Genomic DNA, 63,694 nt, shown 5'->3' with positions numbered 1-63,694 from the left:
TAGCTATACCACCATTCATGAAATATTTATTTTCAGACCACTCAGTGAAAATAAATCCTGTATTTACAGAGAAAAACCTTGAAATTTCTCTCTTTACATTTATTTATATACAAGATGATTCAGTGTAAACAATGACAGCTTTGATCATAGACAGAATTAAATATGTACATAAGCAAACTGCATAATTAATTATTCATAGAAAAGGGTTAAATCTAATAAGCTGGTTTTGAAAACAACAAGCTTAGCATTTAATCAATTTCGCTTGTGAAAAGATTGTCTTTGAACTTAATTTGATACCGATGCTTTTGTCTAAAGCACATCCTAATAATTAAACAATGAACTAATAACAACTTAAGAAATATTAAAAGTGACATAGAATAAAACATTGGCATGTTTACATAAGAATAATTGCTGTCGTAGTGTGTTTTTTTCTACCTGTTGAAACATTTAAATGTCTAAATGAACCATGGAATTAAGAATGTAACTTTAACTAAACGACAGAAAAGTTAAAACGGAACACGGCAAAACTGAAAATGTTTCATGGTCCTGTCAATTGAGCCATTGTGTGCACGAAAGATGTGAATGCATGTCTTAAATAGATATATTTAAAACTGAATATTTAAAAAAAGATAGTTATGTCATTTTTGTAAGAGTCATCCTTTGCAAAAAAATATCAGAACAATAATATATGTCATATGTTACGGTTCGGACCGGAATATCCGTCCCGAGGTGACCCGCCAATTGGGCGGTAACGAGGCTTGCCGAGTTACCGCCCATGGGCGGGTAACCGAGGGACGCATATTCCGATCCGAACCGCAAACAAATGTGAAATTTCCGGCATGGGTAAAACACACGGAAACGCCAGTCTGCTATGCAAGAATACAGTTAGAAAACATAAACGTTAATGCACTTTAATAATAGGTACATATACATAAATTGTTACTTTATTGTTCATGTACAAATGTATATATTCAGACACATTCAAATGTAGTTCATTTCTACGCACGCCTCTAAAAGAACTTATTTTGTATCGAACTGGATTTTCCGCTGCTGATTGTTTTTGGCAAAGTTTGACGGACAGTGCCGAGAAGCTGCCATTGTATTCATGGTACAAAATGTAGGATCGGGCTTAATTTATCAAACTACATATATCGCACTATATGCTTATGTCAGCTTGAATGTCTAATATGTCATATTAGTATTTACATCACGGACAAGAGGAATTAGCCGCTTTCGTTAAAAGTCTTTGAGTAATGAGGACTTAAATTGGATACAAACACGGGGTGTCATGAAAAGATATCCGAGAAATAAATCCTGTATCATTATAACGTCATCAGGGATTTCCCAAGATATCTATGAAATATATGTATGATAGACTGGATTAGCTTTGATAAATATCTTGGTATTTAAGAATAAGATATTACGAATTAATGTCCTGATTTTTGCCAACAATTATATATTATATTTGAACAATAATAATGATGTTGTCAAACTATTCCCAAAAGAAAGTAGCCATAAATAACATAGTATCATTTATACCGAAAGCAACAACTATTTTTTGATAATTTTATTATCTAATAGATAAGTAAAACTTTGCGAAAAGTGACGTTATATTGCTTTGGAGCTAAACAATTATTGTAACAAATTAAACTCATGGACATAGGAAACAGTACAAAAGAACAATAATGCATGAGGTATTTACGCCTGCTGTTTCTTATACTGCTAATACAGATTTGTGACTTTATTGTAATTTGTAAGCATAATTTCAGTGATACAAAATTATGTTTTACCAACGCTTCATTCGAACAAATCGTGATGGAAATGTAAACAGATAAAGTTTGGTTATAACATTACTTATAACAGTATATTAAATATCTAAGATTGAGTACTGCTTAAGCCGGTGCTATAGGGCTAAAGGGATGTTGCAACTTTCTAAAGCTAACATAAACAGACAAAAGGAAACCGAGTTTGTGATTCTCATGTTAATTGTTATTTCAATTGCACCAGAAGGATTTCACCTTTTCCAGAATTTGCCAACACTCAAGATGAAAGAATGATACTGTTATGTTTAACATTTTAAATAAAATGAGAAAAATATTTTTTCAGTATGAATTGTGATACAAATTGAATCAAACGTATGTTTCATTTTGGTAATTAACACGTGCAAACATGTATAGGCAATAGTCGTTTTACATAATAGGTCAAATGATATATTGTAGTTTATAAGCAATAACAAGAATAATTTTTTTCCAAAAAAGAGTTTTTCCAGATACTTTAAATATATCTTATTGATAGAAATAACGTTCATGCCTTTAATAATCTTTGAGTGTTTATTCGTAATACGGTTATATTTTAATAATATGCATTCATTAATATAATTGCTACGTTTTTGAAAAGACAATTTATTATCGATTATTTATAGCAAGTATGTTTCCTTTTAATAAATTAATTGATTATATATAATTGGTATGTTATGTTAAAATGGATGTATTGTTATTTACTGTTTTGTTTTGTCTATGATAAAAGAAAATACTAACATGGACGGAATTTCAATTAATGTAAAAATAAACTTGAATAAGTTTTGATTACGCAGCAGCACATTTTGTTTGTGATAATTTGAGACTTTCTGCTTCAATTCTGTTAAATAACCAAATATACGATATCTACTTTTAGATCATCGCTTTCACCTCTTATACAATTTGAAATAGATTTAACAGCAATACATCGATCTTTGGTCACTAAATTTTCACGTCACATATCATTGTGATAGAAAATGGCAGGATGTGTAGGTTAGATTTCTTGGCATAAAATACAAAACACACACCCACAAAACCCGAAAAACAAACACACAAACGAAGAAACAAACAAACAAAAAAATAACAAACAAAAGAACGAAGAAACAAACAAGGAAACAAACGAAGGAACGAAAAAAAAGGCTTTCATATGATCTTCATCTAGTGCATCCTTAAGGATTAATTGATTTTAAGATGATGAAATTGTTTCAAGATAAATTGATTTTAAGATAATGAAATTGTTTTATCTCCTGCTAGGGCGTGTGAGAGATGTTGTATTTTTCATTACATATATTACAAACCAATACCAAATTAAACTTGGTATCTCGAATTCCAAATTTTTTCTCCATAAGTTTTTTTTCTAACAGACATTTGTCCAATATAATAAAGGTTATACACAGACATAGTTTAAACATTGTCTAAACAATCAACGTATTCTTGATCCAATAATCATAGATAAAAAAGAAATGTTTCTTAGTTGTATATGTATATTATAATTAGTGGAAGTATTATCTAATTGAATAATGCAATGATCCAATGTTGTATGTGCAAAGTAGCTCCAACTATCTATCTAATCTTGTTATTATCTTTTATTGATTTCGGTATACATTTGATCACAATAATTATACGAGTGACAAGAAGAAAAATGTTCTGTCGTTATTGTCTTAGAGTGATTGTAACTTATAGTATTGTAAGTACGAACATGAATACCTGTAAGAGTTTACTGAGAAAATAATTTTACATATATAATACTATGTTGATATCAAAAGTTCAAAAATGTATTTCAGCATTTAAATTTAGATACAGACCATGTATTTGTACCAAGGGGTTTCGAAATTGAATTTGAGGAATGCTTTAATATTTTAATCTCACTTATTTTCTAATAAATGTTTTGATTTCTGCCAGCAAATATATATAATATCGAAATTCTAATAATGATGATGTCAAAATTATCTTCTCTAGCGGCTATCTATCAGTCTGCCGTTCACCAGTTTAAGGCAATAAGTTGAAAAACATATTTAAATATTCCTATTCGAAACGTATTTTGCATACACATGACGCCAAGTTGTCGGTAGATTTTCCTTTGAAATATACAATAAATGTAAAAAACAGATATATTGTGGTGGAAACTATTAGATAAATGCATAATTGCGCTATTCATGTTCGTAAAGGTATATATGAATTCAGAACACACGTTTTTTTTTATATACAATGTATATGGCATATTTTAAGTTAAATTGGTTTCACACACACACGCACGCGCGCACACACACACACACGCGCACGCACCCACGCACACACACATACACAAAATGATAAAAACACAACATCAACAACAAAACAACAGCAACAGCAAAAACAACAAACAAATGAAAAGCAGAAGACAAATGTAAAAATGTAACAAATCAGAGATGATAGTGATGTCACCGAAAATATACAATAAAGAAAACCCAAATGAACATTTTAACTTTTAATTATTTAGTACAATAACTACAAAAAATGAAATATTTGTAGATAGCTATTTAATTTTAAGTAAGACCAATATTTATCATTTTCCTTAGTTTAACTATAAAATGAAATGTACGAACTATAATGTGTTTAATATTTATTATAAAAAAGTATTGAATTATTACTTCATGGTCTTGCTGGCAGAATTGTTTTAGTTTTCTTCGGGGCGTTCTTGTTCTGTTTGCGTCGTATTCATCAATTAACCTGCAAGCACAACACTGCACAAACAAACAAACTGATGTTTTCCTGAATTTATATAAAAAATTGCAAATTTTGCGATGCCATAAGAAAAGTTTTCAAATTGCAAAAAATTGATTGACATATTTTGAACGTAACCATTTACAAGTTAAGCTCACGGTTTTGTTGTAAAGCAGACAAATGTTCCATCACGACATTTACCATATGCCAATATTCAAGATATAAACTATAATTATCTAAGTGTATAATCAATAGGATTCGTTGATATATGATTCTTGCAGTCACATGCTTTCCTGCAGTTTGTTAGAACGTTCAAATAAAGTATCATGAATAATTGATTATAACATAAAACGACCGCCTTTTAACGAACATAACATAACTTTTATTTTCTAGAATTATACAAATGTTCATCGTCTTGTTAACATGCAATGAATGTACAAATACAACATAATCACAAAACGATATGTATGGCGAGTGTTTATGACAAAATATCAAGCCTACAAATAAAAGGCACAAACAGAAGCGAAACAAGTATCCGTTCTTACATTTAGTAATCGTTTGTGAATTTTTAGATTACTTCTTTTTATGTGATTTTGAGTGGCCATATTTCAGATACATGTATTAAGATAGAACCAACAAATTATCAAAGTATTTTAGATTTTTAAACAAATTTCTAGCAGTTATAAAATGAATTAAGAAACTTTACGGCTTTCCCTATTATTTGCTTTGGAATAAGACTTAGATGTAAATAACCAGTATAGTTAGAAACAGTACCCATGTAGTTAATATTATTATAACATCTAAGATGTAGCCATTGTAGGTCCAGTGTTCTGTGGGGAAGAAGTCAGAAACGCTTTTCGAAAGCATCACGTTAGGTTTTGTGGTATTTACTTTGATATTTCATGAATTTTTTGTTTAAAAATGGTATTATTGATAAACGCACAATCTGCTCAAGGTTTATTTTAGCATCTTTCAAATTTTGCTTAAAAGTGATAGTGATACGTCAACGGAACATAGACGCGAACAGTTTACACCTTTAATTATTGCTAACTAGTTTAAAAAACATGATATTGATATTAAGAAAAAAAAGAAGAAAAAATAAGAGACCTATTGTACATTTCTTTTTCGTGCTGTGCTTTACTGGAGATTTCAATGAAAGCATTTCGAACGATTGGGATATCAAGATGAAATTTACAAGAAAATTGAAGATTTCTGTCATCTTTACCGATGCTTTTTCATCATTACCGATGCTTATACTTTATTTCAAATACTATTATAAGAAAAATGTAAATAATCATTGTCCATTTGGAAAACTGCAAAGAGCTCTTTCGAACATTTTGCCTTTAAACATCTTTAACTTTGACGTATAACTTTATATAAGTAACACATGGGTTTGTGGGTAACAGTAAAAATATCATCCCGTAAATTTTTTTTACGAGGGATGATATTTTTACTGTTACTCACAAACCCATGTCTTATTTATTTTATTACCCAGAACAATAATACTGAGATGATCTGACATTGTCAACTAAATCTAACTGTAACAAAAATAAACCAACAGTAACAATTACTAAACTGGCCTTACCTTTTAAGTTTTAAGTGTACTTTAGGCCTACTTGAGAAGTTTTCTTTTTCTTTTATTCTTTAAGCAATTGATGATATCTACAAATCATAAACATAAAATAAGCTAGGTTTAATTTAGAAAACAAAACACTAACCCATTTACACGGTTATGATCTGTGAAATCTGATCCTTCTGTTTCCAGAATATTCTAAGCATGGTTTTTGACAAAAATAACGATGATATCCTATGTCTGTCCACCATATCTGTAACGTGTCACTGATTATAATTGTTAAATAATCCTTTGTTGCATGTTTAAATCGTCTTCATGTTCCAGTTTCACACATAATTATTTACATTGCAATTACTTCCGTTGAAAACGGATGTTCACTTTTTGACTATTCAACAATATATTTTAAAAGATATTTTATACGCGAAAAGCACACCAGGATGCGAACAACTAAATTTTATGAATGTCATAGTTACTCCTGAGAAGAAATTGATGTCCTGTCGGGGTTTAACGTCCAAAATAAGAATGAATCGAGAGAAAAAATGGCGGCCATTTTATTTCATTTTATTTAGAAAATAGACCACGTGACCAGATTTTATACTGTTAAAAAATACTTTTACCTATGTAACAGTACAAAATTCTTAGTCACGTGGTACACTTGCATTAACAGTAAAAATAACTCCCAGAGGCCTATGGGAAATTAGCATTTCGAAAAAAGTGAGGGGTAATAATTCACTATACAAATGAACATCACATTTACAATAGCTTAGCACCGAGTCTTGATATAACTTTGAATGATATTTAACTTTATATTTTTGACTGGCAATTATAATAAAAAGCACTACAGATGCAACTGTACATTTTGGAATCTTTCAGAACATGTTTTTTTTCATAAATACAAACTTCATTATGTCACATGTATGTGTTAATGCAGATATTTATTCCAGTATCAAATATTTTCATCTTAAAGTCTCAAACTAAAAGCCACAAAAGTGATCTTGTTTTATTTTTATTTTTTTATTTTGTTGTCCTGTTTCAGCTTTTATAACATTACTACTTTGCCCTAAATATTAATTGTTTGCTTCTTTTGTGATTTAGCAATTCACATAGTTATTGTGATAAAGTATTAAGAAAGTGAGTCAAAATATCATTTTTTTGGCATTTTTACATTTTGCAACATTTTCTCATCAAATTGTTAAATTAAATTGAATGATTATGTTATTTTCTTCTAAAGAAATGTTGAAAATTTCAACATATTTGTCGCCTGAAAGTGATAAGGTCGCCTAAGGCATCTGTTGATCCGAGAAAGTCATCTTTCCATTCCATTTAAAACATGCAGTTGAAGTATTAAAAAGAATCAGAAATTAAAATAAGACTTGTTTTTAAAATCCTTTGTTAATCAAAAATATTTTGTTAACAAACTTTGCCACAGGGCACACTTAAGCTCGGAAAAAACAAAACAATTCCCTCTGTAGAAAAGACAAACATGTACGTTATTATGTTGTCATGATAGACTCAGAGCATATTATTGCAATTGTTTTATCTCCTGGAGAAAACAAATAAATGTGAATAACCAGTATGATTAAAGCAGACTTACAACTTACGACCGGACGACTCGAATGTGCGAACACATTTTGGTCCTAAATGGTTATTTTGGTAGATCTTTCGCCAGCAGGCTAAACGTTGATATGTAGCTTGGGTTTACTTTGAATACAATACTGGTCATTGAGAGTTTTAGTTTTTTTCAATATGAAGAGTTTAAAAGTGATAAAACAACAGTATAAAGACTGATCATACTTCATTATATGGCCTCGTTGTCTCCGTAGGCCAGTTATATAGATGCCAGGGTATTTGCAATTGAGCAATTGAGCTTATAATTTTGTCACAGGTGATTATGATAGAATAGACATGAGATAAAAATGAGTATCATAATTATATGGATTATTTGCTTCACTTTATTTACAAGCATATGTATACAAGTCATTTCTTCTTGTATATACAACTTAAAGACTGAATGTTATCTATGCATACATAGCGTTAACCATATACATATCGCAAGCAAACACATCGCTATGAAGCAATACATTTTGTTAGGAAATACAAGAAACAGTTGTTATTGTCCATTACAAATTCATCACATACTCTAAAATCAAATTAAAAACATCTGATTTGGTAGTTTTAGAGAGAAAGGGACGTTGTAATACGATTAGTTTTCTGAGGAGTAAAATTGATTAAACGCCAAGTTCAATGTCCTTGAAACAATTTGAGAAGTTCTCTTACAATATTGTCTTGTGAGATATTTTGAATGCCTTTTGTTGTTTTATGAAACTATCTAATTTGGCCCATTCAGTAACTGATTCAAACTATGGCTTTACTTTGAAAAGAAAATTCAGTCCATAAAACTCCTTGCATCTTAGCAAAACAACTGTGCTAAATAATAAAGCCATTTACGTTTTATTAGTTTGATGATATATTTACGAAACGAATTAGAAGAAGCAGTGTGGCCGAGAAGTTACCTAGTAATCTAAGGATTGCTGACCGCGTGTGTTTAAAACCCGTCAGAGGCAAGCCGCTGTTTTTGTGAGCAAGGAACTTTTCACTCATTGCTTAATACTTGCTGGTTCCAGGAACGGATTCGAGAGTGTAACAATAAGTTTATAGCTTCCACAACAATCAAACTAAATTAATAAGTATAAACTAATGAGTTACATTAACGGCAGTACAGTAGTGAAATGGAAATAACTCTAATTCGATTAAAAAAGACAAAAAACTGAAATCTGTCATTACCAATGTAAGACCGACGAGCATTTAAATTCAAAACTTAAAATTGATTAAGTATCTTTATGATTTGATATCTTATTACATCAACACGAAATTTCTACTGACGGTAAAATATTTTACAGTCTTAACTCTCCCACTTGTTTAGAAGCAATTGTGTCACACATATTTCTCATGATTTTCTAAATTTGTTGAAATGGCAAAACGGTTGCAATGTAAAAAAATTACATGCCTTCTAAATTAACACCTGCTAAGGTATATGTTGAAACGCCAGTTAATTTTGATTCAAAAGACATACATTGTAAAGACAATTGTTTCAATAATTTTGTTATAATTGTGCTGTTTACAATGGTTATCTTATCCCGTGTCATACTTTATTTCTTTCACAATTACTGCTGTTATTTGAGCATTAGTTCAAACGATCTTATGCTTAATTCCATGGATGAAATGTGCAGTTTAATGGCTTATTCCAGTAGCCTATGGGCATCGGAGGATTACAAACTCATTTATGTAGAAATGTCATTGTAACGTTTGTTTTATCAGAGCACTTAGATTTATTTCTTTGACTTTAAAGCATCTTACATCAGTTGTTATACCTTATAGACTTATACAATGCTCATCTTTGACCAAAAGTTAAATAATACAAGAGTTCAGTTGAAATTAAGATAACTTCACAATGTTTCTAAAATGATTTTTAAATTTTATAATAAACGTCACCCGAGTAATCAATAACCCACATATCGAGTATCTATACTACTGAACATTTTCAATAAATAAACAGAGTGGGACAGCCGTTTTATATGTGGGGAGTTAATAGAAAATCTTATTCATATATATATAAAAGGTTTGTCTGTGGTGAACGTCATTACTTTTTTGACCGAGTTAAATGTAAGTCCATGAGACAAATGATTGATTTCTTTTATCACAGCTGGGTATATAAAGGAGATACTTTGATAATGACGGATCCATTGACTTTACAAAGTTTTGTTTTATCAAAAATGTGAAATATAAAGAAATACGTAATTGTAATATTAATATACAGAAAACAAAGGTCTTGCAACATAGACAGTTTTATTCCGTCTTCACTATTAAACATCGACAATAAAACAGTCGTATTTTATTATTTTGTCTAAATACAAAATCATTTCAATAAAAGGAAAACTTTATGCATGTTTGTCTTCTTTCAAACTTTATTTACAGAGAATTGAAATCGCCTTGTTATGCCTCCGAAATATGTTCAAGATCAACACTATCCATATAATCATGTAACAATACAGATTGATGGCATTTGAGCTTTAAAGTTAATCAAAACATAAAACATGTTAACGATCAATATTTTGAAAATTATCATATTAAGAAATTCATAAATTACTAGGATACCAGTTACATGTAGTGTTGGCATTTCATTCTTAGCAGCCACCATAAGAAAACCGGCTTTCGGTTCACACGGTTATATACGGTGCTCTGATTTATTTCGGGAACCATGTAATATATAATAAATAATATATAATAAGAGAAAATGTGTCTGAATGCATTTTATTTTTTTACTTATAAAACAGTATTTTCTTTATTGACTGTTAAGTATTCATACTTAAGCTTATCCAAATGAAAATATTTTTATAAAGTTTTGTGTTAATATCAATACATGATTTGATTTATAGTTTCTTCAAAACATTCATGTCAATCAGTCAATACAATAAGAATTGATTTAAAAAAGCTGTAATGTTCACATTTTCTTTGATGACTTATATACCCCTTTTATTCAATCTAATCATTTTATATCAATCATAAAAAGTTTTAAAGTGCCATGCAAACCGGAGTTATTATGCTTATGATACAAAATAAAGAATGAAATATTTATGTGGCATGCAAAAAGAAAAAGAAAAAAAAGAAACAAAAGTGACGCTCTCGTGTGACAAACGTGACCTTTATTTGAACTTCTGTTGTACCATCTTGTTTTTCACCATTCCCTTGAGCGTGTATTGTATTTCTGTTTTTTTTTATGAAATTATCATTCCCGCATAATGATGAGCAATTTAATATACATCTCTCATAAATGACCTGAATTGTTTTGGACTATAACTGAAGATGAACGTGTTTTATATAAAACTGAGAATTATCACTGGTGATATAAATTATACACACGTAGGATGTAAATTATACGAGGGTTGTCCAAAAAATTCGTGCACTGCAGTTATTGTCGTGAGAGTTTTTAATAAAACCATATGAATTATATATCAATTGAAGGGGAAATCTGTCTCAAATAAGAAAACAAAAGAAAAAGCCGGCTAACCGGCGTGTCGTGTAAAAGAATGGTCATTAAGTTACCTTAGTAACGTAATACCGGCGCACGACAAAAATTGGGTTAGTTCATTACTGTAATTGTATTAATTATTTGTTGCTTGTAAAGTGGCATTTGCTTTTTATGTTATAATTTGTTTTACTGTCTAAAGAGGAATGATTGATGCAAAGTATTTTGTAGTTTTTATTGTTCTTATGCAACGGACATGTAACATATCCCACCAGTGAACGAATATATTGGACAACCCTCGTCACATAGTCCGGCATTACGGACAGACGTCTGCCTGACCGGTTGTCATCGTCTACCGACTCTCGCCCTTCTACAGAGCCTTTGTGCCATTAAAAAACAGTCTTCGTAATACGGATCTTGTCCCCGCTTGCCCTTTTAAGTTCTTTGTAGGTATCTGTGTGTGTTTTACCAATATTTGCACAAACTTTAATGATCGTCCGTATTTCCAGACGTTTAGCGACTGACATTTTCACGTAATTACAATATTGACGACCTCACACAAATGTTTGTTTACGACCGTTACAATAGGGCAAATGACGTCAAATTTTCTAGTGACGGTAGGAATACGTACACATATTTTTCCCTGAATTTTAACGTTTATATGTAGTGTTTAAAGAATACCGTGATGCATCAAAGTAATGAACTAACCCAATTTTTTGTCGTGCGCCGGTATTACGTTACCAAGGTAACTGTATGACGATTCGTTTTCACGACATGCCGGTTACACGTTTTTTTCTGTTGTTTTCTCAATTGAGACAGATCTCCCCTTCAAGTGATATATAATTCATGTTTTTCTATCAATAACTCTCACGACAATAACTGCAGTGCACGAATTTTTTGGACAGCCCTCGTACATATATAGGATGAATAGTATTTGAATAAAAGTATAAATTCCATTTAATACAATACAATACAAAAACCTCTAAGCATAAATATATGTTGATAGTCAATACAAAATTAATATACATCTAAAATACAACAACCTCTTACCCCCTACCCTTTCAAAAAGTAAGTCCAAATGTCATAATAAACAATTTTGTATCCGTTGCTATGACTTAATTATTTTTTGTCAGTAAAATTTATTGATCAATAAGATGCCCTTCGAATCATCTGTTGGTAGGTTTATTAAGTGCGTGTACAATTTTTATTTTATTAAAAGCCATCCTCTCTCTCTCTCTCTCTCTCTCTCTCTCCCCCCCTCTCTCTCTCTCTCCAACTCTCCCCTCTCTCACTCTATTAAATATATGATAGTGGTTAAACAAATGTTGTTTGACCTTTTGAATCATTATCATCATTGAAACCTTTTCAGCATTTTTACTGACCATGTGATTCAAGCGAAGCCTTTTGTTTAAAAGGGCAACATCATTTTATTTCTTACTTTATAATTTATTAGACAGAACTGTTAGGAGTAAACGGACACATATTGCTTAGGGAGGAAAAATATTGTAGAAAGATGAGACTGAAATATCCTTTTGTGTTCGTCATATATGGTAAGTGAACCGTTTTTAATACATATTTATATACTGTGAAATTTAGTCCGATTCGAAACCATTTATCACATTGTTATTTTTCAACAAACTAACATTTTTTTTGCATGTCTAATTGGTAAATGTCACAGTAAAACCAATTTAACATGTATCTTAAATTTTCAATGAAAAACATTTAAGTGTTAAATTAATCTTTATATTTCTCTTATAATATTCATTTAAGAAGAATTTCAAATTTGCATATTTTTCAATTTGCTTTTGCATTTTCAGACAAAATTATATCTATTCAGATTATTGTTATGATTTGTAATGTCTTTATAACCTCTGATACTGTTACTTTGAACACTGTTTTAATTCATAATTCATTAACCAATTTATTTAATCTTTAAGTTAATAGTATTTTTTTTGCCTTTTCAGTTATAAATGTGACAGTACCCTTTGTTTTCTGCCAGGACAATATAGCAAACTGTCATAAATACCGGGATATTTACGAGATATTTTCAAGCTGTGCGCTTTCGTCCATGTTCGGTGGCACTAACAGATATACATTCCAACAATTGTCACACATCAACCAAAAGGATATTCTGAATAAACAAGATTTATTACAAGTAGTAAACTATTGGTGCAGGTAACATTCAGCAATTTACTTTAAGTTAGGGCCAAAATTGCATTGATTTCGTGCTATGTATCCGAGCATTTTAAAGTTACGTGCTGTAAAATATACGCAGTATTTGACCGCGTTTTTACTGCCTTCTTAACTCCTTCATGTTATTCTATTTTGATACATATTCTTTATTTAATGCTTTTATTTCTATATTTTCCTTAAACGACACTAACTAAGAGTTGTTTCTTTAAATTTTGAACTTAATTCTACATTGCATTGGTGATCCTTAAAAAATGTTATTTGTTCCTGTTTTAATTTCTATCAGCGTATGAGTTTTAATTTCATTCTATCAGTATAAGAATTGTTTAATACCCAAGGCGGCTTAAGAAACATAAAAAATACATGGAATTGATGTCGGGATGGAGAAGGTTTATCCGGTGAGCGAGAAAGTGTATCTTGGCGAGCTTTAGCGAGCCAAGATTCACTTTCGCAGCGAACCGAATAAACCTTCTCCATCCCGACTGCAACCATGTATTTGATTTATCCTGCTTTTTATCATGTTTTTAGAATATTGAAATGGTGTCCCCGATAGAATAGCAACTATACGCAGTTTTGTTTTGCTGCTAAACATGTGACGTCATCATGTGACGTAATGACTGGAGATAGATAAGTTTATCCGGCAGGGCTTTATAGACAGTAGCAAAATAAAATATTTTCTAAAGCAAATAGCGGGCGTAATAATAATTTAAAAAATAAACTTTGCCGCATGCTCCATTGTAATAGTGGTTTAACAGAAAATGTATCGATATGATACTTTTATCATGTCTTCGTTAGTGTAGCCTGATTGAATAGGAATATAATGGTATCTACGTTTGTATCATCATATTGATAAGTTATAGAAAGAACATCGAAACAAGAGGCTACATGTATCTGCTTTTTAGAAGAGGTAGTAGCCGCGAGTATAAATCAGATTGCAAAGTGGTTTGATGTTCTTTCTTTTTTATATCATAGGCAAAACTGAACGCACTTTCCTTGTCATCACAAAACGTAAACCCCACAAAAATGTAGCCATTCAACGAGCATGATCTATTTTGTTATCCCCGACGGACAGTGCGATCACTGGAGTGTGGGTTTCTAATATCAGCAGTCCAGTTATGGGTATACGATTGTATTCGAACATATTTTCAATTAAAAGGTTTCCAAACTATGATACAATTAATAATACACAATCAAGTATATACTTTGAATTACAGTGTTCTCGATTCAGCATCAACGTGCACAGATGGAAAAGCTTTACATTGTAGCAACCGAGATCAAATTCACTCTTTAGTTAAAACTACAGGAGGTTTATGCGAAAATGGAAGAATCAAAGAAGAGTCTGAATCTCGTAAGGGTTTTTCAAAATATTTTTGTAAATCTGTAAGCTATCCGATTTAATATCTTAATATTTTAAAATAAAAAAAAATTAAGTATTTTTCTTAGCTTTAGGTATATCACTTTTAAAGCCAACATATTAATCTGATATACCAAAACGCTTTCTTGTTCCTCAGTCATACAAATATTTTCACTGAAATGTAAAAAAAAAGTTTGGTAAATATAGCATACTAATATGTTTAAGTTATCCCTGAAACGTTCACCTATGATACAAAGTGTGAAGATTATGCATTAGACATTATTGAGACGTGCGAGAACAACGTGCCTGAAATTGATTATGATGTCGGTATTGAAGATGGTGTAGAGGAAATGATGAGGTAAAATATCATGTTACATGTGTAATGCTGTTATTGTACTTCACGTAAGCATTTTTACCTTTTTACTATATAATTGCCTAATGTGACGTCACATGGTGTTATTTCGATCTTTCATCGTGGAAATAAATATCACCCGGTCAATATTATTTGCAATATTCCCTAGGGGCGAATAACCTATATAGACTCGTATTAGTTTTCTCCCCTGGCCGCTCTGCTCACATAAACTTATTACAATATAAAAATGTTTTACTGTATTCAAAAGTTGGTTATCATTTCAGTTCTCAGGTTGCTAATATGCAATATAACCCCGAAAGACATGTGTTATTTTTATAATATAGTTGATGACCACATTTTCCAAATGTTATAATTAATTTTCTAGTGTTGTGCAATTATTATTTGCTACTTGCGGATAATGATATTTTTAATTTATATACGAATATTAAACTAAATTCTGCGAGGGCCTGGCCCGTTGGTTGAGGTGTCAGGTTTGCTGACCTTGTGACGGACAAACCGCTGTTGCTTTGAAGCTTTACATTTATTGCCGTTACAGTTGTCTTACAGAAACGTATTTGAGATTGTCTATAAATTAAAGCTTCCTACCTAATCAAGTTAAAATTAAGTCTTTGTTCACTAAGCTAGCATGTTAGGTAAATTTATGAAAATACTATAAACTGCTGTGTTATTTGAAGAACGATGACAATACTTTCTATGTGCTTTCTTTAAAATGACATCGTTTTTGTGATAGTATTGAACATATTGCCAAAATACGTTTCTCCTATCGTAAAAATGACTAGAGGTGGAAACATAAATGTTGATATCTATTATGTTAATATCAAAATGCAACTTGTGATCTGATAATCAAATTATGATGCAATTTAATCTAAGTTTATCTTATTGTTTTTCAGAAATGTTGCACAAGTTCTTAGGTGTAATGCAAAAGTTCTTAAGGAATCACCTGACCAATGTGTATCGTCACGTGACAGCTTGTTGATGTACACGTTTAGGACATTGTCATACTCTGTACCTCATGCCCTTGGCGTTGAACTGAATGTTTCAACTGTTGTTATGGATATCATAGCTTTATAGACCTAGCCTTTTTGTGATCACTTTCACAATGTGTTTTCAAATATCTTTTTATGTATATGTATCTTATTTCCTATCAAAAATATTTTTTATAATGCATCTAGTTTTATTGGCGTTGATAATTTACCTGATACATGTATGCACAGACAGTCCATACGTATTTATGGAAAATCGTAACAACATCGAATTATTTGATTAATGTATTCATCATGAACAGCTTAGAATTAAGTCAAAAATTAAATTTTCATTTTTGATTTTTTGTTTCGTTTCAGAATCGTTTTAAAATTTAGATAAAAAAAAATATTGTTTAGTCATTTATAAAAAAATATAACTGTCTTGTGTATAAAATTGCTTAATTTCTAACTTCTGTTCAGTCAGTTCTTGACAAGTTAGTTTCCATAAAATCAATAATTGTTGTATTGAACTTTTGTCAGATGATGTCAAAAGTTCTTGCTAACGTTGCGACTTTCAAAAAAACGGCAAGACACTCCATTAAGTTTTGTTTTAAAATAAACTTTGATATCTGATTTACAATGATTATTATAATTTGAACACAAAAACGGACAATTGTAGCTTAAGGAAAAACAATGACTTTTGTGTTTTTATGCAGACATACGTTTTATTAAGATATTTACCATATGCCAACATTCAAAATATAAACTATGATTACTTTTGTTTATATTGAATAAAGTCCAATGATTTCTGATTCTTGCAGTTTAATTCTTACACTTTACATTCATTCCTGGAGTTTGTCAGAACATCAAAAAGTAGCTTAAATATTTTATTTAAATAAAACATCTTCTACTCGATTTTAAAAAGTTTACTTGTTTAGTTTTGATTAGTTGAAAAATAAAGTAACAGATGCTGGCTTATTGTACGATCGTATCAAAAATATTTTTTATAATGCATCTAGTTTTATTGGCGTTGATAATTTACCTGATACATGTATGCATAGAAAGTCCATACGTATTTATGGAAAAATCGTAACAACATCAAATTATTTTATTAATGTATTCATCATGAACAGCTTAGAATTAAGTCAAAAATTAAATTTTCATTTTTGATTTTTTGTTTCGTTTCAGAATCGTTTAAAAATTTAGATAAAAAAAATATTGTTTAGTCATTTATAAAAAAATATAACTGTCTTGTTTATAAAATTGCTTAATTTCTAACTTCTGTTCAGTCAGTTCTTGACAAGTCAGTTTCCATAAAATCAATAATTATTGTATTGAACTTTTGTCAGATGATGTCAAAAGTTCTTGCTAACGTTGCGACTTTCATAAAACTGCAAGGCACTCCATTAAGTTTTGTTTTAAAGTAAACTTTGATATATGATTTACAATGATTATTATAATTTAAACACAAAAACGGACAATTGTAGCTTAAGGAGAAACAATGACTTTTGTGTTTGTACACAGACACACGTTTTATTAAGATATTTACCATATGCCAACATTCAAAATATAAACTATGAAGACTTTTGTTTATATTGAATAAAGTCCAATGATTTCTGATTCTTGCAGTTTAATTCTTACACTTTACATTCATTCCTGGAGTTTGTCAGAACATCAAAAAGTAGCTTAAATATTTTATTTAAATAAAACATCTTCTACTCGATTTTAAAAAGTTTACTTGTTTAGTTTTGATTAGTTGAAAAATAAAGTAATAGATGCTGGCTTAGTGTATGATCGGTTAAGCATTATAATTTATAATGTTAGAAAACAAAAATGTTACTTAACATAAGAAATATGGCATTTTCGAAGTTATAGTTTACTTGTATATCAGTTGATCATTACAACCTGACTTAAGTTCAGAGCTAATTATGTTTTACATTTAGATCTGATGACCACTTTTGACCACTATATTTGTTTCGCTTCATCGTGATTCGGATTTATCAAGAAAGCTATTTTAGTCATGCAGTCAAACAGTTCTTTACACATAGGCTTTAGACGAAGTATCAAAAAACGTTGTCCGTGGAAGTAAAACAAATTGTTTATTTTAATGTTAAAAAATGTTTGAAGTAATTTGAAACAATACACGGAAAAGACACACTTTTAATGGGCAAGTTTTTTTTGCCAGTTTATCTGTCGGCTTTATGGAAAACGCCATGTTTGTTCTCGAAATCGTAAAATTAACTTTTCAGTACTGGTTTTCCATCATTTTATCTGTTATCCATGAATTAATATTTTTTTTATAAAAGAAAGATGCATTTAAGTTTGATTGTATATAGTTATGAATAATTTAATAACGGACCTATATGTGTGTGATTTGTAGAGTTTAGGAATTTTGAAAACACATAAATTCAACATGCTAATTAAATAGCACATGCGTTTAGTTTGAAAGACAAATAACAAAAGGTATTTTTCCTGAAAACGTCATCAAACATAACATTCTAAAGTTGTAATTAAATCTATAAAAGCAACACATCTGATTTGATAATTCTAGAGACGAGATCAATATAATTATTGTTTCCGAGGAGAAAATTGATTAAATGTCAATGGCATTGAAATAAGATTCAGGATACTGCTACCAATTTTCTGTGTGATGACTTTTGGCGGACCTATGTAAAGTTTTATTAATGGACAGAAATTAAATTAATGTCGTAATTTCAAGACAATATTAAATATAGAATCATAGTATGCACATTTTCTTAATTAATTAACATTAAAGTTAATATAATTATAAGTAAAGCACATAAACGATTTAAAAAAAATACAAGCGGTCACATAATTAAAAAACAGACGTTTAGGAATCTACACTCTGTCTGGTTATTAATAAGTTTAATTTCCTGGACCTATTAGAAAAAAGCACAAAAGGAAATAAAAGGAAAAGGAAGCATACAAAACGCCGGATGAAAGACGATAGTTAATGTTTTGGGCATAAATACGGTTTGATTTAATTTAGTCCTTCCATGAACAATTACGTACGTGATCTTAATTCGTACTGTTTGCTTTAACGGATAGGGTTTGTGAACGTTTGAGATATTTGATTTAATAAAATAAAATACATAAACGATTTAAACAAAAAAAAATATAAGCGGTCACACATTTAAAAAACAGACGTTAAGGAATCTACACTCTGTCTGGTTATGATTGACTTCGGTTACAAAACCATTGTTGGTTATGATTCATATACCATGAAGACATTATTAATTTTAAAATCATAAAGACAGACTTACAAATATTGTGTTGTATCTAACTCATAGAATATATCATGCTATTTTTCAATTCGTTTCTTTCCTAATTTCGTTCACAACAACAGCTGCTATTTATCATAAGCTGAAACGATCAGAGAATGGTTAAATTCCATGGATAAAATTCGCGTTTAAATGGCTTATTCAAATAGCTTACTGACATTAGAGAATGAATAAGATTACCAACTCATTTATGTGGAAACGTCATTTTAACGTTCATTTTATAAGAACATTAGATAAGATTCGACTAAAAGCATCTTACATCATTTGTCATTTACTTTAGACTTAAATTAAACGCTTACAGGAAATATTAAAAGGCAAGCGTCATAAATGTTTTTGTGACGAGTTTAACGAACGTCCATATGATCAATGTACGACAAATGGTCGATTTCTTTTATGTTTATAATTGTATAGTAAGAACTAGATATATAAAGGGGATTTTGAAAACCATTTTCTTTTTATAATGACGTCATCTTTTTACGCAACATAAATTTAATTGACATTAAGATATGTTTTATATTATAAAAGAGAAATATAAAGACATGCGTTATGTTTTTTTTTGCAAAAGATACATTGTGACAGTTCAAGAGGCGAAGATATTTATTTTATTTTATACTTTTCTAAACACTAAAGAAAAAACAAATCCGGTATTTCAAATAAACATTAGATAATGTATGAATACATGTTTTTGTTTTCAGACTTTTCTGAAAGCAAAAAATCGCCTTGTTTTATCGTATTTATAGTCTCCGGTATATGCCATCGTGTAACAATTTAATAGTTTATTTTTGAAGACAGATTTTCTACTGTTTAGAACGGCACTAAAACCTCATTTTACACCACTGTGCCAGATGAGTCACATGCTTTTAAATGATATCCAGATGTTTTAATGAACAAGTTATTCCGTTGTTATGAATGTAAAGACGGAAATTGATACAGTACACTAACACAACAGTACTTAATAAACGAGTAGGTTTTCGTATTTCTATTTTGTAATGTGATATTCAAGAAAAAGGAAAAATATGAGACTTTCTTCACAGACGAATAAATCAGGGTCTCGGGTAAATGTTTAGCGTCAATTTCATTACCACTGAAAACTATTACAGTAACGAAGCGAAAATGGGATGTTTTAAAGTATGAAAACTAGTTTAGAAACAAACACTACATTGTTTTCTCAAGAAAATGAAAACCCGGTATTTCATAAGTCTCGGGTGAATATTTGCATATCAGCAAATATCTCAATGAAAAGGGGCAGGGGGTAATCCTCTTTCAAGTTATTTTGCAAAAAAAAAATGGTTGGCTACCCCTATATAACACGATCATATTTATGTGGCAGGCATATAACCTCCGTGCACCTGCGGGTACCTGAATACATCATTAACTTTATTTATTTTACTTACTATATAAAATATCCCCAAAGATTTGGTTACGGAGAAAAAACAGTATAATTAAATGATATGAAAATTAAAACGAAAACATCAAAAATCATGCATGCATCCGGACTGCCTTTGATTATTGTCGTAATGTTCCGATGTTAATAGATGTTAGTTTTGTTGCGTTCTAAATCAAACATGTCTGCTTTAAAATAAAATACCACGATGTCAACGTTGATTCAATTCAGACATTTAATTATACATTTGAGAGCAAAACTAGAAGAACTGAATGCGTGTCTGTCTCCGATAAAATTTCTACGCCTGCAATCCTGTCTTTACTGATTTTAATTGAAAGACTTGTTTTTATTTTTATTTTATTTTTGGTTTTGCTTTGTTCTAGATCTTTTTCCGGCCAAAGGCCTGTCAGTTTTTTAAGTTAGACTTCCTGTAAAATTTACAGGGAAGAACTGAATATAAGAAGAATTTTCATTTACAAAATGAAAGCTGGGAATTTCATAGGCCATTCTAATAGCAAACGTAAAGGATAGTTCTTGTCATTCTAAGATAGTTCTAATCTAAAATCTAAAGTATAGTTCTTTCCATTATGATATTAAATATAAATGATAGTTCTGAAATAAAAATGTACAGGATAGTTCTTTAACTTTTTTAGTAAATTTGCTTGGATAATAAAGTTCTGTTTAACAATACCTCTTGCATTCAGATCTCATTATATATTGTCGTGAACATTTTATTGTACGTGAGAACTTACTGAGTTTATTTACACAAGATCTGACATTAAAATTTTGTCCAAAATAACGAGAAAAAATAAATCAGAATTTATCACATGATGATCAATAAGTGTCTAAAATATTTTTAATTAATTTATTTACTTTCGCCATCGGAAAATACTATATGGGCGAGCAGTTTAAAATATGTTTACATAGTTAACATATTAAAATATGATAAACAAGATCAACAAGAAAAGGCGGCGTCCAATGAACGCAACCCCCATATGACCCAGCAACAAGAACCAATGGCAAGGAGCCCAGGCGGACCCCAAACAAAAACAGGACAGGGCAAAGACAGAGCAAAAGGGTAAGATTAAAGAAAATTTGGGTATAAAAAAATATTAAAGTGGAAATAAATATAAATCATTAGTCTATGAAGGCTGGACATGGAGGGGGACACCGACACTGAACGCCGAACAATCCCTTGAGGATGAAAATATAACAACATTGATTGTATGTACGGGGTTTTATAGGGTCACATGTAAAGTTTTATAGGGTCACTGTAGTGTTTTCTTATACATGTAATTACACGAACAAATATGAAAATGGTTTGAAAAGGACTGATAACATTTAAAAATAATGCTTCCCGTTTTAAATATATTATTCTAAATTTAAAATGGCTAACTTTAGGCATGTTAAAGGCTATTAAGCTTTATCTAATTAAATATTTTTATAAAATTTATATATGGTCAAAAACCTATATCTAGAGTTCCAAACTGGACCGCCGATCTACTGCGTATAATGCCGAGTATTTGAATAAAGGGATGTCGAAAAACTGGGGTCGGACTATACTTTTATTAACAACTGTATCAATTTATAGAAAATTATGATGCAAATTTATTATTAATAGTAAAATAACTTGGCAAAGTTAATTATTTATACTATTGCATTGCTGGAACGAATGATTAGCTTTGATAAATCATTTTATTCATGAAATATGTTGTTAAACTGTGATGAAAAACACAAACATTTGAGGGAAATTGTTTTAACACATAATCCAAATATCTTAGTATCACAAAGCGCTGTATGTCAATTTATTATTCAAAGGTAAAGAAAACAATCATTATTATATTAGGCAATCACAAGAATTATCTTCCCGTATTATAAGACTCCAAGTAGAAACTGGAAGCTGGATAGTACTAAACTTCACCAGCGAAAGTGTGCACCTTTTAGCTGTACTACTTTTTGGTAGATTGGTGATGAATTTCATTCTCTAAAAGGGTTTAAAGAATTTTATGCACTAAGAAAATAGCATTAAGGTCATCAATATATTGGAAAACCTAATATTATAAATAGTTTTTAAATATGTAATGAATATAGATACAAAACATTATGATAAATACAAGCACTTGAATGCATATTTGTTAAGAGAATTATTACAAAATTTAATAATAAATAACGAAGCAATATGATGTATGTCTTAGAAATAATACTGCAATGTGTGCCTTGTTATAAAGATCTGTCGTATATTAGTTGATCTCATTTGAGTTTATGACGGATCTCTATAAAAAAGCATGTATTGGTTACATTATTGTTATTTAATATAAACATATGGATCCCTTGTATAAAACAGAATGCGCGATATGTATATGCGTATTAATATATGTCTCTTTAGTTTATTTCATGAATATATTAAAGCTTGTATTGTCATGTTATTCATGAACTGAGTATTAAATAAACTTGTAAAAATCTTGTAAACAAAAGAAAAATATTTAAAAGAGATATTCGGAGGGTGACACTATCAATGCTTAGCCACAGACTGTCTGACCGAAAACGAAACAAATAATCAATACTCCTAAAAATCAATAAATTCATCAAGAAGAAGGTAGAGACTAGTTACAGTTGCAGGTCAGCAGTAAATACCATTCCAGAGAACTGAATGAAATGAAACTGAATGAAATAGCCAATAATGGGGACGAGACAGGGAATCACAGAGATATTACAATATTGCCGGGTAAATAATCATCTGCCGATTGGAATCTGGATCTCAACTTTGAATGAATAATTGTGCATCAAAAAGTCTACACCGTCAACATATAATTTCCTCCCGTGTCTGTTATGCATTTTTGTATGATTGAATATCTCTAAAGATACTACTCAAGTGGAAAACTGATAACGATGCACAAGGGATATCACACTATGACATATCGGTTTTTATAGCATTGCAAACTGAGAAAGATATTTAAATTCTGAAAGCTTTTGTGATCTTAGGTTAGCAAGTGATGGACAAAGCTGTTCTTTCCTTTTTTACAATCTAGGCGACACCTTGCATGTACATACACAATAAAACATAATGCTATTACATCATCAAGTTTTCTACATGACTAACGCAGTAATGTATTTTTTTACGTATCGTATGATACCTTATAGTTAATTTCTGTGTGCAGATTTACCCCCTATTTCTGGTACACCAGACAATCTTTTTTGATATTAAAATATCATTACAATAACCAATAGTCTGGAACCGTACCCCTTTAAGATTGGTAAGACTCTCGGTGCCATAAATGCGAGTTTTAATCTATATTTGTATATAACTGTGCAAGGAAGTGTTTCAACGCATATAAACTTGATTTATGCAAGTCTAATAAAATTTTGTACCAATATCTTGATGTCGTAAATTTGTATTCTTAAAGCGCATTACAATGCCAACAACCAATCAGATATCTCCAATAACGCTGAACAGAATGTTCAAACGATAGTGAGGCATGCGGGTTAGAATAAACGATATTGGACATTTCTTATGACAGATTTCTGTCGTCTGTCTGTAGTGGCATTAGTATGTCGTTTACGTTGTCGAAGCATTCATTTGAGATTGGAATTTAAGAAGGCTTGTCAAAACAATATGTTGGATTGAAGAAATGACGCGGCTATTAGTGGATTATAGAATAGCAGCATTTCTGCTTGGAGTTAAATAGCCAGGCATCTACTGTAACGTGGCATGTCTAATTTATAAAAAAAAAACATTTTCGTACAATTTATGTTACAAAAATACGAAAATAACGTTATTTTAGAACTGAAAAGCTATTTCAAGGAAACAATAAATTAAAGTGGACTGTTACTGTTATTTTGGGGGAACTGAATTGGACACTTATTTTTCATTGGACTATCGTTTGGAATTAAAACACATATTGAAGCAATCGAACTTATTGTAAAATAGTTGTATTAAAAATGTTGTTTTTTAAGATTAAAAATAATAATAAAATTATGTGAAAACATCAAACAACGAGAACAAAGGAAAAGTGTTTGTTGAAATAAACTCATTAATCCAGTCAATTGTTTTACAAGGGGCGACTTAAAAACTCAACAAACATAGTTTTTTTCTTACTTAGTGTAAATATTGCCTAGCTTCGTCTATATAACGAAACTAATGAACAAACAAACGGTTTGTCATACATCAAAATATATATACAAAACATTTCGAAAACTAAATTAAATAATACACATTGCAAATATGGATAATATTTGAACTTCAGTGTTCCGTGCAAAAAACTATTTCTAAATAAAATGTTTACAACAAGAACTTAAAGCTGCAAAACGGACTTAAATGAATAGCAGGAAAACTTCAGTTTTGTTTACAAAGAAAATATACATGGATTATATGCAGCAATATTATATGATCGACTCAAACATACATTTACCTTCAGCGGATCAAGGAAACCAAACAATCAATTTATAATGAATGCTAAAGATATCAAAGCTGTGAAATATTCAAACACTGTTTGAAACAATAGATTATTTCTCACAAAATTATTATGAGGCAAGACCTTTGTGAAGAAAACAAATTGAGCACGTTAAATTAATATTGTTTAAACAATTTAAAACTCAAAATATTGTTTTATCAACAAAGGAATTTATCAGTTTACTTTGGTGAGCGTAGAAAATTAAATGGTATCTTCAAGCTTTTTTTGAAAAAAAAAACTCTCTCCAAAAAATGGTTTAACGATGTATTAGTACATTTAAAGCGTGAAATTTCTAGTGTAAAGGTTACAAAAAATCTAAAGAAAGTGGTTGACAATATGTGACCTTCTTTAATTTTTTTACTGTCTCATAAATTCGAGAAAACAGCTCTAGTCTTTGAAAAATAATCCCAAATGCAATTAATGATCTGACTTTCAATTACACGAAAGCAATAAAATACACGGCAATTCGTTTTTCCACAAGGCAACAAAACAAAATTGAACATTAATCTTAACAAAATATTTGTTGAGAAAACTGAACTTTTCATTTCTCTGGTGAAAGAATAACCAAAAACAGAAATCATCAAACGATCTATCTGGGTTAAAGTGAGTATGTGAAGTCTTCCGTAATTAACGTGGCTATTTGCGAAGGAAAAGATAAAAAAGAAAACAGATATTGGACTGTAGATTCGAGGAAGACGTTGTAATAAGATTTTATTCTGCCAGATTTGTTTTAATTTGTGATTTTATCTCCGTCAGATGAGTATAATTGGCGGAATAAAACGGCGTCTTTGATTTCTGAAAATACAAAATACGGTGATCTCTATCCTCAATGGAAATACGTTTAACGATGGAAATGATTTGGATGTTTAAAATGCTGAAAGACAGTTTTAGTGTTTAAATAGCTTATTAGGTCTAGATGGTTGACTTGCCTAGATTTGTTTTGAATCAGAATTAACGTAGAGTTTCTCTGTTATTGACAATAGTTTTCAAGATGGAGAATAATACATCCATTACGGAGATAGACTCAGATGTTCGCCAACCATGGTACATGGTTTTCAGCACTTGTAGTATGATTATCATGGCAGTGATAACCATTGCTGGAAATGTGTTTGTGATCGTTTCCGTTTTCACAAACAAACCATTACGAACTGTGCCAAACTTTTTCATAGTCTCATTAGCTATGGCTGATTTTTTCGTCGCAGTGTTTGTTATGCCATTTCATATTTCCAACAATATTGCAGGATTTTGGATATACGGGGAAATAATGTGCAAAATCTGGCTTACAAGCGATGTTTTTCTTTGTACTGCTTCCATTTTAAATCTGTGCATAATTGCCCTTGATCGTTATTGGGCAATTCACGATCCAATAACATATGCCCAGAAAAGAACAATCAAGCGCGTCCTGATTATGATATGTATCTCATGGACTCTCAGCGGAATGATTTCAATACCACCAGTGTTCGGATGGGGAGATTCTGGTACGTACCGTTTGTATGATGACACTACGAAATCTTGCAAACTTTCTGATGATAAAGGTTATGTATTGTACTCTGCTTGTGGGTCTTTCTATATCCCGCTATTAGTTATGTCATTCGTTTACTTTAAAATCTTCCTTGCAACCAAAAAGCGTTTACGACAGCGGACGGAAGCAGCTAGGACGAAAATGGCACTTTTAAAAACTACGAAAAGTGTGACATCTCGCAGCCAGAGAAGTCATAGCGACAGCACAAACGATGAGGCAAATGAAGCAACCAATTTAAATGAAATATGTGTAAATAATTCAGAAACACTTAACAATGGATCATTTAAATCGTGTCAAACATCTGACAAAAATGGTACGAATGCTACGGACCAAAATGGAAGTGTATCAGATAGTAGTCAGAAAAATATATCCAGAAAACGAAAAGACTCTAAAAAAGCTTTGAAGGACAAAGCGCGAAGTGCACGCTCGCGACAATCCATGCATGCGTTCTTTGAAGAAAAGCAACGAATTTCTTTGTCAAAGGAACGGAAGGCAGCACGAACTCTAGCAATAATAATGATTACATTTGTTCTGTGCTGGATTCCATTTTTCTTGCTATACCTTATATTGCCGTTTTGTAGCAGCTGCAGCCATCCTGGAGAATTCGTAGAAGTTCTTTTTGTATGGCTCGGATACGTTAACTCCATGCTAAACCCGGTCATTTATACAGTATTTAATATGGAATTTAGAAAGGCGTTTAACGATTTCGTATCCAAGTGTTGTGGAAAACAATCAAGAAATCAGTTCATGTCAAGAACATACGTTTAAAAATCGCGGAACTGGTATATTTAAGTAGAACTAAAGAAAAAGTGTTTTTGACGAATTCGTAGAGTGTTCTTGGTTGTAAAGTTAATGTAAAGTTAATTTAAATTTTTTAATTTGAAGAAAATAAATATATTAGAAATTGTGAAGACTTTCAGCATTAATTTAATACAAACCTATATAGTCACTTTTAAAACACCGAATATCACGGGAAAATTATATATTTTTTAGGATCTTCAAATGGGCATAATTATAAAAGTTTTTTTTTTGTAGAATTCATAACCTTATGTTTTACCATTTGTATTTACTTGATACCAAATATATTCACCAACTCCGGAACATCCAGTACATAAAGAAATAACACACATTCAAGCAAAACGATTAGAAATTCAATATACAACAATAAAAACATGCATTTGTGCATCGTCACCTGTAATGAATTCGAATTGGTATGGAAATGTCAGAAAATCAATTCCAATGCCACGAGAAAAATCATGAAATTAATGAGAATTATTCAAATAAAATGATATTTTTATGCTGCAATCAGTCACTAATGTGAATATTTTTTACTGTTATAGTTATACGAATTTCTAAATATCTATTGTTATCTAGTACAATTTAATTTCTAAAGTGAGAAACACGTTTCATTTTATTTACAATAGCTGCCGTTTTATCTGGTAGGAGATCTGATGAGCTAATACATTATCAATAGGATATATGAGTCGCGTCATGACAAAACCAACATAATGGGTTTGCGACCAGCATGGATCTAGACAAGCCTGCGCATCCACGCAGTCTGATCAGGATCCATGCTGTTCGCTTACAACTATATCACAAGTAGGGAAACTGATAGCAAACAGCATGGATCCTGATCAGACTGTGCGGATGCGCAGGCTGGTCTGGATCCATGCTGGTCGCAAACGTATTACGTTGGTTTTGTCGAGACGCGGCTCATATGTAATATTCAAGGTTCGGAAACGAAACTGGCTTCGTAATGAACGGATTAATCCATATAATCTTATCACTGTTACATCGTTGGAAACATTATGTTATGTTGTTCTGTTAGATTAATATGGTCTTCATTCTTCATCATTATTATTATCTTAAACCTACTGAACAAGAAATGACATACTTTTCCTGCTAGAAATTAAAACTCGACAAAGGGAAACGTCAGCACGCCATCGTAATACTAATTATTTTGTCAATAATATTCTCTCTTAAAATCATAAGTTTCCTTCCCTTTTTTATCAAATCAAAGAAGCCTTTAAAAAATTCCTTACGATGACATAAGAATGATAACATAATACTCACCTGAAATGTGCTATATGCTTAATCATAGTTTGGGGATCTTTCTGTTGAAAATGTGCCAGGGTTAAATTGTATACATAAACATGCACAGTGCGTTAACTAGAGTGCAGGTATTAACTATCGCACTCTAGAGCATACCCATAGATTTTACTCATTTTTTCTTGGGACTACTTATTGTGACGACAGAGAAAGGGTTATAGCAATAGAAAAATCATATTCAGATGCTCGTTCATTGTTTACTTTTTCCGGGGTTTTTACATTGTGACAACAGTGAACAAAGAACATCAAAACACTCGGCAATCTGATTTATACTAAAGGGGCTACGCGCACTCGAGCTCTTTCTATTACATACTGCATTGTCATAAGTAGTAATATTTCAAATTCTTCCCTCGCCATGTATTTTGAACACCAATTGTCTTGTTATTATTTCATGAACAGAACATGTAACATACATGTATACTTTATTGGATTGACACAAATTACAATATACAAATATTATTGTAATAACATGTGAACAAAGACAGTATAAAACACAAAATCAAACTAATTGGATATACACTATTAGTTATATTGTTAACAGTTATATTATTTAAAGCTACATTAAATAAATATGTTAAAATATTTTTGCCGTCGGCCTAAAAACCAAGCATTCTACAGTTTCATTAACCTTTTTAACAGTATCGTTGTTAATCTCATCAAATCTTGTTCATAAATAAGAATTTTAAATGGAAAACCCCACGGTAACACTAAAGTTCGTATACGAATTTAAACATGCAAATAAAGACTATAATCAGCTCGTGTATGCGCTACGTCATGGTGTTATAGTTGCTATCCGGAACACAGCAAATATAAGATTTTCTTGTGCAAACACACTTAAAATTTTACCTTTTAAGCTTCACGGTGCACGAGGCCTGTGGTTCAGAAAAAATAATCATCTCATAAAAAAGATTAAATTTGTATGAAAATATCCGTTACAATGCGGAAATATACCGTTAAAATAGGACTGCTACTTAAAGTCATGTTTGTTGATTTAATATTGATGTACGATGATCCGAAGGCGGAGTTTCTCATGCAAACAGAAATTGTACTACCGAATTTGCCACAATAAGGTTGCACATTTGTATGCTCATTAAACTCATTTTGGTTGTCTGGACACCAAAATAAGATCTGGAGTCGATATGAAACCCAATTTATTAATGAAATGTCGCTATTTCTTTTTTATGAAATTTATTTGATGTAACTTTAATACAATTAATCGGTAATGTTTTTTGTCATATGGGTATTTCAGCAAAAAATTTTTGTCAAGTAGTCAAAGCAAATGAACAACTAAATAGGTTCGCTCGAAAATTTCGGTTTTTTAGTGAATGTACATCATAATTTTTAAGAGCAACGCGTGTGCTATCAATTAACGTCTGATACCATATACTAGATATAGCAGAAGAGAAGAGGACATAACATATATCTTATTTTATTAAGCATATACAGCTCATATCCATATACAACCATATATGCATGCATGAATATGAAACAACTTTCTCGCATTAAAAGCTCCCCACTTAAGTTTTATTTTTTTGTTTTATTTTTTTTTACATAACTAGCATTATTCTATTCGAGGTTTTAGTATCATTTGACGTATGTCTGAACTTGTTTTCAAAATATCAGATTATTCGCTCACTGTGTTCTTCGAGAATAATTATCTTAACGTAAGGACTTGATATTGTACAAAACTCGACATATTAAAAACACTTCAATGGTGAAGAAATTTTTAAGGCTTATTATTCCGTTCTAATCATTTTCATAAATGAAATAATGTTTGATTTGTATTTTAAACGTTATGTATATGTATAAAATTCGGGAAATAAATATGTTTAAACTAACTTAAAGACCCCAAACCTTTAAAATGTTATAACGTTTTAAACTCATATCAGACTGAGAATAGCACAAAATTACGATTATTTAATCAGATCCTGATTATTTTTCATTATTTTTACCCTGTTTTTAGTCTCCCAAGTAGATTATGTAGGAAATTCAAAATTTATGTTTTAGGCTTTTAAACCTCAGTAAAGGTCCTCTGATGATTTTTTAATTGTTCCAATATTCCTGTAATGCAAGGACATTTCAAACAGTTTATGGCTTGACCTTGAAAACCAAGTACAGTTACATATCAATTGAGCCGCGTCACGATAAAACCAACGTAATGCGTTTGCGACCAGCATGGATCCAGACCAGCCTGTGCATCCGCGCAGTCTGATCAGGATCCATGCTGTTCGCTTACAAAGCCTATAACAAGTAGAGAAACTAATAGCGAACAGCATGGATCCTGATCAGACTGCGCGGATGCAAACCCATGTTGGTTTTGTCGTGACGCGGCTCAATTATATTTTTGATTGAGCTATTTAACAATTGGTTTAGTTTTTTTTATCCTTCTTCACCTGACTGCCAAAGTACAAAAATCTGTTTACTGATAATTGGTTTCTAGCTTTTGTTTCACTAGATGGTATGCCATGTAATTACTGAATGTCCCAGTTGATTATTAGTTTCCACAAGAGTACAAGGCTAGTTAAATGTGTACTGTCACAATAAGATATAATTTACTTATTTGCATATTTAATGAGCCATACAATTAACTTATTTAGAAGCATTTCTAAAGACCAAAAGTTAACGAAGGAAAAAAGAACACAAATGTCATTAAGGGTTACTCGGTGTCTAATTGCGTGGCCACTTATTTAGTACAATACCCGTAATAAGGTCAAAATTGGCGTTCTAATGAATACATGTTTACTTGATGTCTTGATTAATTTTATGTAAATATTTATAAATGTAATTGTGGTATCAAAGAACCAAAGACACAAGAAATGTAAATATTTTCGTGTATATACACTATATACAATAGAAGAATGTCCTCAAATACATTGTATCCATACTTACAGTTGATCATATTCATTTGGAAAGTAAAGTTTTCAAGATATTCGAACAAACATACAAAATAACAAAATATACTGGATGTTCACAGGCATGTGGCTAACACATCACCTTTTGCAAACTCACTGTGAAAATGCTCATTTTTGTATAGAAATAATTACAAAGGATGTTTTATACAATAATTTGCACGTTGTCTTATCATATTCTTAATAAATTCGTTATCTTTGAAACGAAAACTAATAACAACCATTCATTTAAATCCAAACGTTGTTTTTCATTCTTTCAGAGATAATACAATTTCTACTGACAAATTTCACTGACAATTTCAATTAAAAAAAGAAAATAATTTGTATTAAATCCATTAACAAAATATAAATTTGTTTAATATTTGTCATTTGTTTATCACGAACTGGGGAAATACCGTTACAGCTTTTATATCATTTGAAAATTAAATCGTGCGTGACCTCGCTAGTGATTAATAGTTATCATTTTGTCATTTTCTTCAAAAACTAATTAATAACTGCTCTTTCATTTTATACAAAGACTTTAGATAACACCCTCTACCAACCATAGCAACAAACCCCATAAAATTATAAAAATAAGAAATTCACATTTCATATTTTGAATTAACTCTTTTTTAAAGCATTTTAAATGATAATGCTTTTATTATATAGTATATTTATCAAAATTATACAAATCGTACTACAGTTATAACTTTTTAAATCAAATTATTTATCGCATTTTTCGGGTCAGTCAGTACACTAAAACTGAGAAATTTACATCATAGTTATTCTTTGAATGCATTTAATTCTTTTAATATATACTCAATATTTGACATCGTTTATTACATCTTATATTGTAAGCTGGATTTATGCATAGATTAGGGGCGTCCGTTGCCGAGTGATTAAGGTCGATGACTTCAAACCACTTTCCCCTCACTGCTGTTGGTTCGCATCCCGACAGGGACTTTGGATTCTATCATTTGAGGAAGTTATTCAGCTAGCTTACGGGACGTCGGTGGTTCTACTCAGGTACCCGTTCGTGCCTGAAATAATGCACGGAAGGGCACCTGAGGTCTTCCTCCACCAGTAAAGCTTGAACGTCGCCATATGACTTATACTCTGTCGGTGTGACATAAAACCCAATTAAACAAACAAACAAAAATGTATAGATTGATTTCAGTATTATGTTATAACATGGTAACACATATCCAATACATGATTAAACAATAAAAACAATATAACATGTATAAGAAATGCACCCACATCAAAGTTATAATCCTAGGATAACACAAATAAGTGACCTTAATCTTTTATTTCCATTGCGGTCCGTTGTTAGGCTCCCATTTTTCGCGGTTATGTTTAGTTGGATTAGTAATATATGTTAAAGATTGACTATTAAAAAAGTGATTGTACGCTGTTTTGTTCGTTACTACACGCATTGTTAAGGACACCAACTTTTGTTTTACACAGACCTTACTGTATATTAAGATATTTTCAATCTAATAATAGTTTTATATTGTTCATATGTCACGTAAAGAAATTTTATACTAATCTATCAAACTTACAGTTGTGTCATATGAAAGAAAAATACATTTTAATACTATGAACACTATTTGTCATATACGACTGTGCATAGCTTTGTTTGTCCAAGTAATTTAAATTCCTCATTTTTATGTTGGATGAATATCATTTAAAAACTTTTGTCACATGAAATAATCTCAAATAGTAAAAATGCATCAATAACACATACTACTAAATAAAATATAGCTGTAAAATTACAGTGTTTATGAAGTTCTTCGTCAATATTAACGCCAAATTATAAGAATATTTTTTCAACATAAGATATGACTTCTCCCAATTTTGGTTCGATGGCTTCTGGGTGTCCTGCTGTTGTGACTGGATTGTGTCTGGACTGCGTTCAGTGAACGTCACCCTTTCTTCTCATATTTTACAAAAATAATTCAGTTTCAAGCATTCATATTTATGGATAATGACATTATCGATGCAGATTTACTATTCACTTAAACCTAATGAAAGATGTTTGCTTTAAAGCTGGTGAATGACAGTTTAAGCTTCCAAATAGAATATCTTTAAATATTTTACATATATACAATTGTTTGAAAGCTAGAAATGTTACTGTAAATGTCAAATGAATGTCTGTATAAATTTATAAAAAAGACGTTCATGAAGGGAGATAACCGTTCAATTATTGCATTAGTTGTCGTAAGATTGACCTGTTATGGTATCGTGGAAAACATTTCATTTTATTCCATGGACATTACAACTGTACGCGATATAACATCTTTTAACTAAGCGAGTGGATTGTTTAATGTGCCGTATGTTTTTGCAAACCTATTAACAAAAGGTAAGCTTACGCTACTATATCTTCTGTCGCAAAGATAAATGAAAGTAAACTCTTGTTTGTTTCTACAAACCCCGCTGTTATTTGTTTTTAACTTAAATGCTGTCCATTATTTGATCAGAAATGACAATTATATAGAGCTTTAATATTGTTTCTTATGTTATAAGTCTCTTTGAATAAGATGTTATAGGAAATGACAGCACTGGATTAAATGGAAATTGAATAGAAAAAATTATATCCATTATTGCAAGAGTGTTATGCATGATTATGGTCTTAGCTATTTGTCTTTACTTATCTAATATATATTATCAAATGTTTGATAAATGGCCAAAACGTTTATTCGATAATGGTATCTAATATATATATTTACAGGGCAATAATCATACGGCCAAGTTATAATTAGGAATAACATGGAAAGAATATAAAAGGGAATAACATAACAAAGCCAGAATGAAGAACCAAAAGTCTGATAAAAATATTTTTCGGACTGACTAGTTTATTATTTGACTTGTTGACTTCAGGAATTGAACAGAGTTAAATTTAGTTTGCAGTTAAAAAGACAGTTATGAAATAAATACTAAACAAAAATTGATACCATTATTTTCCAGCCCAACAAAAAAAAACAAAAAAAACGAAAAAAACAGTTAGCTTACGCGCTTTAACAAAAGTTGATGATAATGGATTATAGTGTATGATGGTACCCTTACAACTTCTTGAATTCTCTGGTTAATCTTACCGAATTCGCAATTTCAAACTTCATGAATTCACGCTTTCAATATACAGAATTTACGAATTCGATTTCATGAATTTAAAATTTCAACATAATTAATTTAATACTTTAACTTCGTGAATTCACGATTTCAACTTCGTGAAGATGAAATGCTGAATTTCGTAAAATAGGTTGAAATCGCGTTCGAAACGTGAATTGGCGAAGTTGATATAGCGACTTCATCAATTGAAATCATGAATTATTGAAGTTGAAATCGAGAATTCAGTATGCTGAAAACGTGAATTCAAGAATTAAAATGTGAATTATTCACGAACATGATATGTCCGCACTGTTTTTTCGTACGCATAATTATATAGTATGTATATTGTAGTCACAACGAAGATATCAAAGTACATTTCTCAAGGAAGCATGCATTGCTAGACCAAAGAAGAAAGAAGAAATAATTAATTCTATAAAACAGTACATTTTTTATTTAAATATATAATAAAAGTTCAACGTACTGCGCTATGTATGGACATTAATGTATAGCATAAAAAATCATAAATCATGTAAGTCTTCGCCAATCTTCTTGTACATCATGTTATTGCGTCAGTGACGTTTGTCATCGTCCACCATTTGTGATATATATATTTAATCCATATGCACTATGCCAATACTTAGTCTGGTTGCGTAAGAGTATAATCATTAGAGAGACAATTAAGCATGCAATATGAACAAATCTACAGTCTGTCATAAATGGTCTCTTATTTTGACATTCATCGTAAATAACAAATATATCATATGCGCCAAATCATTATTGAAACGATATAAATTGTTAATGGTTAATTAAAGCAGTAAATGTGTAAGTTACAATAAATAATATTTAATCATTAAATTTATTTCAGAAAAAAATTTCCATTATAATAATTACTCATTAAACAGAATTAAATTATCCTCAATTGTTCTTGATTTGAATTAATATATTAATTGTTTCTTTTATATATAAAGTAAAATAGAAATACGAGTAGTAAACTTGCTTTCAGATCTTTAGCAAAAAGTCTACAAGTTTTAAAGAAATCGACATAATAAGAGCATGAGATAGTTCTTTTCTTCCATGGCATTAGCATTTAACAATCTGTTTGATCTTTCCGAACAAGACAATTTTGTCTGACTTTGTAACTCTAATTTGTCAACAATTTGAACTTACAAATTGCATTTCCCCCCAAGGAAACATTTTAGTTCTACCAGTAAAATAGATACATCTATGTTATTTTAAAGTAGCATTTTGTAGAAATGTCATTGAACTTCTTCAATAACAATAAGCAATCTTGTGTTTTGTTTACAATTATCACGACATTCTAGGGATATAACACGGAAATGGCTTCTCAAGAATGTCAGAAATATACAAAGATCACGTGGTTATAATGGTAGAAAAGATAAATCACACAAGCTTAGAGGATCTTCACTAAGGTCAAAAAACCCTATGAAATTCTTACATTCTTAAAACAGAAAAAGTCTGCAAAGAAAGAAAATGAACTGAAAATCGTTTTGTTTGTGTGATCTTTTAAATTATGCGAATTTGAGCTTTTTATTTTGCAGTCTGCACAAAAACAAAATGATTTTGGAAAAAAACGGGGTGACGAATGATCTGAAAATTTACACACAAGTTATTGTAGTAAAAATACTTCCAGTCATGTCAAACAACCTCAATGAAGTCCCCTCAACATCGACTTTATGTTTATGACTGTGTCAGCATGCATGTTTTAGTGTGACGCGTGTAAGTGTAAAATTTCTTGAAAAGTTTCGAATACCATAAAAAATATAATTAATTGCCATCAAAAGGCGTATAATTACATTTTTGAGATTTACAGAAAAGCTTTTTTGTCTTGCGATTTAAAGATAACAATATAAAATATATGTGTCTTCAGTTTCCTTTGCTTTAAATAGCATACACACCCTATGAACTAATCAAGTTTGATGCATAAAAACATTATTCTGTTTAATCTATCGAATTTTTAAATGATATTGTATGCATAAAATTATGAGCCAGGTTTTAATACACAAAAATGATGAAAAAATAGTTAATGTTTAAAGCATACAATTCTCATTTAAACGATGAAAGTGATTAAGGAAGACATTTGGCTGTTTAAATCACCAAGATCTAAATCTGATTCAAGTTTTCTTCATATTGAATAATGAGGGTTTTTATTTAATTAATTACACAATTAAAGTCATCATATATTACATTTTTTTCTATTTGATAGCTTTCTACCATTTCTAATAATGAAATATGGACAAATTTGAAAATAAATAAACAATTTTGTTTTATGTTTGTCAGTTATTACTTCTTCAATATAACTTTGATTATTTTATTAAATACTATAGCAACTTGGAACATTTTCTGTTTTATGCACATTTGTAGAATGTTACAAGTGCGTGATTTCGCTTATAATTGGCTATTAAGATATCACTTTCTGCAGTAATTTTAGTAAGTTATCATACACAAGTTAATCAAGTTTTACAGTGGAGTCGACTGATTATTATATTTATGCAATATAATATGAATATGTTAAAATCGCATCCTAATAGTTTGTATTTGTTGATACTTATTAGTTTTAGTTCGATTATGTTGGAAAATTTATTGAAATACTCTCGAATCCGATCCGTGAACCAACCAGCACTTAGCAATGAGTGTAAAGTTTCGTGCTCACGATAACAACGGCGTGCCCCCGACGATCTAGAAAATGCTGCATTATCTCCTCTTATGACCAGTCTAAAAAAAGAACAAACAAAAACTGTTCATTTACGTATAATTATATATTATAATAGTTTTCATTGCTTACGAAGGATATTAACCATAATTATACCGCAACTAATTAATTTATAATTGCCTTCCTTATGTTTTAAAATATATTAAAAGGAAATCTAAAAATCGACTATCAAGGAAGAATTCTAAATATTGCAGGTATGGTTTATTGATTTTAATTGTTTTGCTTATGAAAGCTGTCGTTCACACCACCTACCACCGGCTTTAAATCAAAAGTAACTCTCGCTATGTACTAAACAACGACTTTAAAATGAACATAATCATCCAATCTTTATCATGAACGTTTTATTTAACATCTTACATAATTATCAAATTTCTAATTTCCGCCGTAACATTAATGTCACAACATAAAATTTCTGATTAAGACAGTAAATGTGTAATAGGTATGTAATAATTTATAATTAACGTTGTCCTATGTTTCTTTTATATTCTTTCTTTAATACGTAACCCAATTAAGTGAAATAAATAAAAAGGTAAATGAACTCCCATTATAATTACAAAATTACTAGCAATATTTTAATGTATCCTCATATACTACGGACTTTGTTTAATAGCATTGTTGTTAATATCCGATATGAAATATTTATAACACGCTTTTAAGTGAATAACTGATATATGAATAATAAAATATTTGATAAATGTACAGTTAAAAATATAATTTCACTTCAGCCAACGGTAGAGCCTTCTTTTAAAAATAGCAGAATAATTTAAAATTATATATAAAGCATGTCGATATGGATAAATAATAAAAAAATAAAAATTAAAAATCATAATTTAAAAGAAAAAAATAGAGAAAAAACGGAATCACTTAAGAACGCTTTAAACGACAAAAATGAAAAATATTGCAGCCGGTTAATGGACGGTACTGGAAAGTGCAAGCTACCGTCCATGACCCCTAGCACCGGCTTAAGCAGAATTGTACAGTTTTACACGAAAATGGTGAACTCATCGGCAGACGTGTTCGAACGGTGGATCATAGATCGTACTGACCATTTTGAGATTATTTATGAGATTATTAGTTTGAGATGAATATATCATTTTAATTTTCTTCCATTCACTTGTTTGTTTAATTCTAAAGATATTTGGAACATACCATAACTTGTAAGTGAATTTAAATTTTAATCTAAAACTAGCCGATCAAAATCAAGCAACAGAAATGCTTCATCAGAATATCCAAATGATATATTTCTAGTGTTTTTATCAAGATTTGAAATATTTACGGAAAATATGCTCATTGAAGACCTATTCACTTTAATTAAGTTATCAATTATTTCATTCACTTTCTTTTGCTGCCCCTTCCTCTCCTTAATTTCCCTACAACACTCTAAATTTACCACTTGAGGTTCTTTCTTATTAATAATTGTCTAGTTGGCTACTCCGTTACCCTCTTTGTTTTCACCTGCCTTTTTTGTGTGTCCCTTTAGATGCCTTTGGTTTTGAGTATATTGTGTGGGCATCGTTCCATAGACACTGCCCTTCTTTTAAGATCACTAGTCTCATAATTGTCATTTTACCATACCCTTATTCATCAAAGCTATACTCGTAAACGCAATGGACCAGTTTTCATTGGAATTAAAAGTTACAACGGCATTTCTATCTTTCTATATGATAGCTGAAATATGTTATGAAAGAACGCGGAGGAGATTTAACAATACACGAACTATATCTGATCTGAGTTATAACTATTTCATTTTACTATTTAACCTTTTTTATTTTCCATTTGACATGAGTTGCAATTTGATATGGACTTTTATGAAGCTTGATCAGTAAAAGTAAGCGAATCTCTTCTAGTCAAGTTTCATAAAAGGTTATATCTAATGACAAATCATATAAGAAAATATCAGATAGATTCAAATTTCTTTCCTTGATCATCAAGAATAAAGAAATGATACACTTTTTTCATAAAAAATACATTAAACTGACAATATTTAACCAAATGTACAATATCAGACTGAAGAACGTATTGTTTGCGCTGTCATTTGATAGAATAGTTTAGAGCTGCATTTGACGACCGAAAACGTGCATTAAAATAACAGGAAGGTTTGTTTATGGTTTTATTTTTTTGTTGTTTTTGTTTTGTATCCATTTAGAAAATATCAATACTTCGTTTAATGTAGAAGAGCAGACCTAATCGCACACAGGCCACGAGGTTTCTTCGAGGTTTTGTATTTATCGCAAAAAAGTCCTCGTTTCGCAGCGAACATATATTAAACTTATAATCATTTCCGTCGCATAATTGAAACCTCAAACGATCGCAGTAAATAATAAAACGCCCATTTCCTTTGTTACATTAGTTAAACGTAACAAACCCATTGATTAAGAAAGTAAATGTATAATTATTTATGGATATTTAAATAAGACTTTCTTTCTGTTCTATCTTCAAAGTGTTAAAGGTGAATGAACCCCATTTTTCCGATGTTAAAGGATATAGACGGGTTTGATTTTAAGAAAAGACCCTCCGTTAAGAGTCTAACGGCATTTTTTAGTACAAGCAGGTAGTTAATCGTTTTTACATAATTCGGGTACGCTGAATCCATTTTTTGCTCTACCACGGCTGTACCTGAAGTCCTTGACCTTCAAAAGGTCAAATCAAAATGGCCGCCATTGTCCTTTACCATCTACTTAAAAAATTATTTTTTCTGGTACATATCGTATCGTATTTCCGATAATCTACATGGAATAAAGTTGCAATTACTTTAAGGAATGATTGGCTGCTAATTATACATGCTTTACACATTGACTGCTATGCCGGCCATCTTTGATTTCAAAATGGACACCTTTTTAATAAATATAAGTAAAGTGCTTTTAAACAAATGGATCCTTCTGTAGGAATGAGTATCAAAAATTGAATAATGATATGAGCAACATGTCATGTCGAATTGTACACACTGTGTAGGTATATTGCACACTTTAATTTACATCATTACTTCAAACTATTACAGGTCATTTTTTTGGACAATTAATCTATACAAGGTATCTGAGATCCAAAATGCCTTACATAAAACCTGCACATTTTAATTTACCATTAGATGTTTAAGTAATCTTTATTTTGATAGAATAGCATTTGTGTTAACCTTTATGGACACTAGATCATTTTATAATTTAAATGCCAAGAGTCAAGGTCAGTATGTAAATATTTTAAAAATTGCCTGTCATTTTCACAGGTCAGCGACTATGTCTTTGAGCCCGCATGTCTTTGCAACAATATCTTTTGTACGACCCGATTTCAAATAGAAAAAAAAACAACAACAGAATCCCAAAACAGCGATCAAAACGGCAAAATTGAAAACGTTTAAGGCTCGATTTGATTGAGCCTGTACATGGACGTTACTGGAAATTGTACCGTCCAAGCACCCTAGCACCGGCCTACGCAAAATTCATATATCAAAGGGGGAAATTGTGAGATTTGGAATTTAGAAAAATCCGCAGATTTTATACGATACTTTTTATTGTTGTATTGATATAACTACTTTATAAAGGGTCGTATTTATCAATCAAACTTTAAACATGCCTAGACATGGTTAGAAACAGATCATCTATTTATTAATTGAAATAAACTCAAATAAATGGTAAAGTCATTTTAATCTTTATTATCTTTCACCTTGAAAAAAGTCTCGCAAACATGAACCATAAACAGTCTACGAGCTTGCACTGTCTTACGGTTAATGAATATAATATAAAGTAAAACACTATAGGTCTACCGGGGGGTATTTGATGATAGTACATGCATAGAAGATTAGACAGTTAATTGATACCAATTCTGCAATTAATATATTGATGATTCACTGCTTTTTACACTTTTTTATTAACACAGAATGACTTGATAGAGCATTTTGATTTTTTGCTGCTAAATTATGTAAAATATATGCCGTCGAAGCCTATGTCTTTAAATTTTATTTACTTAACTGAAAATACGATTTGTTTTGCGCTTTGTCTTAATTCATTGGTATTTATTTATTGTCTTAGTTAATATCAACGTCTACATTATAAGTATGCCACTTTGCAGGGACCAAGGACGCTGCACCTTATTCAATCTCATGTTTTAAAATCGTTCAAGTAACTAAGATCTACTCAAATCTTCATCCTTATTTTGTTCTTTGCTATCTTTTAAGAAATTGAAGAGTATATCTTATTCCATTATGATATAACATATTTTTAATATCATTTTATCTCATATTTTTTTTCAACTATCACCCCATAAAATTACTTTGGTATTTCTTAGTGTAATTTTAGTCACTAAAATTTGTACCAACTATTTTTGGACTACCCCGACAATTATGTAAAACAAAGATAAACAAGGGCGTGCCACTTGAAATGTCTCCGAAGCTCGGCTCAGTTAAGGATCCATTACCTTTGTTGCTGGGTCGTGTTGGGGCTGCGTTTATTGAATGCCACCTTTCTTTGTTAATCTTCTTTCCCATTTTTTACATTGAAGGCATGGTCACTGTAGTCTTACAAGTTTTACAAACATTAGAAACATTAAGAAGCATATATTTATATCATCAGTACTTCTTATTATTTTAAAATAGCATCCATGAATAAATGACAAAGATATAGACACAATCATCAATGTTCTAAATTGACCTATCTAGCTATCAACCTAGTGTTTAAGCATTACAAGTAGTCCTAATGTGCCACAAATTTATGCCTAGTTACGCCAATATCCATCCATCTATTTAATGACAGAATTAATGACCGGACATGACCTTCAAAATATTTATATGAAATGAAATATGACCTTTAATGTCTGAAATCTTATTTTATGCTCACTCAAGACAAATTGTTTCAAAGTACCACGTATTTATTCTTAGCTCCCGCTGAATAACACATATATTGACTGGACATGGCCACAAATGCACTCTCATATCATGACTTTTGGAATACAAGTGTGACCTTGGAACTTTTGTCCGCTACATGTCGTCTTATAAAGAGGCGCCATATTTATCCCAAAATGATTTTTAATTCATCCATGAATGATAAATTCGTTAACCAGACCTTTTACAGACCTTAAGGAAATATTTTGTTCGAAGGGAAAGTATGATTTTGGTCTTTGATTTACATCATCATCAGTGTTTTACATGTGCGCAAAGTTATTGTCGTTCCAGGACGGCGGCATATACAATTAACAAGATTCAAATAATTTTACCCGAACTCCGCCTGCTCTAGGCCAATCAAAACAGATAATTTAATATTACATGATAACAAAATAGACGAAAAAAGTCATAACACAAGGCCTCAACCATCATGTTCTTGTCGGGTTACATATAAGCAAAATTAATGAAATACTATCCTCATGCACGAAGCTCGCCACTAGTATGTAGAGGCTGCTATGGGATAAACACCGTTGAATATTTCTCTTACAAGAAAAAACTTTAACTCTGTTATTCAGGAAAGTAGTCTATTTCTTGAAAAAAAAAATTTCGAATGCTGCTAGCCTGGATGGCAATTTCCTATTTTGGAAATACTAAGACTTTTTTTAAATATCTGGTCGTGCATGAAAAATTGTTGACCGGGTTCCCCAGTTATGAACTTTTACAAAATTGCCTTTCTTGATAGACATGATCCTTATCTTTGGACTGTTGAATTGGCTCTCAAGCATTACACGTCCCAGTACGTGTTCTTGCGCAATTGACATAAGCAATAAAGTTATAAACAAACAATTTTCATGGTATCCCTGTTTGAAGATTAGTAATAATATAAAGTATATCATTTCCCAATCCGTTATAGGCCGTATATTTATGCTTAACTATTTCAAATTTCATCTCTAAATGACAGAATACTAAAATGCACATCTTTATTCAAGCACTTTCAAGTCTAACTTGAGGAGTTGAGTTTCACACCTGGGTCTTTCTTATGACATTGTATCAATGTGCCACACATTAATGCAAATTATTTCAAAATCTATCCAAAAATGACAGATATGGACGGGATTAAAAACGGACAGACAGGACCAAGCTCTTACTGGGAGATTTGTGAAGATGTCTGTTATCTTCATGTTTGTTTCTTACTCCAAAAGCAGCATTTTGCCTCCCATAATCAATGATTCATCCTATAGGTCGAGGGTATACCGAATTAATCTAAAAGCCAAATTGCGATCGCAAATACCCCTAACTGACACAAGAGGACGCTCGAACAGATAGACAGACAGACAGATATTTGAGCAGGTCCCCCCTCGGGACGATAGTTTTAAAAAAAACATCGCAATAATTTAAAGAACATGCATTGTATTCTTAGAAGTATAAAAGACATCTAAATGACAAAAGTGAACGCAAATATGACTCTCATATACGTTGTATTAGGGTATTATACAATTGTGACCTTCTTGCACCATTAAGTTTGTAGTTTTAATGGATGTTTTTCAAAGTCTTCGCTTGGAAGTCTTAATAAGTATCACTGCACATCTAATAAAAGAAAACATGCCTAGTAAAATGCCTTCTTGTGCTTGTTTACTTTAATTATAATACAATGTATAAAACATAGGATATTGTCCGCCATTTTGAAATCCAAGATGGCTGCCGCAATAAATTTTATTGTTTTTGCATCTATTCTTCTCGTCCACACTTCAGCAGACTAAAATTAACAAAGCCTTAAATTAAAATGCCACAAAATGTGTATATATCTCGCCCATGGGAGAATTAAAGTAAAATTAAAAAATTCAATGGCGGCCATTTTGAAATTGATTTTTAAAGGTCAAGGACTAAAAATACAGCCGTGGTAGAGCAAAAAATGAATTCAGCGTGCTCAAAATAGGTAAGTAAGCCCAACTACCTGCTTGTACTAAAAAATGCCGTTAGGATGAACATTTTCCCAAAATCAAACCAGTCTAATATGCAAAGTCTGTGATCTTGATAAGTTGGTGTCTACAGTAATACAGACATTTCGTTTAAATAAAATATCATTTGAAAAAGAAAAAAGTAAGTCATATTTGATGTACATTTACTAATTGATATCTGTTCTCTGAAGAAGTCGTCATTATTACAGTTTAAAAGATTTTTATAAGTGTTTAAAATTCATCAAATCAGTTAAAATACACCAAAACAACACATATTTTTTTTTTTTTTAAATCTTTACTAGTTTCGACTGTTTTTTCATCAGAATAACGTACAAAATATATGACGTCACCGTTAGGACGCCAACGTCAACGTGACAAAATTGCGCAAAAACGTGAATATAAACATTAACAAATAGATATGGATCAAAAAGATACAGCGGGTATTAATAATAGAACTATATTTCTACAATATAAAGCAGAGAAAAATGATAAAACCAAACATACCTATATGTCAAAATATATCATATAATTTTATATATACACATTCACTGGGAATTAGCGAGAAAGCATTACTTTAATTAGCCAGCAAGTTATCAAGAATAATAAAAAAAGATAATAATAATAATATAATAACAACAACATTATCCATTACATATAATCATCACAGTAACTCCTCTGATGAAAAGATTGTACCTTTTATTATTGAATATAGTCCGTCTCTTCCCCATATTGGCAGTATCGTAAAAAAATACTGGGATTTATTTAAGCTATCGCAAAATGCGTCAGTCCAACATTTGCACGAATACAGACCCGTGTTAGCCTATCAGCGTGGTAAAAATCTCAAAGATTTCTTAGTCAGGTCTACATATCCCACAAAATTCCCTGGCCCTGTAAACGCCCATTCTAGCAAATGCTCCAGGCCTAGATGTTCACATTGTACTAGGATAGTAGAAACTGATAAATTTGAAAGTTTTTCTAATTCTTCTATATATCGCCTTAAATTTAATACAGATTGTACATACAATAATGTTATTAATTTAATATCTTGTAAAAAATGCAACATGCAATATGTTGGCCAAACTAAACAACAAGTGTCCAAAAGAATGAATAGTCACAGATTTGACATAAAGAATTTCAGTGACACTGTGTATGCCAGTGGTGTTGCAACACATTTCAACACTACAGACCACAGTGTAGAAGACTTCAGATTTTTACCTATTGACATTGTTGACAATGACATGGACAGACTCGTCCGTGAAACATCTTGGATTCACAGACTTGATACTGTTTTCCTACTGGCATGAACACCAGTGTATTGTTCAAACTGTAGCTTGTAGTTCGCAATTATAAGTATATAGCAACTGTTTTAAAACTTTCTCCATGCATTTTTAATGTTTTGTCTTATTATTATGTTACACTTTTCTTCATTATTTTTACTTATTTATATCATTTTTTTTTCATAAAAAAATTTATTATTGTATGCAAATTGTCTATTCTTGTACTTTTTGCTGTTTTTATTACCTCCCTTTATTTTTGAAAAAATAATTTTCCCCCTTCTATTTTATGATTTTATTTTACAAATTAGTTTTACAAATTCTCTTATTCATTTATTCTTTTTATTTATTTATTATTATTATTATTATTATTATTATTATTATTATTATTATTATTGGTGGTGTTATTATTATTATTATTTGTGTTGGTGATGATGATTATATGTAATGGGTAATGTTGTTGTTACTATATTATTATTATTATCTTTTTTTATTATTCTAGATAACTTGCTGGCTAATTAAAGTAATGCTTTCTCGCTAATTCCAAGTGAATGTGTATATATAAAATTAAAATTCATCAACAAACTTTTATTTTTACAAGACTCTTGCGTGTTTAGTTTATTTACTAATTCCTTTGATCGCCAAGGAAACAAATGTATGCCATTATGAATAATATGTACAGTCAGATCATTCAACTCCAAAAACACTGCAAATCAATCTCGAATTTTGTTTTTAATTATCATGGTAATTTTGGGTCATCATAATATAGCAATTCCTTTTATGAAATGCCAAAAACATGTCCAAAGATCAATGATCATACGAGCAAATCGAAAACAAAAGTTAATTGTATTCCACGATCAGGTTGTATTCTATCTCTATAAGTTCATATGTTAATTGGTGATTTACTTTTGGATAAAAAGTTAAAAAGAGATAAAACGCACTTGCATGTAGCAATTCGTTATTTGATTCTTCCTTGTTCTTTTTCCAACAAAAATTTTGGTATTAACTGCAAAAATGTTAAAAACTGTGAAAATAGTGATCTATTACTTACAGGAGCAACTTTACAATTTATATTGTCAAACAAAAAAAATGTAAATTAACCAAAGTGAGTGTACTTTGAGTATGAAATACACATATTAATTTTTATCCGTTTCACGGAAATCTAAACTGGCAATTGTTAAAAGGGTGGTTCATGCATGATCACACGAAAACAGTTCGAGAGCTTGAGTTGTGTTTTAAGTTTAAGTTTCTTAAGAACGGTCAAATAGTGTGTGCTTCTTTGCATAATAAGTTTATGTCAGAATTTATATTAATGTATCGAAGAAAAGAGAGAAATAGAAACAAAAACGTTTTTTTCTTCATGAGCTCATTTGCAATTTCTTCTTAGGCACTCTTCGTCTTTACAAATAATACTCGTAGCCCTCGTTAACGGTTTTATTTAATGTGTCCAATATTTGATTAAAAATGCCAATCTTGCAAGCTGTTTTTCTTTCAATCAATATTTTCTTGATGTTGACAAATGAATGATTTGAAATGACAACGATGGAAATATTGACCTCACAGAAATATCACAACAAAATATATGTTTGTTACCATTTTTACCCAAATAGCAAAATAAACCCCCGAACAACAATAACAACCCACCCCTAAAAGGACAATTAACACCACAAACGTTGAAAACGGTTGGTTGCGAACTTTTTTTCAGGGGTTTTGTTTTATATTGTTCAATATAATTGTCTTCATGTTTTTCACAAATTTAATATGCAATGAGCATATAACGTTACAATATTAAGATTTGAGCTACAAATTTGAAAATGTTTGAATAATATTCTTACTAATCAGGGTCAACTGAATAGTTTGCACAATATAACATATCGAATAGCTGAAACGAAAAATTTCACTAGAAATATTCCGTGTTACATTTTTAAACTGCTACGTTAAATACTTCGTTTTTTTTATGAAAAAATGATTATAATTTACAAATTTGATTTCGTAAGCATGTTTATTGTAGTCACAAAGAAGACATCAAGATGCATTTCTCAAGGAAACATGCATTGCTAGACCTTGTGAAGAAAGAATAAAGGTTTTATTTTATAAAACGGTAATTATTTATTTAAATATATCATGAAAGTTCAACGTCCTGTATTATGTATGGTCTTTAATATTCCAGCATAAAAAAACCCATAAACCATGTAAGACTTCGCCAATCTTCTTCTACATCCTGTTATTGTGTCAGTGACGATTGTCCTCGTCCACCATTGTGATTCATATATCTAATCCATATTTATTATGCCAATACTAGGTCTAATTGCGTTAGAGTAAGATTGCGATATAAATGTATCGTATAAACATTAGATAGACAACTTAGCATGAAATATGAACAAATCTACACTCTGTCATGGCCTTTCGTTTTGACATTCATTGTAAATAAATATATCATTTGCGCCGTATCATTAGTGACATGATACAAACTTTTAATTGCTAATTAAGACATTAAATGTGTAAATTACCATAAATGATATTTAATCATTGAATTTATTTCATACAACAATCCATTATTACTAATTAAACAGAATTAAAGTATCCTCAATTGGTATTGATTTGAAGCAATACATTATTTGTTTCTTTCATATATAAAATGTAAAATAGAATTTGTTTCTTTTATATACAAAATGTAAAATTGAAATACAAGTAGGAAATGCTTGTTTTCAAATCATTGGTAAAAAACTTCACAGTTTTTAAAGAAGCCGATATAATTAGGGAATGAAATCATAGTTCTTTTCTTCAATGGCATTAGCATTTACCAATCTGTTTGATCTTTCCGAACAAGGCAATTTTGTCTGACTTTGTGATTCTAATTTGTCAACAATTTGAACTTACAAATTGCATTTCCCCCAAGGAAACATTATAGTTCTACCAGTAAAATAGATACATCTATGTCATTTTAAAGTAGCATTTTGTAGAAATGTCATTGAACTTCTACAATAACAATAAGCAATCTTGTGTTTTGTTTAAAATTTCCACGACATTCTAGGGATATAACACGGAAATGGCTTCTCAAGAATGTCAGAAATATACAAAGATCACGTGGTTATACCATCAATGGCAGAATAGATAAATCTCACAATGGGTCTTCACTGAGGTAAAAAAAAACTATGAAATTCGTACATAGAAGTGAAGCTGTTAAAATGGAAAAGTCTGTAAAAAAGACAGAAAGACATTACATTGAAAATCGTTTTGTTTGTGTGATCTTTTAACTTACGCGAATTTAAGCTTTTCATTTTTGGGTCATCAGTTTGGACAAAAAAAAATGATTTTGGAAAAATTCCAGTCATGTCAAATAACCTCAGTGAAGTCCCTTTAACATCGAATTAATTTGCGACTGTGTCAGCGTGCGTGTTTTAGTGTGACGCGTGCAAGTGTCAAATTTCTTGAAAAGTTTCGAATACCGTAGCAGATATAATAAATTGCTATCAAAAGGCGTATAATTACATGTTTGAGATTTTCAGGAAAGCATATTTGTCTTGCAATTTTAAGATAACAATATAAAATATATGTGTCTTCTGTTTCCTTTGCTTTAAATAGCATACACACCCCATGAACTAATCAAGTTTGATTGCATAAAAACATTATTCTGTTTAATTTATCGAATTTTTAAATGATAATGTATGTATAAAAATATGAGCCCGGTCTTGATATACGAAACGTGATGAAAAAATAGTTAATGTTTAAAGCATACAATTCTAATTTTTTTGATGAAAGTGATTTCGGAAGACAATTGGCTGTTTGAATCACCACGATCTAAATCAAGTTTTCTTCATATTGAATAATGAGCGTATTTATTTAATTAATTACAAAATTAAAGTCATCATATATTACATCTTTTTTTCTATTTTATAGCTTTCTTCCATTTCTTATAATGAAATATGGACACATTTGAAAATAAATAAACAATTTTAATTTATGTTTGTTATTTATTACTTCTTCCATATAACTTTGATTATCTAATTTAATACTATAGCAACTTGGAAAATTGTGTACTGTTTTATGTACATTTGTAGAATGTAACAAGTGCGTGATTTCGCTTATAATTGGCTATTAAGATATCAGTTTCTGCAGTAATTTTAGTAAGTTATCATACACAAGTTAACCGAGTTTTACAGTGGAGTCGACTGTATATTATATTAAGCAATATAATATGAATATGTTAAAATCGCATCCTAATATGCTGCATAAGTTTGTTGTTGTTGATACTAATTAGTTTTAGTTCGATTGTGTTGGAAAATTTATTGAAATACTCTCGAATCCGATCCGTGAACCAACCAGCACTTAGCAATGAGTGTAAAGTTTCGTGCTCACGATAACAATGGCGTGCACCCGACAGGATTAGACACAGAATGCCAAGCGATCTAGAAAAAGTTGCATTATCTCCTCTTATGAACAGACAAAAAAGACAAACAAAAACTGTTCATTTACGTATAATTATATATTATAATAGTTTTCATTGCTTACGAAGGATATTAACCATAATTATACCGCAACTAATTAATTTATAATTGCCTTCCTTATGTTTTAAATATATTAAAAAAGAAATCTAAAAATCGACTATCAAGGAAGAATTCTAAACATTGCAGGTATGGTTTATTGATTTTAATTGTTTTGTTTATGAAAGCTGTCGTTCACACCGCCTAGCACCGGCTTTAAATCAAAAGTAACTCTCGCTATGTACTAAACAACGACTTTAAAATGAACTTAATCATCCAATCTTTATCATGAACGTTTTGTTTTACATCTTACGTAATTATCAAATTTCTAATTTCCGCCGTAATATCAATGTCACAACATAAAATTTCTGATTAAGACAGTAAATGTGTAATAGGTATGTAATAATTTATAATTAACGTTGTCCTATGTTTCTTTTATATTCTTTCTTTAATACGTAACCCAATTAAGTGAAATAAATAAAAAGGTAAATGAACTCCCATTATAATTAAAAAATTACTAGCAATATTTTAATGTATCCTCAGAGACTACGGACTTTGTTTAATAGCATTGTTGTTAATATCCGAAATGAAATATTTATAACACGCTTTTAAGTGAATAACTGATATATGAATAATATAATATTTGATAAATGTACAGTTAAAAATATAATTTCACTCCAGCCCTCGATAGAGCCTTCTTTTAAAAATAGCAGAATAATTTAAAATTATATATAAAACATGTCGATATGGATACATAATAAAAAAATAAGAATTAAAAATCATAATTTAAAAGAAAAAAAAAATAGAGAAAAAACGGAATCACTTAGGAGCGCTTTAAACGACAAAAATGAAAAATATTGCAGCCTGTTAATGGACGATACTGGAAAGTGCAAGCTACCGTCCATGATCCCTAGCACCGGCTTTAGCAGAATTGTACAGTTTTGCACGAAAATGGTGAAATCATCGACAGACGTGTTCGAACAGTGGATCATAGATCGTACTGACCATTTTGAGATTATTAATGAGATTATTAATTTGAGATGAATATATCATTTTAATTTAATTCCATTCACTTGTTTGTTTAATTCTAAAGATATTTGGAACATACCATAGCTTGTAAGTGAATTTAAATTTTAATCTAAAACATGCCGATCAAAATCAAGAAGCAGAAATGCTTCATCAGAATATCCAAATGATATATTTCTAGTGTTTTTATCAAGATTTGAAATATCTATGGAAAATGTGCTCATTGTAGACCTATTCACTTTAATTAAGTTATCAATTATTTCATTCACTTTCTTTTGCTGCCCCTTCCTCTCCTTAATTTCACTACAACACTCTAAATTTACCACTTGAGGTTCTTTCTTATTAATAATTGTCTAGTTGGCTACTCCGTTACCCATTTTGTTTTCACCTGCCTTTTTTGTGTCCCTTTAGATGCTTTTGGTTTTGAGTATTTTGTGTGGGCATCGTTCCGCGGACGCCGCCATTCCTTAACGATCACTAGTCTCATGTTTGTCATTTTACCATACATTAACTCTTCAAAGCTATACTCGTACATTTGTGTAAACGCAATGGACCAGTTTTCAATGGGCACTTCTACTTTTCTAAATGATAGCTAAAATTTTGTTATGAAAGAACGCGGAGGAGATTTATTTATACACGAACTATATCTGATCTGAGTTATGACTATTTCATTTTACTATTTAACCTTTTTTTATTTTCCATTTGACATGAGTTGCAATTTGATATAGACTTTTATGAAGATTGATCAGTAAAATATCATTAAGCGAATCTCTTCTAGTCAAGTTTCATAAAAGGTTATATCAAATGACAAATCATATGAGAACATATTACTAGATAGATTCAAATTTCTTTCCTTGATCATCAAGAATAAAGAAATGATACTCTATTTTCATAAAAAAAACATTAAACTGAAAATATTTAACCAAATGTATAATATCAGAAGAACGCTATTGTTTTGTGCTGCCATTTGATAGAATAGTTAAGAGCTGCATTTGACTACAGAAAACATGCATTGGAATAACAGGAAGCTTTGTTCATGTTTTTTGGTTGTTTTTGTTTTGTATCCATTTAGAAAATATCAATACTTCGTTTTATGTAGAAGAGCAGACTTAATCGCGTACAGGCCACGAGGTTTTCTGAGGTCTGTCTCAGGTCATCTCGGCATTTTCATAGGCCAGTGCATATTCTTTGGGGGTTTCTGGTTTTCAGTCAACGACCTGGGATGGGAGCTTGAGATTAAAAAAATTCTTTATAATCTCCGAGGTTTTGTATTTATCGCAATAAAGTCCTCGTTTCGCTGCAAACATATATAAAACTTATAATCATTTCCGTCGAACGATCGCTGTAAATAATAAAACGCTCATTTCCTTTGTTACATTAGTTAAACGTAATAATCCCATTGATTAGGGAAGTAAATGTATAATCATTTATGGATATTTAAAGATGACTTCCTTCTGTTCTATCTTCAAAGTGTAAAAGGTGAATGAACCTAATTCTCTCTGTACTTATGGATATACAAGGCTATGCTATTGATAATTTGGTATCCTTTTCTTTTAGATAAAATGTCATTTTAAAAAAGGAAAAAGTTTAATGTAGATTTACTAATTAATTGATATCTTTTCTCTGCCAAAACCGTCAATAATACAGTTTAAAAGGGTTTCATTAGCGTTTAAAATTCATCTTCATAAGACACTTGCGACTTTAACTAACTTACAAATTCCTTTTATAACCAAGAAAACAAATGCGTGCCATTTTGAATTTTATTTACACTGCGATCATTGAACTCCAACAACACAGAAAAGCAATCTCGAATTTTGTTTTCAATAATCATGGTAATTTTGGGTCATATATTACAATTACGTCTTTGGAATGACAAAAACAAACATGCCCAAAGATCAATGGTCATACGGACAAGTTGAAAAACGTTAATTGTATTCCACAATCAGGTTGTATTTTGTCTTAATATTCCACAATCAGGTTGTATTCTGTCTTTATAAGTTCATGTGTTAATTGATGATTTATGTTTAAATAAATAGTCAACCCACGTACATGTAGCGAGTTGTAATTGCATTCTGTCTTGTTCTTTTTTCAACAAACATGCTGAAAGTTTTTCGAGTTCTTCTGTGTAACAGTTGCTTATAACTGCAAAAATGTTAGCAACTGATAAGTTACTGATTCTAACAACAACTATTCAATTTATATTGTCAAGCACAGAATTTCTTTTTCCAAATCAACTGAAGTGAGTGTATTTTGAGTATCAAATATACATAATGAGTTAAATTTCATCAGTTGCTTGTATTTCATGGCGAGTTGAGTTAGAAGGGTTTATGCATGATCAAAAGAAAACAGCTCGAGTTGTGTTTTGATTTTAATTATCTTTAGAACGGTCAAAAATGTGAAGTCCCTTGCAAAAGTTTAAGTCACAATTTATATTATAGTTTTGTAGAAAATATCTTCTTGGACATTCTTATTCGTTACAGATAAAAACCTTCGTTAACGGTTAACGAACACATTATTTTCTTGTTTCTTTATTATGTGTGTCTAATATATAATGAAAAATGCCAATCTTGAAAGATGTTTCACTTCCATTCAATATTTTCTTAACAATAATAACAACACAGCCCCCCCCCCCTAAAAAAAAAAAGAAAAAAAAGAAAGGACAAATGACACTACAAATGGGTTGGTTACGCAATTTAGTTTTCACAGGTTTTGTTTTATATTTCAAATATAATCATTATACAAATTTTATTTGCAATGAAAACTTTTCAATATTCAGATTTGAGTTACAAATCAGAACCTTTAATATTATGAACATATCAGGAGCAACTGAATTGTTTATATAAGATGACACACCGAAAAGCTAAAATGGAAAATTCCATTTGAAAAGAACCCATGTTTAAAATTTATTTCTTCGTTTTTATGATAAATCGATTATAATCAACAAAATTGAAGAAGCTTCATCCAAAAAAGAATAGAAAAGAAAACATGTCATTGCAAACCAGAGGTTTGTCGTTATCAGTGAGAGAAATCGGTATGGATTTTTAATACGGATCGATTGAATGAGATCAGCTTCAGATTGCTATCGCTTTAATTTCCAGTTTCATATATTTCATAATAAGTTCTTTTTTTACAGATTACATAATATTCTGATAGGACATATATGATTATATTTTAAATCGGTTTGCGTTTTTATTGTACAAAGATTCTGCCATTAGACAGTAGCTTTCAGTAAAAGCGGAAACCAGCAGTTAGTTACGAATACTGAGTCACAAAGCCACAACTGTCATGAATATTTTCTTTTGTTTTCTTTTCTTTCTCAAATGGGTTAAGACTTCCGTCTGTTTATAATTAGTAAACTAGACAAAATCATACTTAAGAATGCACTAACCTTTGCAAATTTACGATAAAGCGGAAAAAGAATGCTCGAAATATCCGCTCATTGAACGCCGCCTTTCCTTGTTGATCTTGTTAACCATATTTTACTGTTTCCTATTTTCATGTGGGAAACATTTTGCTGATAATCTTTTAAAAATTATAATACAAATTTAAACATTTACAGAGAATGTAAAGCAATTGCTGTTTTTCATTGATGTAAAAGAAAGAAAAAATACACACACATTTTTGAAATTAAAACGTAGCTTTAGTCATGTTATTGAACCGTTATGATTGTAATAAGCCGTCTTGTGTTGTTTGCAATTATCTTGTCATTATTTTGACATTGTACGGGAATGACATTCTTCGCAAGTGTGTTCAAATTACTCGAGGTTAACGTACACATCTAGAATACCGAAATCAAGTTGAAGTTTATATCTGTCTTATTTCATTTACAATATTGTCTCCGTGTGAAGAATGGAAATGCAATTTAATAAAATTCAACAGACAAAATGGTTACAAGTTTGTCACGTTAAAGAGTAAAGAATGTAAAATGTTTGTTTGTCATTGCCTTTTAACTGACGTATTTTGATTATGGAAAAGTTGATTTCTGCTAACCTCGGATGTTAAAAACCGGGGTCAAAACCATCACACCTGCTGGAGGACTCCAAGTGTTCTAACCTATTTAGTCGAAGTTTTCAATCACGCAGGGATAAACGGTGGCTGCAATTCTAATGTCTCAACCCTTAAAGGCAAGACATCAGCCACAAGGTGTCGACAATAGTGGATAAATAGACAAAAACATATTTATTTTTCACTCAGAAAAAAACAACACATAACACATTTTCTATATGATCATCTTTAAGTTTTAGTATGGAAAAGTATGAATGTCCTCATAATTATATGAAACTCATATAACGCATTTTACATTATAACATAAACATAGGTTTCATACGCATCTAGTGATTTCATGGCTAAAGTACATTTATTTCAATTTCATCTCGACTGTTACAAAGAAAAGGTAAAGGTTGAAGGATTGCTGTGGCGTTGTCGCTGGAGTCGTCGGCGTCGTGCAAATACTGTAAATAAGCAGAAATCTCATAGCATTAAAATATATCAACATTTGGGCTACTTTTGGCACTGTTATCATGACAGTGTGAAGTTGATAGATTTTAGGAGCTTTTGCCCTTTCAAGTTAGAATATTAAAGGACAATTTGTTGTAAACAAATGAAGTGCTCTTGTTGAACCTTGTTGTATTTTTCTTATAATATTGTGTGTTACAGAATGCACAATAATATGCGTCCAGTTAACAGCGTTTTGTGCGTTGCTAATTCAATTTTAACGAACCTTTAAAATACTTTGTGTGCTAGATATTATTTTCAGGACCTGTCTTGTGAAAGAAGAAAGAATTTAATATGAAATATATGAAACTGGTAATTAAAGCGATAGCATATTTTAAATAACATTTCATTGGAAAAAAAACTATAAATGACAATGCAAGTTTTTTAATTAACATTTTAAGTTATCGTTTACATATCTAATAAAATGTCAAAGTTAAATCATATACCTTTAATACAACGTCTTCTAAATTTAAATGACTATCAATTTGCTTATATTATAGCAATACCATTTTAGTTTTAGTTCTTATACAAAGATTAAGCTTAAACGCCATATGCATTTGACAACATCAAATTCGTTCTCTGTGTTTATAAAGATTTTGCACTAAAAAGACTTCCTTAAATTGCCTTAATTCTTAGATATGATTTGTCATTGCATAAGCTATACAAAAGTTTGTTTACTGCCTCATTTGGATATATAAAAAATATATGTTTAGTATGTCTCATAAAGTTCCTTCATTTCTGTATGTTATATATTCCACAGAGGAATCATATTATTTTTTACCCGGTCAAGGACTATTATGTTTTATTAAATACATGTATATGTTGTACATCATTAAATTGGTTTTGAATCATATAATAGTATGTGTTGACTACATCTCATAAAGATTCTTTATTTCTTGTATAATGTTGTTCTCCGAGGATTCATATAATGTTTCTTACCAAAACAATGACTAGAAGTTTTTGGTGAAGGTAATGAATTTGTAGGACAATAACAAGTTTCTTTTACACAGTTTCGTGTGTTGGTGACCGGGTTTAGACAGACATACTTCGAATGAGAATGTATTCTTCGGTTCTTCGAATTAAATATGTTGTTGATCGCATTTATCCAATATCATATCAATATTGAATCATATGTCCAATGTGCTCACGTGTTAAAAGTCAGTTTCAATTAACATTTTATCAAAATGTTCTTTCAACAAATCTGAAACCCTTTAACCATTGAAATTTTACACATCACATTAGCATAACTGAAGTAATGAATAAATAAATCAGACAAAAATCATTCACTGCGTTTTTGAGTCAGACTGATGCAATTACCGATATACAATAAAAATAAAACTTCTGCATATTGAAACGCTTTATTAACGTGCCTTAATCTTAGATATTGAATCTTTGTTTGCTTAAAATAATGTTTTATATGTACCGCAGCTGCAAATAAATTGTCTGAATTATAAAACTCATGCAAATGAGAGCTCTGTGTCTACTGTTTAAAGTCAGAAAACTACGTCCAGGAATATTATTGGTAAAATTCCAAGGTATACTCTAATAAAATTATTTTTATCTTTAAAAATAGATATACATGTATGATAACTAACATGTTTGAAAACAAAACATGGACTGAAAGTAATATTTTGATAGATTAATAAAGTTTGACAAAACACATATTCTAGAAAGTAAAACTATACCGGTATAGATACATAGACTAAAAGTGCACACACATAAACGGAACACTTATTTTCTCTTCTTAATTTAATTTCAAATTCTGGTAATTGACTATAGTTCTCTGTCTGTTATCATTTTTTAAATATCTAGATAAAACTCATATTTCAGTTCCTAGTAACCGTTCAAATAAGGATCAAAAAGAAACAATGAAAGCATGAAATATTGTATGTTATAAGTATTCTCATAATCAAGTCTTATATCAAACAATTTACATTTTACAGCTATGGGAAAAAATATTTTAAATTGCCATCTTTTTTCCTTAATTCGTTCAAAATGATAATTGTGTGAAACCGAATAAAATTTCAAAGAAAGGTATTTATAGTTCATTTTCAGACATATAACCAATAAATCAGGGATCCATACTGTAACTTGATTTTGACTAGAATGCTCTGTACGTAAATTCGCGTAATATGGACACACTGGTGAGGTCATTCCAATGTCAAAATAACATCAAGATAATTGGCAACAAACACGAGACAGCTTATAACTATCCTACAAGTTCAATAACCTGACTATACATTCTTATCTCATGTAAATATTTCCTATTATGCTGCGGAAACAATAATGGATCGTCGGAGAGAAATAAATATTAGGTTATTAAGAAATTTGAGTGACACACAGTTGGCGTAAAATATATTTTGTTGAATTCCTACCGAATTGTTAACATGTCTGACGTTATACTTTAAAAACGATAACACTCTCTTACGAGACAATTGTCAGATGGATGTAACAATATATTTTGATAGGTCGACTTTTATACTTACATTTCGAATCCATATGCTCTTTGTTGGCACCAAGTTAATAAAATTAGGCAGATGCTTATTTTAAAAATTTAGCAAAATCAAATATAATCACAAATTATGTTTTGTAAACGTCTCGTCTGTAATCACAATTTTTAATTGTTTTTTTTTTCTCATAAAAAGCCCTATTTTTTGTTGTTGCTCATCCAATCTTAAAGGTATTGAGTACATACCTTTCGTATGGTCATTTGGAATTCCTGTATGCAATTACCCAATCATTTCCGTTTTTTATTTATTTATATCCCCTACATTTTGACCGCACAAAACGGAATATTTCTTATCTATCAAAATAAAACAAAGATATGAAATGAATTTGTACTTTTAGATATTTGTTCCACTAGTTTATAATTTCTTTAATCAACATTGTTTTGTTGACTTCAAACCACTTGCCCCTCACCGCTGAGGGTTCGAATCCCGACAGGGACTTTGGATTCTTCCATGTGAGGAAGCTATCCAGCTAGCTTACGGAACGTCGGTGGTTCTACTTAGGTGCCCGTTCGTGCCTGAAATAATGCACGGAAGGACACCTGAGGTCTTCCTCCACCAGTAAAGCTGGAACGTCGCGATATGACCTTTACTGTGTCGATGTGACGTAAAACCCAAAAAAACAAACAACATTTTTTTTCTGTTCTTAGAAGTGATGTTATCTTTTCAGTTTTCCATATTACCTGCTAAAAAAGATGCCTACAACGTCTACAGTAAAATAACAAAACTTTATTGTCTTTCGTTACATTAATTACACCTAAAATACTTATTTATTAAGATAGTAAATATTCAATTGATATTTCAAAATGTCTTCTGTTCTATGTTAAATGTGTAATAGATTTATAACGCCATTTTTGCAGTTTTCATTGGTGTAAATGGCTTAGGATATTGTTAATTGGGATTATATGTTTTAGTAAGGTATATTTTGTAAATAAAAATAACAAAAATAAGCTATAATTGACTTAAATAAATACATATATTTTTTGTAGAACTTTTTATTAGCATTTTTATATCACAGGAGAACTTTTAAACAACGTGCTTGTGTCTATAATTTTACAACAACCTGAACTAACGAATTGCTTTGATATCCAAGGAAACAGTTTACTGTAGTCAGTGAAATGAATATCTGTTATTTTGAACAAAGTTCAGGCAATTATACAAAATATAATTGCCAAAATCTAGTAACTTAAAGATAAACTTTATATCAGATTTTTACTTCTATTTCAGTCTGTCTCAGAAAATTATGTTATGTAACGCTAATGACAAACTGCTTCTGTGATCATTTAAGGCATAGTATATGTATGATTCGTAGCAAATGTAGGTAAATAATGAAATATGACATTGATAAAATTCTGGTTTGAAAATTTATTTAATGGACTCTTATATGAATGTGCTTGTCTAATAGTTTGTATCGCTTAGGTAGAATCTGTACAAAATCGTACGTTTATTAAGTGTCTCTTTTAACTTTTAAACGCATTTTCAAAATACTGATTTGTAGGAACATCTGATACAAGCAAAAATAAACGGGTGTACTTCAATGATAACAAATTGGCAATGACATTTTTTGATTATAATTCTTACAACATTCGTTTATACAGTTTCGTTTGTTGCTGACTGCGTTGAGATAGACAAACTTTGAATAAGAATGTATTTTCCGGTCTTTTGAAATAAGTATTTTGTTGATTGCGTTATCCAATATCGTATCGATATTGCATCATATGTCTAATGTGCTCACGTGTTAAAAGTCAGTTTCGATTAACAATTTATTTCTTTCAACAAATCCGAAACCCCGAAACCATTGTAATTTTACACATCACATTAAATTAACTGAAGTAATGAATAAATTAATCAGACAAAAATCATTCACTGCGTTTTTATTCAGAAAGATACAATTACGGATATACAATAAAACTAAATTTTTTGCATATTGAAACTCTTTCTAAACAAGCCTTAATTTTAGAAATGGAATCCTTATTGCATTATATATTGTTTTATATCTCCAGCAGCTGCAAATAAATTGTCTGAATTATAAAATTAATGTAGATGAGTGCTTTTTGTCAACTGTTTAAAGTCAGAAAATACGCCCAAGGAATATTATTTGATAACAATGTTTAATATAATTATACACTAACAGTATCATTTGTAACTTTATAAACATATATATAACGACTTAAACGTTTGGAAACAAAACAGGGACTGAAATCGATGTTTGTTAGATTAATACAGTTTGACAAAATACATCTTCTAGAAGTAAAACTATACTATAAGAAATCGAATTCCCTTTTTAAATGGTAAGTGACAATGTTTTGCTGTCTTTTTTCATTTAAATATTTTGTTTTAATTATCTAGATAACAGTCACACTTCAGTTCCCAGTTACCGTTAAAAAAAGGATCCAAATAAGACATAGGAAAACAATTAAGACAATGTAAATTTGACATATTGTATGTAATAGCTATTCTTAAAATCAAGTCTGGGCAGTTTTATTCATATCGAAAAGTTTACATTTTACTTTGATGGGAACATATATTTTCAATTGCTATCTTTTGTTTTTCCAAATTTCGTTCTGAATGATAACTTTTTGAAAGCGATGACTAAAAGTTGATCAAATTTAATACACTTCCAGGCATATTACAAATAAATCAGGGATCCGTATTATAACTTGATTTTGACCGGAATGCTTTGTACGGTAATCCGCGTATTGTGGACACACTGGCGAGGTCATTCCATTACAATGTCAAAATAATGTCAAGATAATTGGCAACAAACACGAAAGAGCTTATTACAATCCTAAAAATTCAATAACCTGACAAAACATTCTAATATCAAGACAATATTTCCTACTTTGCTGAGGAAACAAATATGGATCATCAGAGAGAACTAAAATTCAGATTAAGAAATTTATGACACAAAGTTGGCGTAAAATATTTATATGTATGTCTAAATTTCTACCGAATTGATAACATGTCTGACGTTCTACTTTAAATACGATAACACTCTCTAATGATACAATTTTAAATGGAGGTAACAATATATTTTGATAGGTTGATGTATTTGCTTACATTTCGAATCCATATTCTTTTTGTTGGCACCAAGTAAATGACAATAGTCAAAAGCTTGTTTTAAAAGTTTAGGAAAATCAAAAAAATAGACACAAGTACTGTTTTTTAAACGTCTCGTCTGTGATCAGAAAATTAAATAGTTATTTTCTTCACCTAAAAAACCCTATTTTTTGTTGTTGTTCATCCATTCTTAAAAGTATTGAGTATTTAAAATGTCTTATGGTCATTTGGCATTCTTATATGCAAATTACAAAATCATTTCTGTCGTTTTATTTTAATCCTCTGCTTTTAATTTATTTACCGTACAAATTTAAGCAATATTTCTTATTCTATAAAAATAAGACAACAAAAATGACAATGTATGTGTATTTTTTAAATATTATTATCAACTAGTTAAGATGTTATAAATCATGAATTTTCTTTTCTGTTCTTAGATGTAATGTTAACTTTTCAGTTTTCAATATTGCCTGCTTAAAAGTGATGCCTAGAACGTCTACAGTAAAATAACATTTTTTTTTCTTTCGTAACAAAAATGACACGTAATTATTTTATGTATTAAGACAGTAAATATATAATTGATATTTAAAGTTTTTTGTTGTACGTTAAATGGGAAATCTCTTATAAACCCCATTTTTCAGTTTTAATTGGTGTAAATAGCTTATGATATTATCTATTTGGTGTTACATATTGTATATGATAGTTGTTCCCTTTGATTAGGGTATATTTATTTTTTTAAAAAGATAACATAAATAAGCTATAATTGACTTTAGTTAATAAATACATTTATTTCTCCTCATTAGCGTTTTTATATCAGAGGAGAACTTTTAAAGAACGCGCTTGTCTCTTTAATTTTGCAACAACTTGAACTCTTGAATTGCTTTGATATCCAAGGAAACAGTTTAGTGTAGTCAGTGAAATGAATATTTATCATTTTGAATTAGCATTTATAGTATGGTCATTGAACTCCTAGAACATTGAGAAAACATATTCATGTTTTGTTGTCAATTATCATGGTATTTAAGAGACATAATATAGCATTTCCTTCTCCGGAATGTCCAAAACAAACATAAAGATCAATAATTATACGAACAAGTCGAAAAACGTTTAACATATTCCACAACCAGGTACCATTCTTGTCTTTTCAATTTAACCCTTTACCTCATATATACGCGAAACAACGCACTTTCGACCCCCCCCCCTTTTTTAGGCCTCAAATAGTGAAAAAATGTCCTATTTGGGCCCCAAACACATGAATTCGTTTGAGAAATGTTGCTAAAAAAATTGAGCACTTTTTCGGGGCCGCCCCCGTCCAAAAGATACGTCAGGGGGTTGCCAGAAGGGGGATGTGCCCCCTTCTGTTAGGAGGGTTTGAAGGGGGGCGGAGTCCCCCTGATCGCCAAGAAAATTTTGGACTTGTGAGAGACTAAAAATGACCCCAGGTTGATCATAATGTAACATGTAACCAACGCTGAAAAGCCTTTGACTCTATCTCAGTCCCTTGAGAAGTTGCAGCACTTTGAAATTAATTTTGATGGAAAAAATCGAGGCAAAATAGTGATTTTTGGCAATTTTGAGATGTCCCCTCGTTGCCATGGTAACAGGAAATTTAAGACTGAGCATGTCATTACAAAGGCAATGGTCCAGTTAACATTTGTGCCAAGTTTGATTAGTATTGAAGCATTTTTCATAGTTTCATAGCAGTTTGAACTTGTAACAGGAGGCTTTTCTTTGAAAACGGCCATTTTTCACTATATGCTCATGGGGGAAAGGGTTAACTAAAAAAATTATAAATGTTACAAAACAACAATTTTTCACCAAAATTAGTGAAAGACCACATGTTAACATGGAAAAACTAGTTTTTAGGTGATTCCAAAGTTTTTCATCATTTTTTGTTAACCCTTTACCTCATATATACGCGAAACAACGCACTTTCGACCCCCCCCCCCATTTTTTAGGCCTCAAATAGTGAAAAAATGTCCTATTTGGGCCCCAAACACATGTTTTCGTTTGAGAAATGTTGCTAAAAAAATTGAGCACTATTTCGGCGCCGCCCCCATCCAAAAGATACGTCAGGGGGTTGCCAGAAGGGGGATGTGCCCCCTTCTGTTAGGAGGGTTTGAAGGGGGGCGGAGTCCCCCTCATCGCGAAGAAAATTTTGGACTTGTGAGAGGCTAAAAATGACCCCAGGTCGATCATAATGTAACGTGTAACCAACGCTGAAAAGCCTTTGACTCTTTCTCAATCCCTTGAGAAGTTGCAGCACTTTGAAATAAATTTTGATGGAAAAAATCGAGGCAAAATAGTGATTTTTGGCATTTTGAGATGTCCCCTCGTTGCCATGGTAACAGGAAATTTAAGACTGAGCATGTCGTTACAAAGGCAATGGTCCAGTCAACATTTGTGCCAAGTTTGATTAGTATTGAAGCATTTTTCATAGTTTCATAGCAGTTTTAACTTGTAACAGGAAGCTTTCAGTGAAAACGGCCATTTTTCACAATATGCTCATGGGGGAAAGGGTTAATGTGTAAATTGATGATCTATGTCAAAAT

At 30.6% G+C, this 63,694-nt stretch overlaps 2 protein-coding genes across 2 annotated transcripts; both read left to right on the top strand.

The window, feature by feature from the left end:
* Positions 1-13,067: 13,067 nt before the first annotated feature.
* Positions 13,068-16,291, top strand: LOC132756772 (uncharacterized). Its single transcript, XM_060747910.1, has 4 exons — positions 13,068-13,273; positions 14,503-14,636; positions 14,868-15,000; positions 15,906-16,291. The coding sequence occupies exons 1-4, from the start codon at positions 13,167-13,169 to the stop codon at positions 16,084-16,086; spliced, it is 555 nt and encodes a 184-aa protein (XP_060603893.1). The 5' UTR covers positions 13,068-13,166; the 3' UTR covers positions 16,087-16,291.
* Positions 16,292-24,212: 7,921 nt separating this feature from the next.
* LOC132756771 (tyramine receptor 1-like) lies at positions 24,213-27,505 on the top strand. Its single transcript, XM_060747909.1, has one exon. It carries the CDS (start codon positions 26,106-26,108, stop codon positions 27,402-27,404), a length of 1,299 nt encoding a protein of 432 aa, XP_060603892.1. The 5' UTR covers positions 24,213-26,105; the 3' UTR covers positions 27,405-27,505.
* Positions 27,506-63,694: the final 36,189 nt, after the last annotated feature.

This window comes from Ruditapes philippinarum, unplaced genomic scaffold (genome assembly GCF_026571515.1).
Source record: "Ruditapes philippinarum isolate M1 unplaced genomic scaffold, ASM2657151v2 ctg1056_1_1_1_1, whole genome shotgun sequence".
In the NCBI taxonomy this organism is placed as follows: Eukaryota; Metazoa; Mollusca; class Bivalvia; order Venerida; family Veneridae; genus Ruditapes; species Ruditapes philippinarum.
Note: the sequence above shows the minus strand (reverse complement) of the source record. Positions and strands in the feature narration are given on the sequence as shown.

Bases quoted from the DNA above. Each gene is read 5' to 3' on its own strand.
- LOC132756771 (XM_060747909.1), top strand. From the start codon at position 26,106: ATGGAGAATAATACATCCATTACGGAGATAGACTCAGATGTTCGCCAA.
- LOC132756772 (XM_060747910.1), top strand. From the start codon at position 13,167: ATGTTCGGTGGCACTAACAGATATACATTCCAACAATTGTCACACATC. The intron at 14,637-14,867 runs GTAAGGGTTTTT...AATATGTTTAAG, and splicing joins CAAAGAAGAGTCTGAATCTC to TTATCCCTGAAACGTTCACC. The intron at 15,001-15,905 runs GTAAAATATCAT...ATTGTTTTTCAG, and splicing joins GGTGTAGAGGAAATGATGAG to AAATGTTGCACAAGTTCTTA.